Source organism: Hippopotamus amphibius, chromosome 15, assembly GCF_030028045.1.
Source record: "Hippopotamus amphibius kiboko isolate mHipAmp2 chromosome 15, mHipAmp2.hap2, whole genome shotgun sequence".
Taxonomy (NCBI): Eukaryota; Metazoa; Chordata; class Mammalia; order Artiodactyla; family Hippopotamidae; genus Hippopotamus; species Hippopotamus amphibius.
Window position 1 is genome coordinate 13531491 of NC_080200.1, and position 72089 is coordinate 13603579.

The 72089-nt window shown below is 36.0% G+C and overlaps 2 protein-coding genes and 1 pseudogene across 2 annotated transcripts; 2 read left to right on the forward strand and 1 right to left on the reverse strand.

Annotated features, from left to right (window-relative positions):
* Window positions 1–21664: 21664 nt before the first annotated feature.
* On the reverse strand, window positions 21665–22600 carry LOC130836244 (olfactory receptor 7A10-like). The gene has a single exon (XM_057708311.1). It carries the CDS (start codon window positions 22598–22600, stop codon window positions 21665–21667), a length of 936 nt encoding a protein of 311 aa, XP_057564294.1.
* Window positions 22601–48960: 26360 nt separating this feature from the next.
* LOC130836245 (olfactory receptor 7A17-like) lies at window positions 48961–49974 on the forward strand. Its single transcript, XM_057708312.1, has one exon. The coding sequence runs from the start codon at window positions 48961–48963 to the stop codon at window positions 49972–49974; it is 1014 nt and encodes a 337-aa protein (XP_057564295.1).
* Window positions 49975–62721: 12747 nt separating this feature from the next.
* On the forward strand, window positions 62722–63655 carry LOC130836096 (putative olfactory receptor 7A2; annotated as a pseudogene).
* Window positions 63656–72089: the final 8434 nt, after the last annotated feature.

Consider the following 72089-nt stretch of genomic DNA (forward strand, 5'->3'; position numbering starts at 1 on the left):
CCACAATGAGACAGCAGGAGGGGCATGGTCATGATAAAAGCAAACCCATAACCACTGGATGGGTGAATCACAAACTGGAGAACAATTATACCACAAAAGTCCACCCACTGCAGTGTGGGTTCTGAGGCCCATGGTAGGCTTCCCAACTTGGGGGTCTGGCAACAGGAGGAGGAATCTCCAGAGCATCAGACTTTGAAGGCTTGCAGGATTTGATTGCAGGACTTTCACAGGACTGGGGGAAACAGAGACTCCACTCTTGGAGGGCACACACAAAGTAGTGTGCATACCAGGACCCTGGGGGAAGGAGCAATGACCCCATAGGACACTGAATCAGACCTACCTGCTAGTGTTGGAGGGTCTCCTGCATAGACAGGGGCCAGCTGTGGTTCACCAGAGGGACAAGGACACTGGTAGCAGAAGTTATGGGAAATACTCATTGGTGTGAGGCCTCCTGGAGCCCACCATTAGCCCCACCAAAGAGCCTGTAAGCTCCAGTCCTGGGTCGCCTCAGGCCAAACAACCAATAGGGGAGGGAACTCAGCCCCACCCATCAGCAGGCAAGCAGATTAAAGTTTTACTGAGCTCTGCACACCAGAGCAACAACCAGCTCTACTCACCACCAGTCCCTCCCATCAGGAAGTGTGCACAAGCCTCTTAGATAGCCTCATCCATTAGAGGGCAGACAGCAATAGAAAGAACTATAATCCTGCAGCCTGAAGAATGAAAACCACAGCCAAAGAAAGATACACAAAATGAAAAGGCAGAGGACTTTGTACCAGATGAAGGAACAAGATAAACCCCCATAAAAACAATTAAATGAAGTGGAGATAGGCAAACTTCCAGAAAAACAATTCAGAATAATGACAGTGAAGACAATCCAGGACCTTGGAAAAAGAATGGAGAAGATGCAAGAAATGTTTAACAAAGACCTAGAAGAATTAAAGAACAAAAAACAGAGATGAACAATACAATAACTGAAAGGAAAAATACACTAGAAGGAATCAATAGAAGAATAACTAAGGCAGAATAATGGATAAATGACCTGGAGGACAGAATGGTGGGAAGTCACTTCCATGGAACAGAATAAAGAAAAATGAATGAAAAGAAATGAAGACAGCCTGAGACCTCTGGGACAACATGAAAAACACCAACATTCATATTATAGGGGTACCAGAAGGAGAAGAGAGAGAGAAAGGACCTAAGAAAATATTTGAAGACATTATAGTAAAAAACTTCCCTAACATGGGAAAGGAAATAGCCACTCAAGTCCAGGAAGTGCAGAGTCACAGGCAGGATAAACACAAGGAGAAACACACCAAGACACATAATAGTCAAACTGACAAAAATAAACACAAAGAAAAGTTATTAAAAGCAACAAGGGAAAAATGACAAATAACTTACAAGGGAACTCCTATAAGGTTAACAGAGTTTCTCAGCAGAAACTCTGCAAGCGAGAAGGGAGTGGCACAATATATTTAAAGTGATGAAAGGGAAGAACCTACAACCAAGAATACTCTACCCAGCAAGAATCTGATTCAGATTCTACAGAGAAATCAAAAGTTTTACAGACAATAAACAGCTAAGAGAATTCAGCACCACCAAACCAACCCTACAAGAAATGCTAAAGTAATTTCTCTAAGTGAAACACAAGAGAAGAAAAGGTCCTACAAAAACAAACCCAAAAGAATTAAGAAAATGGTAATAGGAAAATACATATTGATAATTACCTTCAATGTAAATGGATTAAATGCTCCAATCAAAGACCCAGACTGGCTGAATGGATACAAAAACAAGGCCCTTATATATGCTGTCTATGAGACCCAGTTCAGACTTAGAGACACATAGAGACTGAAAGTGAGGGGATGGAAAAAGATATTACATGCAAATGGAAATCAGAAGAAAGCTGGAGTAGCAATACTCATATCAGGAAAAAATAAACTTTAAAATAAAGAATGTTGCAAGAGACAAGGAAGGACATTACATAATGATCAAGGGATCAATCCAAGAAGAAAATATAACAGTTGTAAATATATGTGAACTGAACAGAGGAGCACCTCAATACATAAGGCAAATGCTAAGAGCTGTAAAGGATGAAACCGACTGTAACACAATAATAGTGGGGGACTTTAACACACCAGTTACACAAATGGACAGATCATCCAGACAGAAAGTTAATAAGGAAACACAAGCTTTAAATGACAAAATAGACCAGCTAGATTTAATTGATATTTATAGGACATTCCATCCAAAATCAGCAGATTACACTTTCTTCTCAAGTGCATATGGAACAATCTCCAGGATAGATCATATCTTGGGTCACAAATCAGGCCTCAGTAAATTTAAGGGAATTGAAATCATATCAAGCATATTTTCCAACCACAACACTATGAGATTAGAAATCAATTACAGGAAAAAAACTGTAAAAAACACAAACACATGGAGGCTAAACAATACACTACTAAATAACCAAGAGGTCACTGAAGAAATCAAAGAGGAAATTGAAAAATACCTAGAGAGAAATGACAATGAAAACACAATGATCCAAAACCTATGGGATGCAGCAAAAGCCGTTCTAAAAGGGAAGTTTATAGCAATACAATCCTACCTCAAGAAACAAGAAAAATCCCAAATAAGCAATCTAAACTTACACATAAATAAACTAGAAAAGGAACAAACAAAACCCAAAGTTAGTAGAAGGAAAGAAATCATAAAAATCAGAGCAGAAATAAATGAAATAGAAACAAAGAAAATAATAGGAAAGATCAATAAAACTAAAAGCTTGTTCTTTGAGAAGATAAACAAAATTGATAAATCTTTAGCCAGACTCATCAAGGAAAAGAGGGAGAGAACTCAAATCAATAAAATTAAAATAAAACAGGAGAAGTTACAATGGACACTGCAGAAATAAAAAGCATCATAAAAGACTACCACAAGCAACTATATGCCAATAAAATGAACAACATAGAAGAAATAGACAAATTCTTAGAATGGTATAACCTTCCAAGACTGAATCAGAAAGAAACAGAAAATATGAACAGAACAATCACAAGTAATGAAATTGAAACTATGATTAAAAATCTTCCAACAAACAAAAATCCAGGACCAGATGGCTTCACAGGTGAATTCTCTCACACATTTAGAGAAGAGCTAACATTCATGCTTCTCAAATTCTTCCAAAAGTTGCAGAGGAAGGAACACTCCCAAACTCATTCTAAAAGGCCACCATCACTGTGATACCAAAACTAGAAAAAGATAATCCAAAAAAAAAAAAAAAAAAAAGAAAACTACAGACCAATATCACTGATGAATATAGATGCAAAAATCCTCAAAAAAAATGCTAGTAAACAGAATCCAACAACACATTAAAAGGACCATTCATCATGATCAAGTGAGATTTATTCCAGGGATGCAAGGAATCTTCAATATATGCAAAGCAATCAATGTGATACAGCATATTAACATACTGAAGAATAAAAAGCATACGATCATCTCAATAGATGCAGAAAAAGCTTTCAACAAAATTCAGCACCATTTATGATAAAACTCTCCAGAAAGAAGGTATAGAGGGAAACTAACTCTATGTGATAAAGGCCATATACAACAAACCCACAGCAAACATCATTCTCAGTGGTGAAAAACTGAAAGCATTCTCTCTAAGATCAGGAACAGGACAACGATGTCAACTCTCATGACTACTATTCAACACAGTTTTGGAAGTCCTTGCCACAGCAATCAGAGAAGAAACAGAGATAAAAGGAATCCAAATTGGAAAAGAACTAAAACTGTCACTGTTTGCAGATGACCTGATACTATACATAGAAAATCCTAAAGATGACACCAGAAAACTAGTAGAGATAATCAATGAATTTGGTAAAGTTACAGGATACAAAATTAACACACAGAAATGTCTTGCATTCCTACACACAAACAATGAAGGATCAGAAAGAGAAAGTAAGGAAACAATCCCATTCACCACTTCAACAAAAGAATAAAATTTCTAGGAATAAACCTACCTAAGGAGGTAAAATAATCTGTTTGCAGAAAATTATAAGACACTGATGAAAGAAATCAAAGATGAAACAAACGGATGGAGAGACATAACATGTTCTTGGATTGGAAGAATCAATATTGTGAAAATGACTATGCTACTGAAAGCAATCTACAGATTCAATGAAGTCCCTATCAAATTACCAATGGTATTATTAACAGAACTAGAACAAAATATTCCAAAATTTGTATGGAGACACAAGAGACCCCAAATAACCAAAGCAATCTTGAGAAAAAAAAAACCAGAGCTGGAGGAATCAGACTCCCTGACTTCAGAGTATGCTACAAAGCTGCTGTAGCATACAGACAATATGGTAGTGGCACAAAAACAGAAATATAGATCGATGGAACAGGATAGAAAGCACAGAGATAAACCCACACACCTATGGTCAACTAATCTATGATAAAGGAGTCAAAGATATACAATGGAGAAATGGCAGCCTCTTCAGTCAGTGGTGCTGAGAAAACTGGACAGTGACATTTAAAGAATGAACTTATAACACTCCCTAACAGCATACACACACACAAAAAACTCAAAATGGATTAAAGACCTAAATGTAAGGCCAGACACTATAAAACTCTTAGAGGGAAACATGGGAAGAACACTCTCTGATATAAATCACAGCAAGATCTTTTTGGACCCACCTCCTAGAGTAATGAAAATAAAAACAAAAATAAACAACTAGGACCTAATGAAACAAAAGCTTTTGCACAGCAAGGGAAAGTATAAACAAGACAAAAAGACAACCCTCAGAAAGGGAGAAAATATTTGCAAATGAATCAACAGACAAAAGATTAATTTCCGAGATATACAAGTAGCTCATGCAGCTCAATATCAGAAAAAACAAACAACCCAATCAAAAAATGAAGAAGACCTAAATAGGCATTTCTCCAAAAAAGACATACAGATGGCCAAGAAACACATGAAAAGCTGCTAAACATCACTAATTATTAGAGAAATGCAAATCAAAACCACTATGAGTTATCACCTCACACTGGTTAGAATGGGCATCATCAGAAAATCTACAAGCATTAAATGCTGGAGAGGGTGTGGAGAAAAGGGAACCCTCTTGCACTGTTGATGGGAATGTAAATTGATATAGCCACTATGGAGAACAGTATGGAAGTTCCTTAAAAAACTAAAAATAGAGTTGCCATATGACCCAGCAATCCCACTACTGGGCATATACCCAGAGATAATACCACCATAATTCAAAAAGACACATGCACTCCAATGTTCATTGCAGCACTATTTACAATAGCCCAGTCATGGAAGCAATCTAAACATCCATCAACAGATGAATGGATAAAGAAGATATGGTACATATATACAATGGAATATTACTGAGCCATAAAAAGGAACAAAATTTGGTCACTTGTAGAGACATGGATGGACCTAGAGACTATTATACAGAGTGAAGGAAGTCAGAAAGAGAAAAACAAATATACTATATTAACACATATATGTGGAATCTAGAAAAATGGTACTGATCAACTGGTTTGCAAGGCAGAGATAGAGACACAGATGTAAAGAATGAGCATATGGACACTAAGTAGGTAAAGTGGGGGGGGTGAGGGCTGGAGTGGGGTGGATTGGGAGACTGGGGTTGCCATATATACATTAATATGTATAAAACAGATGACTAATATAAAAAATCAGATTGTACACTTTAAATATGTGCAATTTATTGTATGTCAATTATATCTCAAGAAAACTTTTTAAAAGAAAAAACATTGTAAATACTTTCTCGTGTTTTCAGGCTTTGTTAATGGTGTCTTTTATTATAGAAACTTATTCAAGTCATAAATTTGGTCAATTTTTTCTAAGACTGGATGCTTATTAAAGTATGCTATTATAAAATTTAAAATATTGGCCCTTATTGTCTTTTGAACTTTCTCATATATTCATACATGTTGTCCACTTTTCCCAGTTGAACAGGATTTCTCAATCATGGGGAAACAAAAGAGAACATGAAACTTCCTATTAAAAATTACTGTCTCTTTACCAATTGTATACTTCTGTACAATATTTCCTGTTTCTGATGGTAAAAGGAAGATAGATGGGTTTAGCATTTGTAGAATGTAAGGTCAAAGTTTCTCAAGCTCAGTATTATTCACATTTGGGGGTGGCTGTTTAATTCTTTGTGCCTGAGTTTTCCTCTGCATTGTAGAATGCTGAGAAGAACCCCATGACTTCACTCCCTAAATGCCAGTAAATACCCTTTCAGCTGTGAAACTAAGGCTGTCTCCAGAAATTGCCAAATGTTTCTTGAGGCAAAATTGTTCCTTAAGTGAGAGCTACTGTTCTATAACCTTTAATATATTACTTATAGTTATTTTAAATTCTCTGTTAGTTTATCTTTGTCTGATTCTGTTGATTTCCTCATGGGTTGTTTTTTCATGCTTTTGTTTGTGTTTCATAAGTTTTGATTGAATGTTCAACAATGTGTATAGAACCATAGACTCTGAGGAATATATTATTTATTACTGGAAATACATGTTTATTGTAGTTATAGTCAATTTTGTTTATTTTTGCTGTTATTTCTTTGCTATGGGAGACTGATCCAAGAAAATATTGCTATAGTTTATGTCAAAGAGTGTTTTGCCTATGTCCTCTTCTTGGAGATTTATGGTTTCATGTCTTACATTTAAGTCTTTAAACCATTTTGAGTTTATTTTTGGATATGGTGTGAGTAAATGTTCTTTTCTCATTGTTTTACATGTGGCTATTTAGTTTTCCCAGCACCACCTGTTGAAGAGACAATCTTTTCTCCACCGTATTTTCTTGCATATGATGCCCTAGATTATTTGACCACTGGTGTGTAAGTTTATTTCTGGGGTTTCTATTCTGTTCTACTGATCCATGTGTCTGTTTTTGTGCCAATACTATTCTGTTTTGATTACTGTAGCTTTGTAATATAGTGAAGTTTGGGAGGGTTATTATTTTCTTAGGATTGCTTTGGCAATTCGGAATCTTTTGTGGTTCCCTGCTTCTTCTGAGTTTGGGCCTTTTCTTCTTTTTCTAATTCTTTTAGGTGGTATGTCAACTTATTTGAGATTTTAGTTGTTTCTTGAAGAAGGCCTGTATTGCTATGAACTTCACTGTTAGAAATGCCTTTGTCACATCCCACAGATTTTGGAAAGTTGTGTTTTCATTTTTATTTGCCTCTAGGTGTTTTCTTATTTCATCTTTGCTTTCATTCTTGACCCATTGGTTTTTTAGTAACATGTTGTTTGGTTTCCAAGTACTTGTTCTTATTGTATTCTTTTTTCCATATTTTGTTTCTAATTTTATATCATTGTGACAGGAAAAGATGCTCGATATAATTTCTATCCTCTTAAACTTATTGAGGCTTGTTTTGTGACCTACTATGTGATTTGTCCTGGAGAATGTTCTATGCACACTAGAAAAGAATGTGTACTATGCTTCTTTTGGGATATATTGTATTGTAAATATCAATTAGGTCCGACTGGCCTATTGTGGTATTTAGGATCTCTGTTGCCTTAATGATTTTATGTCTGGATGATCTCTCCATTGCTGTCAGTGAGGTGTTAAAATCTCTTAGTATTATTGTATTATTGTCAATTTATCCCTTTATGTCTGTTAGTATTTGTTATACATATTTAGGTGCTTCTGTATTGGGTGCATATATGTTAAAGAGTGTAATCCTCTTATTGATCCCTTTATCATTGTATAATGCCCTTCTTTTTCTTTTGTTATAGCCTTTGTTTTAAAGTTTATTTCATCTGATATAGGTATTGCTACCCCCACTTTCTTGTCATTTCCATTTTCTTGGAATATCTTTTTCCATCCCCTCACTTTCAGTTGTATATGTTTTTAGCTCTGAGGTGAGTTTCTTGTAGGCAGCATATTGAAGGTCCTTTTTTCTTTTTAACTACAATCAGCCACTCTTTGTCTTTTGATTTGAGCACTGAGTCCACTGATATTCAAAGTGATTATAGGGACTTCCCTGGTGGTGCAGTGGTTAAGAATCTGCTTGCCAATGAAGGAGACATGGGTTCAATCCCTGGTCTGGGAAGATCCCACATGCTCTGAAGCAACTAAGCCTGTGCACAACAACTACTGACCCTGCTCTGTAGAGCCCACAAGTCACAACTACTGAGCCCAAATGCTGCAACTACTGAAGTCTGCATGCTTAGAAGCCATGCTCTGCAACAAGAGAAGCCACTAAAATGAGAAGCCTGTGCACCACAATGAAGAGTAGCCCCTGCTCACCACAACTAGGGAAAGCCTGCACACAGCAACAAAGACCCAAGACAGCCAAAAAAAATTAATAAAATAAAATAAATAAAAAAGTAATTATGGATAGGTATGTACTTATTGACATTTTATTACTTATTTTACAGTTGTTTTTGTAGTTCTCTGTTCATTTATTCTTCTTTTTGTTTCATTGTGGTTTGATGATTTTCTTTAGTAATATCATTCTGTTATTTCTTTTTGGTTTATTTGTTTTAGGTTTTTGATTTGTGGTTACCTTAGGGTTCCTAAGTGTTGACCTGTAATTATATTTACTTGATTTTCAACAGACAGTCATTTAAGTTCAAACACATTCTAAGAGATCTACCTATTTTACTCCCCTTCCTCATATTTTTGATGTCATATTTTACATATTCATGCTTATCCCTTTATTATTTATTTTAGTTATAGTTGGTTTTACAAATTTTATCTTTTGATTTATGTGCTGGCTTATTTTAAATGATCATCAATTCTTTCTATGTATTTACCTTCCGTATTGGGATTTTCCCTTTTCTATAAGTTTTTGTGTCTTTTTATTTAGATAAGACCCTTCAACATTTCCTTTAGGGTAGGTTTAGTTTGCTAAATTCTTTTAGTTTTCACTTATCTGAGAAGTCTTTTATCTTTTCTTCTTTCTAAATGATAATCTTATGGTATAGAGTATTCTAGGTTGCTGGTTTTTCCCTTTCAGCACCTTTAATATATTATACCATTCCCTTCTGGTCTGAAAAATTTCTGCAGAGAAATAAGCTGATATCCTTATGGGTATTGCTTTATATGACTCTTTTTTTTCCTCTTGATTCCACAGAATTCTCTATTTAATGTTTTCAATTTAAATTATGGTATTTCTTGCCATGGTTCTGTTAGGGTTCTCCTAGTTTGGGATCCTCTGTGCTTCCTGTACCAAGATATCTGTTTCCTTCTTCAGGTTTGTGCAATTTTTAGCCATAATTTCTTCAGATATATTTTTGATCCCTCTTTCTCTTTCTTCTCCTTCCGGAACCCCTACTGTGCATGTGTTAGAAAGTTTTATATTATCTTATAGATCTTGTATGTTGCTTTCATATTTTCCCCCTTTGTCTCCCTGTCTGATCTTCTGATTGGGAGATTTCCATTATTCTATCTTCCAGATAATTTGTGCCTTCTTCCATGTCATTTAATCTGCTACTTATTACTTCTAGTGTGTTTTAAAAAAATCTCAGATATTGAATTATTCATTTTTGATTTGGTGTTCTGTATGTTTCCTAGTTCCCTGTTAAAATGATCTCTGTTTAGATCAAGTTTCCTCCTTAATTCAGTTAGCATTTTTATTACCAATGTTTTGAATGCTTAATCTGGTAAATTGTTTGTTTCTGTTTCATTATTTTTTTCAGGGGTTTCTCTTGCTCTTTCAATTGATAGTAGTTCCTCTCACTTTTCATTTTTCATGTTTTTGACTGTGTGAGGCCAGCACCCCTGAACCCAAATTGTTCAGAGGTTATATGTAAATACACAATGGTATTGGAATGGAATGTTATTCAGCCTTTAAGAAGGGAAATTTTGTCAAGGTTGACAACATGCATGCATCTGGAGGACATTATTCTAAATGAAATGAGCCAGACACAGAAAGGAAAATGCTGCATGATCTCACTTATATGTGAAATTCTAAAAAGTTGAACTCTTAGAAGCAAAGCATTCCTGGTGGTTACCAGGGGCTAGGAGTTGGAGAAATGGAGAAAACTTGTTTTTTAAAGGGTATAAAGTTTTAGTTATGCAGGGCAAATATGTTCTGGTGGTGTACAGTATGGTTACTGTAGTTAATAATACTGTATTGTGGGGCTTCCTAGGTGGCACAGTGGTTAAGAATCTGCCTGTCAATGCAGGGGACACAGGTTCAACCCCTGCTCCAGGAAGATCCCACATGCCATGGAGCAACTAAGCCTGTGAGCCACAACTATTGAGCCTATGTGCTGCAACTACTGAAGCCCACATGTCTAGATCCTGTTGTCTGCAACAAGAGAAGCCATGGCAATGAGGAGCCCGCGCACTACAATGAAGAGTAGCCTTCACTCACTGCAACTAAAGAAAGCCAGCTTACAGCAAAAAAAGACCCAACACAGCCAATAAAATAAATAAATTTATAAAAAAAACTGTATAGTATAATTGTATACTTGAAATTTGCTCAGAGACGAAATATTGTGTCCTCACAAAAGAAAAAAAGGAAAAGATGTATGTGAGGTGATGGATACTTTAATTATCTTGATTGTGCTGGTCATTTCATAATATATACATATATCACAGGATCATGTTATACACCTTAAATATATATATATATACATATAATTTTTATTTGTTAATTATACATCAGCAAAGCTGGAGAAATTTATAGTGCTGCAAAATTTCTATATCATTTTTAGTGTTAATTGTGATGAATCATGCTTTCTAAAAAAATTTGTCTATTTCATCCAAATTTTAAAAATTTATTTGAATAAAGGGTAATATCATCCTAAACACATAGATAAGACAAAAGCAGAGTGGTTATGAAAGGGGGTTAGAGGGAGTGCAAAATAGGTAAAAGGGGTCAACTGTGTGGTGGTGAATGGAAAGTTAACCATTGACAGTTATCACATTGTAGTGTATACAGAAGCTGAAATATAATATTGTATACATAAAACGTTATAAATCAATAAAAATAATCATTGATTGAAATGTATCCTACATTTCAAAATGTGGTAATGAGTTATCACATAATGGACATACATAATGAATGGTCTTATCAGGAAAAAACATAGATACTACACAAGATCCCTTTCTCATTTCTCCTCTTAACTTGTATTCAATCTTTATTTCACAAAAGTCACCACTATTCTAATTTCTAAGCCCATAGGTTATTTTATGTATTTTTAAATATTTTATAACTGAATGCAAGCAGTATGTATCCTCTGTGTTTGGTTTCTTTCATTCAGTGATATGTTTGTGAAATCATCCATGTGTTAGCATGTAATATAGCTTGTCTTTTTTATTACTATGTAGTATTCTGTCATATGAAAACACTACAATTTATTTATTCACTTGGTTTATGGTCATTTGGATTGTTTCCAGTTTTTTATTGTTACTGTAAGTCAAACTGCCATGAACATTCTTGTATCTTTTTGGTGCATTTATGCACTAAATTCTTTTGGGTTTTTAAGAATGAAATTGATGGATCAGAGTGTAGATGTAATTTTGGTAGACATTGTTGAAAAAAATTTTTAAAGGGGTCCTACCAGTTTCTATTTCTATCATCAATGTATGAGTTCCAGTTGTCCACATTTTCTGTAATGCTTACTGTTTTCCATCTCTTAAATTTTAGCTATCCTTTTGAGTATGTAGTGAATTCTCATTTTGTTAACACTTTCTAAAAATAAACATTATTTTGAAATAATTTTATATTTCTAGAAAAGTTGCAAAGATGGTATAGAGAATTCCCATACATCTTTCACCCAGCTTTTCCTGTGTTAACATATTACATAATTATGATACTTGTTTTGTCCTTTCATTTTTTCCTTTTAAAAAGTTTTATTGAGATATAATTGACATACAATTAACTGTATATATTTAAACTGTACAATTTGATATTTTTTTATCAGTCATCTATTTTATACATATTAATGTATATATGGAAATCCTAATCTCCCAATTCACCCCTCCCCCCACTTTTCCCCCTTGGTGTCTGTAATAACTATGATACTTTTGTCAATGTTTAGAAAAATTAAAGTTGGTGAAAACCATGAGAAATATGTTACCATTATCTAAACTACAGACTTTGCTTGGATTTCACCATTTCCAACCAACTAATATTCTTTTCCTGTTTCAGAATCAAATACAATAAACTGCATTGCATTTAGGTCTTTTTTTTTTTTTTTTTTTTTTTTTGTGGTTTCCAACTTCCCTTTTCTGATGACTAATGATGTTTCACATATTTTCACATACATATTGATCATTTGCATACCCTCCTTTGTGAAACTCAAGTCTCTTCTTAGCTTTCCTTTTGGTTGTATTTATTTTCTGTTTATAGGAGTTCTTTGTATATTCTGGAGTTCTTTGTCAAATATTGGCACTGAAACTATCTCCTTATTCTTAGTCTCTCAATGGTATCTTTTTATGAATGGAAGAAATTGTCCATCTTCATAAAGTAAAATTTTAGCAACATTTCCTTTGTAGTTATGTCTTTTTAAAAACAAATTTATTGAAGTATAATCAACATACAATAAACAGCACATATTGAAAATATATAATTTGGTAAACTTCTTAGCATCTTAATCCTTTTAAAGTGTACAGTTTAGTAGCATTACATGTATTTATTGTTGTGTGATGGATTTCCAGAACTTTCATCTTGCAAAACTGTAACTCTATACCCAATAAACAACAACTCCCCATTACCTCCTCTCCCCAGTCCCTAGAAACCACCATTCTACTTTCTGTTTCTATAAATCTGACTATTTTATATATCACATATAAGTGGGATCATGCAACATTTGTCCTTTTGTAACTGGCTTATTTCACTTAGCATAATATTCTCATGGTTCATCATTGCTGTTGCTTATGACAGAATTTCCTTCCTTTTTAAGGCTGAATAATATTCCATTGTATTTGCATATTATATTTTGTTCATCCATTCATCCATCAATCGTCACTTGGGTTGCTTTCACTTCTTGGCTATCTTGAATAATGTTACCATGAATAGGAATATGGAAATCTCTTCAAAATCCTGCATTCAAGTTTTTTGGATCTATATTCAGACTTGGGATTGCTGGATCATATGGTAATTCTATTTTTAGCATTATGAGGGTTTTTCATACTGTTTTCTATAGTGGCTGCAACCTTTTACATTCCTAGCAACAGTGCACAAATGTTCCAGTTTCTCTACATCCTCTCCAAGGATGTGTAGTTTTGATTTGCATTATTCAATATCCAAGAAATTATTGCAAAAAATAATTTAATGAGGGTTTTCCTGTTTTATTCTTTGAGTTTTATGGTTTTAGTTCTTATGTTTAGGTCTGTGATCAATTTGTAGTTAATTTTTGTGCAGCGGTGTAAGGCAAGAGTCTAATCTCATTTTTTATGTGGATATCCAGTTTTCCCAACACCATTTATTGAATAGACTGTCCTTTCCAAATTGAGTGGCTTTGGCACCCTTGTTGAAGATCATTTGACCATATATGCATGGGTTTATTTATGAGATTTTATTCTGTTCCCTTGTTCTATATTCCATCTTTATGCCAATACCACACTGTTTTGATTACTGTAGATTTGTAATATGTTTTGAAATTAGTGACTGTGAGGCCTTCAACTTTGTTATTCCTTTTCAAGACTGCCTTAGTAATAGCTTACCTCAGGGTTTATTCTTGGTGTTATATATTCTATGTATTGTATCATATAGAATAGTATCACTGCCCTAAAATCCTCCTAAAAACCTTCCCCTTTGCCTGTTCATCCATTTCTCACCAACTGGAAACCACTGATATTTTCACTGTTTCCATCATATTGCCTATCCTATAATGTCACATAATTGGAATTATAAAGTATGTAGCTTGTTCAGATTGGCTTCTTCACTTAGTAATATGCATTTGAAATTCCTCTATTTTTTTTTCCTTTCCTGGTAGATCATTTTTTTTAGTTTTAAATAATATTTCACTGTCTGGATGTACCACAGTATATTTATCTATTCATGTACTGAAGGACATCTTGGTTGCTTCCAAGTGTTGACAATTATGAATAAAGCTGTAGCATATATGTGTGTGCACAAATTTTTATGTGGGCATAAGTTTTCAATTCATTTGGGTAGTTACCAAGGAGAATTATTGCTATGTCATATGTTAAGAGCACATTTAATTTTGCCAAGAAACTGCCAAACTGTCTTCTAAAGTGGCTGTACTATTTTACATTCCCATGAAAAATGAATCAGAAGTACTTTTACTCCACATGTTTGCCAGCATTTGGTTTTATCATTTTTTTGGATTATGAGCATCCTAATTGGTTTGTAGTGATGCTGAGAATTTTTTCATATACTTATTTGCCTTCTGTATATACTCTTTGAGGTAGTATCTGCTCAGATCCTTTGCGCATTTTAAAATTGGGTTGTTTGTTTTCTTATGGTTGAGTTTTAAGGGCTATTTCTATAGTTTGTCTTTGTCAGACATATCTTTTGCAAATATTTTCTCCTAGTCTGAGGCTTGTTATGATACCCTTTTAAGTCATCATGAAGAAAGGACTATTTTAGTGTTTAAAATCAAATCTTGACCAACTTGATAATGATATAATAAAAATAGGAAGAGAGAAATCAGAGGAAAACTTTATTTGGAAGGTAAAAACAGATGTTGAGTAATTTTAGATGTCTTTGGAAAAAATGTACTTAAGTCCAAGTGTTGAAAATATCATATGATATTGCTCATATATGGACTCTAAAAAAAGGTGTATAAGTGAACTTATTTACAAAACAGAAGTGGAGTCATGGATGTCGGAAGAAAACAGGGAATAATTTGAGGGGGGAAGGGATAAGTTGTGAGATTGGGATTGACTCATACACACTTCTATATACAAAATAGATAACTAATAAGAATCTATCACAGGGAACTCTACTCAATATTCTGTAATGACCTATATGGGAAAAGAATCTAAAAAAAAAAGAGTGGATGTATGTACATGCATAACGGATTCACTTTGCTATATAGCTGAAACTAACCCATTGTAAATCATCTATACTCCAATAAAAGTTTAAAAAAAAAGAAAATTTAAAGGCAACCATGAAGAGAGTAGAAATAGACCTCATATATTTAAAACCAAACACAGAAAAGAAGAAAACATAGAAAGCATGATAAATAGATAAAACAAAATAAGATGGTAGAGTTATATTAGTAATCACAAATGTTAAACACATTATACACCTATCAAAGCATCACCTATCAGAATGAACTTTTTTGAAAAAGCCAATGTAAACAAAACAAAACAATAAGTGTAAAGAAAAGAAAATGAAACAAAAGTTTGGAAATAAAAGGAGGGGAAATATGCAGAGGAATATGGTATAAAAGAAAGATATATAATTGTATTAATATAAGACAGTATTTGATTTGCATTACTATAGATACAACAGGACACTATCAATAAAAGGAACAAACCATTAAGAAGACATAATAAGCACAAATCTGTAGGCAGCTAACAACTGAGAAGGTGAAAAGGAATCCCTTATATTTAGAAACTGACCTGGTGCCTCACTGGTGGGCCTTGATGTTCTTCTCTCAACACAAATAATTTTACAGAACATCGATATTTGACAAGCTTGAGTCTTTACTCCAAACAGGTAGCCAGCTAACTGAGGACGGAAGTAATGGCCTCTTATACCGTCCTGCAATACAGAGTTGACCAAAGCAAACAGGAGGCCTTTGTAGCAAGCTACCAGTGAAAACTTATGCCAACAGTCTTCTTTGTGTGAAATGAAGTTTTCTCCTGTGCATGACATGCTTTCTGATTTGTTCCATAAAGTTGTAAAACCAACCTGCCTAACATAAGGGACATTCAGGAGCACAAAATGTGCTTCCTGTGATTGAAGGATAAAGCATTCTGAAGGCCCAGTGTCTAATTAGACAAGAATCCATCTGACCATGTTGGATTAAGACAAAAGTAAGGCCACTATGTAATCATGTCTCAAGCACAGAAACATTGCCCAGATCCCAAAAAGGACCAAACAACCTCCTGTAAAGTTCATATGAGTGACTGCTACTTCTTTACCAAATATAGCTTATACTCACTCCAGTATCCCCCCATATAGATAAGATTTATTAGGACATCAAATCAGAATTTCCCTGTTTTCTGACAGTATCCAAATCAGAGCAAAATCTCCCTTCCTTAAGCCCTCTCCCAAAATCCTCAACAAAAGCCCAAATCCTATGATAAGTTCTTTCTAGTATCCTCTTACTGAGAATCCCCAAGTTTTCCCATGGAATGCAATCTCTGTCACTACAACAAGTAATAAAGCCAATTTGCTGTACTACAGGTGTCTTCCTAGTGGTTTTTGGCTAAAGGGCATTGACACAACAGAGGCTCAAAATAAACAAAATGTAAAGATAACAGAATCACAAGGCACAAGTGACAAATACATACTCTGATGATAAATTTTTAGACAAGTTTATCAGAAAGTAAGAGTTTAAGTAGTCAAAAAGTTAGAGAATATGTAAACATTTGAACCACACACTTAAAATTGACTTTATATACACACACTGGCACATCTGTAAGCCTAAATCCATCAAGTAGATGACACAACTACTTTTGTGTATGTAGGAAACATTTATAAATTTGAACAAACCCAAGAGAGGTTTACAAAAAAACCAAGAAGTTTTTAGTCTGGTCACAATAAAATAAAACGAGAAGCCAACATTTAAAAGACAAACAAAAACAAAAACAAAAACAAAAACAAAAAAACCTTCATATATATTTAGAAAAAATTAGCCAACAAAACTCCTAAATAATTTGAGTCAAATAGAAAATGCCATGAAAAGTTTTAAAAATATTTAGAGCAGAATTACAAAGAATCCATTACATAAAATGGCTTGTTAGATCAATGATCTCTACGATGATAGAAACAGATCTTAAATGTATATATTCAAAGAACAGAATAATTAAAATAAATAGCTCCACCAAATGAATAAACCCAAAGAAAAGACATAATTAAGATGAAAGCAATGATCAAAATAGAAGAAAAGTGTTCAATAACACAAATACAATAGAAAATTTTTTATCAAAACTGATCAAGGTAGAGGGGTGTGAAGCATAAATACACCCAGAAGACTCCATGAGCCAAAAGTCACAGCTAGACTTGAGAAGGAACAGACTGCAGAGGATCCTTTTCCCTCCAGAATTTTGTGTTCTTGAACTTTATGTCATTATTTCTATCAACTATGCAAGGAATGTTCAAGACTTTGGTGTCCCTGGAGTTAATAAATCACCTAATAAATGCTCTATCTCCTTCCACACCTTGTTCCTGAATCAATTACTTGGATGCTTTGGCTCATGGCATTTCCACTTACACTCTTTTTGTCTTTTAATAGATAATTGATGAAAATGGAAGCTCTGCCCCAAGAAAGATGGAGACATGCATGAAGTCTCTGGTGGACATGATTTTTTTTTTCCTTCCAAGCCACCTTTGATTGGATACAATTTCAGTGACTGAAGCAGCTGAATTCTCATGGTATCTCATTAAAGAAATTGCTTTCCTATCATTATTGTCTGCAATTTAGAGAACTATAAAATAGGAAGAAAGTAGAGAAGAAAAATAGAGAACTTCTTTGTTAATTTTGATCATTAGAGGCAACTTGGGAGCCTAGTGTGTATCTCCTTATCTCTCTAGGCTCTGTCTTCATAGAATGAGCTTTCCTTTCCCTAGAGGTAGTATTCAGAGTGCAGGAAAACTCTTTAGGAGTGGTCTATCTAGCTCTGCTGGCAGTTCCATCACTAAATTAAAGAACTCATTAGGAAAATAAAAACAAAAATAAATAAGTGGGACCTAATGAAACTTCAAAGCTTCTGCACAGCAAAGGAAACTATAAGCAAGACGAAAAGACAACCCTCAGAATGGGAAAAAAAATATTTGCAAATGAATCAACAGACAAAGGATTAATCTCCAAAATATATAAACAGTTCATCCAGCTCAATATCAAAAAAATAACCCAAGAAAAAAATGGGCAGAAGACCTAAACAGGCATTTCTCCAAAGAAGACATATGGATGGCCAAGAAGCACATAAAAAGCTGCTCAACATGACTAATTATTAGAGAAATGCAAATCAAAACTACAATGAGGTATCACCTAACACCGATTAGAATGGGAATCATCAGAAAATCTACAAACAGTAAAAGCTGGAGAGGGTGTAGAGAAAAAGGAATGCTCTTGCATTGCTGGTGGGAATGTAACTTGATATAGCCACTATGGAAAACAGTATGGAGGTCCCTTGCAAAACTAAAAATAGAACTACCATATGACCCAGCAATCCCACTGCTGGACATATACCCAGAGAACACCATAATTCAAAAAGACACAGGCACTCCAATGTTCATTGCAGCACTATTTACAATAGCCAGGACATGGAAGCAACCTAAATGTCCATCAACAGATGAATGGATAAAGAAGATGTGGTACATATATACAATGGAGTATTACTCAGCTGTAAAAAGCAATGAAACTGGAACATTTTTAGAGACATAGATGGACCTAGAGACTGTCATACAGAGTGAAATGAGTCAGAAAGAGAAAAACAAATATTGTATATTAACACATATATGTGGACTGTAGAAAAATGGTACAAATCAACCGATTTGCAAGGCAGAAATAGAGACACAGATGTAGAGAACAAACATACGGACACCAAGTGGGGAAAGCAGGGAGGGTTGTGGGGGAATGAATTGGGAGACTGGGATACCAAATTGTACACTCTAAATATATGCAATTTATTGTAAAAAAAAAATCAAAACTAGAACCACCATATGACCCAGCAGTCCCACTTCTGGACATACACCCAAGAAATATGAAAGCAGTTCTCAAAAAGATATTTGCATGCCCATGTTCATAGCAGCACTATTCACAAAAGCCAAGAGGTGGGACCCAAATTTACATCAACAAATGAATGGATAAAGAAAATGTGGGAATGCACGCTATGGAATATTATTTAGCCTTAAAAAGGAAGGAAATCCTGTCATGCTACAACTGGGATGAAACTTGAGGACATTGTGCTAAGTGAAATAAGCCAGTCACAAAAAGACAAATACTGTATGATTCTGCTTATATGAGGTATCTAAAGTTGTCAGATTCATAGAGACAGAAAGCAGAAGGGTAGTTACCAGGGGCTAGGGATAGAGGGGAAAGGGGAGTTGTTTAGTGGGTACAGAGTTTCAGATTTGCAAGATGAAAAAGTTCTGGAGATCTCTCTCACAATGTGAATATACTCAACTCTCCTGAAATATACAGTTAGAAATGGTTAATATGGTGAATTTCATGTTATATGTTGTTGTTTTTTTTTTTTACCACAACATACATACATACATCCATTTTAATGTAAAAAAAGAAATAAATAACAAGAGTAACTTTACAATGTAGACACCATTTTAATCCAATAATCAAAGTTACCACCAGTAATGGGACAAATTGAAATCTTGCACCACTTGATAACATTCAACGGGAAGAACACAGCATCACTCCTAGGATTTCCTGCCCAAGATGCATAACCTAAATCAAATCATGAGAAAACATAAAATAGGCCCCTTCTGGTAGAAAGAACACTAAAATAACTGGCCTATAATCTTCAAAAGTATCAAGGTCATGAATGTCAAAGAAAGACTGAGAACATATCAGATAGAAGGGAACCAAAGAGGCCCACCAACTAAGTGTGCTACAGGATCATGAACTGGATCCTTTGCTATAAAGGATGTTATTGGGACAACTGGCAGCATGTGGATGGGCCCTGAGGATTCGATGGCTGTTATGTGTGAATGATAATTTCCTAATTTTGATAGTTGTGGTTACGTAAGAGAATGTCTTTGTCTGAAGGAAATAAACACTAAACTATTTAAAAAAAAAAGGAACTCATTTGGACAAGATCTACTGAGATTTCAGAGCTTTGACTCAAGAATGGAGAAATATTTCTGATCACAACTCACTTCACAGAAGGCCACCCCTGAATGTTACCAAGACTTCTAATTCTAATAGTGGACAGCAGAGAAGAGCCCCTGCTGTTAAGACCATCAGGGAAGCTTATTGTCTGATTGCACATGGTCCCTGGTGTCTTCCACATATTTGGCAGGACAGCAGGGATACAGAGTCCAGTTACTACCTTTACAGTTTTATTCTAGTGGAAAGCAAGTGAACTAATCATGACATTGGTTATTCCGTAAGTTGGACAATAGTGCATTGTCTGGTGTATGTGTGTGTGAGACACCCTTGAGAATTTCTCTTACCAATCAGAAAGCCAACTTGAAAAGCTAAATTCAAGCTAGAAAGTGACTTGATGAGTGTTCAGGGCAAAGTGGAAGTACTGAATTTATAGAAAACTGTCATTCAAATAAGAAAGTCTTGTGAACCTCGTTTGCTATGAAAGACTAAGATGGAGTGATATCAAAGTATATGAGGGAAGAACAATATTTCTTAAGAGTCCATTAAGCTGAGACTTAATGAGAACTGAGTGGGCATGAACGAGATGAAGATTTGGACTGACTTAGTCTCACAGCTGGCTCCATCAAGGAGGCCCTCATCACACATGTCCTTCTTCCCATGTATCAGTAACCATTCCTTTCTCTCATCTCTTTAGGCCAGTGGTTGATACTGATCATCACTGTTACCAATCTCAAAATATTGCATGATATCTAGTACTTTCCATACACCATGCTCAAAATTTGGTAACTAGTTCCCCTATTAAAATTTACTCAAATTAGTTAAGTTAAACACATCATCTCTACCCCATCATAATCCTTATTGATATGGGGAAAAAGAAAATGAGCATGTAGAATAATGAAAATGGTGATTTTGAAGTATATATGCCATATCTATTTCAAGAGGTTAGTTAGCTACTTAGATATATGGCAAGATAAATTGTGACGGTGGAATAAGTGAAGAGATATTAGGATACAGGCTATTGAAAAAGTGATGGGTGAGAATAAGAAAAGGTTGGTAGTGCACAGAGTGATAATATAAGATGACCAAAGAAAGGCTCCTTGGGATAGCAATACATGAAAGAGTGGTGGAGGTAGAGGAGGTGGCTAAGGAGAAGCAGCCAGAGTAGTAGAGAACTAGAGAATATATTTTCATGGAATCCAATTTAAAACTAAAGCAGGATAGTTTTAAGTAATGAGAGCAAAGGTATAATGGGAACAAATGTATAAATGCCACAAGGAGATCAAATAAGAGAGAGAGACACAGAGATCTGATCATTGACTTTCATAATTCATAAGTGTTCATGTCTTTAGCAAAAGCATTACCAGCAGATTGGGTGGAAGTTCATTTGCATTGCACTGGAGGCTAAAGATCAGTGAACTCTTCCACTGGGAATGCTCTGGATGGCAAGAGACCAAAATCACAAACCAAAATAAATTTAGGCAAGGGGCACCTATTGGCTCAGTGCTTTCTGCACTAAACCCTAAGTAGTAGAGTCAGAATGCGTACACTGTTTTAAAAGAAAATTCTAAAGAAGCAATTGTTTAAAATATAAGATAATTAGAATCAATGATATATTACTTTGGGAATAAAGTTAATTGCAGATTATCTTTTTCTGAGCTAATAAAAGAATCACAATTAGGGCCTCCCAGAGTTTTGAGCCCTGTGATTCATGAGAAATTCTCCAAATCTGAGACAAACATCCTTGTCATGTAGAGAATGTTTCTCTTCTGAAGAGTTTTTTCATGGCCTGTTTCACATCTTTGTTTCTCAGGCTGTAGATAAAGGGGTTCAGCATGGGTGTGACCACAGTGTATGTCACTGAGGCTACTGCACTGGCCCTGGAGTTTTGGGCAGCAGAACTGAAGTACACCCCAATGCTTGCACCATAGAACAGGGAAACAACTGAGAGGTGAGACCCACAGGTTGAAAACGCTTTACACTTTCCCCCAGCTGATGAAATTTTCAAAATGGAGGATACAATCTTAAAGTAAGAGAAAAGGATTCCAGTGACTGGAATAACACCTATAAGTCCAGTTGCAAAATATATCACTATATCATTGAGGAAGGTATCAGAACAGGCAAGTTGGACCACCTGATTAAGTTCACAAAAAATGTGGGGGATTTCCAAATCTGTACAGAAGGATACCTGTAACACCATTATGCTGTGTAACAATGAATGCAGGACAGTCATGATCCAGGATGCCATAAGCAGAAGGCAACAGAGCCAGGGGTTCATGATGACTGTGTAGTTAAGGGGGTGACAGACAGCTACAAATCTGTCATAGGCCATCACAGTCAGGAGGAAGTTGTCCAACTCTCCAAAAAGCAAGGAAAAATATATCTGAGTGATGCATCCTGCATAAGTAATAGTTTTGCTTTGCATCTGGATGTTCAGTAGCATCTTTGGGACTGTAGTGGAGGTGAAACATATGTCTGTGGAAGACAAGTTGGCAAGGAAGAAGTACATGGGGGTATGGAGGTGGGAGTCTGAAATAATGGCCAGAATAATGAGTAGATTCCCACACACAGTGATCAGGTACATTGACAAAAACAGTCCAAAGAGGAGAGGTTGAAGCTCTTCTTCTTCTGAAAATCCAAGGAGGATAAATTCTGAAACTTGTGTTTGGTTTTCTGGTTCCATGTAGCTGGTGTGACTGCTAGGAAATGGGAAAAAACAGTTACTTAGCAAAAAATGTTACCAACAACTTGATAGAAATGCTGTTTTTATTTTACACTTAACTAGCTAATTAATTAATTAGCTAATTTTCATACTTTATCTATAAATCCGCTGTTCTTTTTTTTCTGATTTTAAAAAGGGTACTAAATGCTCCATCTCTTCTTCTACACTTTGACCAACACATATTTTAAAGTATAATTATATACCGCTATGCATAATCATATATTATATATTCAATAGCATGCATTAATAATGGCAGGGGAAATCCTTGTCTAAAGTATCAGGAGAACAAATCCTTGCCCTGAAGAAAGTTATAATTAAGCTTGTTTGTTTGACATGTGAGAGAGCTTATCAATAAGTCAATAAATGACATATCATGTGGTGATCAACATTTTCAGGTGTAATAATTCTAGTCATGGAAGTTGGAGAAAAGAAAAACAAAGTTGATTAAATTTTAGCTATCTTACTAAAAAAGGATGCCTCAAATTAATAAAAATGTAAATGAAAGAGAAGACATTACAACTGATACTATAGAAATACAAAGGATCATAAGAGACCATGATGAACTATTACATGCCAACAAATTAGATAATTTAAAAGGTATGGATAAATTCCTAGACACACACAATTTACCAAGAATGAATAATGAGGTAATAGGAAATCTGAACAGATTAGTAATTAACAAGGAGGCTGAATCAATAATCAAAAATCTCCCAAGAAGGGATTTCCCTGGTGGCACAGTGGTTAAGAATCTACTTGCCAATGCATCAGACACAGGTTTGATCCCTCGTCCAGAAAGATATCACATGCCATGGAGCAACTAAGCCTGTGCTTACAACTACTGAGCCCATGTGCCATAATTACTGAAGTTTGCACACCTAGAAGCCCATGCTCCACAACAAGAGAGGCCACCACAATGAGAAACCTGTGCACCTCAATAAATAGTAGCCCCTGTTCACCATACCTGGAGAAAATCCACACACAACAATGAAGACCCAAAGTAGCGCATAAATAAATAAATAAATAAATAAATAAATAAATAAATAAATAAATTTATATTAAAAAAAAACCTCCCAGGAAAGAAAAGTTCAGGATCAGATGGCATCATGAATTCTACCAAACACTTAAAAGAGAATCAATTGAAATCTTTTTCAAACACTTGAAAAAAACTGAAGAGCAAGGAACACTGTCAAAGTAATTTTATTTAGCTTGCATCACCCTGATACCAAAGCCTGGTTAAGACACAATAATAAAAAAAAATTATAGGTCAATATCCTTGATAAACATAGGTGCAAAAATCTTCAAAAAAATACTATCAAAATTAATTCAATAGTGTATTAATGGGATCATACACAATGATCAAGTGGAGTTTATCCCTGGGCTGTAAAAATGGTTATACATACACATATCAATAAATTTTATATACTACATTAACCAAATGAGGATACAAATCACATGATTACCTCAAAGGATGCAGAGGAAGAACCTGACAAAAGTCAACACTCTTTCAGAAATTAGAAAGAAATTAGGTATATAAGGAATATAACTCAACACAATAAAGGCCATATATGACAAGTCCTTAGATATCATGCTCAATGGTAAAAAATTGAAAGCTTTCCTTCTAAGATCTGTAATGAGGGAGGTTGCTCAAACTCACCACTTTTACTCAATGTAATCCTGGAGCAGGAGCCGTCACATCCCATCCAGATGGCACCTTCACACCCACCTGTAGGTGAAGGTCTTTCCTCACTTAGGCCAGTTCATAAAATCTGGAAAAATGACAGCTCCATCAAATGTGTGGTCATCAACAAAAGGCTATAAGAAACATGAAAAATCAAGGGAAAATGACACCACTGAAGGAAAACAATTTTCTGGCAAAGAAATTAACATCTATTAATTGCCTGACAAAATTCAAAATAATTGTTTTTAGGCGACTCAGTGAACTGATAGACAAGTTAATGAAGTCAGGAAAACAATACATGAACAAAACAAAGTTTAATAAAGAGAATTCATAAAAAATGGAGATTCTGGTGCTGAAGAAAATAATGGATGAAATGAAAAAATGCAGTAGAGAACTTCAGGAACAGACTTGATCAAGCAGAAGAAAGAATCTGTGATCTCAAAATAGGTCCTTTGGAAATTATCCAGTGAGAAGAGAAAAAAAAAAAGAATGAAAAATAGAGAACAAAGCCTATGGAATTTTGGGGATATCATCAAGTAAACATATATGTACATGGGAGTCACAGAAGAAGAAAGAAGGAAAGGGACTAAAAGCTCATTTAAAGAAATATAGGATGAAAGGGATATCCAGATCTATGAAACTAAAAAATCCTGATGAGGATCAACCCAGAGATACTAAACTGATGCACATTATAAACAAAATGTCAGAACTCAAGGACAAATAGAGAGTTTTGAAAGCAACAGGAGAAAAGCTACTTATCACATACAAGGTGATACTCACAAGACTACCACCAGATTTCTCAGCAGAAACCAGGTAGAGCAGAAGATATATACCAGGAAACCAGGGATATATTTAATATATTGAATGAAAAAAAACCTCCCAACTAAAATTACTATATTTGGAAAAAAAATAGCATTTAAAGTGAACTTGAGTCATTCCCTGACCCCCCAAAATGATGGAATTAGTCACCATTAGAACTGACTAACAAGAAATATTTAGAAGTGTTCTTTACATTGAACTAAAACCAATCTAAGCAGCAATTTAAAAGTAGATAAAAGTATATATCTTACTAGTAAAAGTAAATGTGTAGACATATCTAGACTCATGCAACACTGCAATGATGGTGACCATAATGTAAATCTTAAAAGAAAAATCTGTTAAATGATATACAATATAAAATGAAGCAAACTCAGACTACAAGGACACAAAGTGTGTGTATGGGGGAGTAAGAGTGGTGGTTTTGTGTGTGAGTGATATTGTTATCAAAGTAAAACAATTTATAACTTCAAGATATTTTATGGAAGTCTTGAGCTAACCACAAAGAAAAAAACTATAATAAAAACATAAAAGATAAAAAGAATCAAACCAAATTACTGCAAAATTCATCAAATAACAAATGAAGACAGCAGGAGAGGAAGGTGAAACAAAACAACTGCAAAATACACAAAAAAGAGTTAACAAATTTGCAATAGTAAGTACTCAATTGTCAATAATTACCTTAAATATAAATGGATTGAACCCATCAATCAAAAGGCATAAAGTGCCTGAGTGAATAATAATAATAAAAATCTAGTGATTTTAGATTTAAGCACACATAAGCTGAAAGAGAAGAGATTAAAAAAATGTATACAAATGGTAACTAAAAGAAAGCCAGAGTGGCTATATTTATATCAGACAAAATACACTTAAGTTTAAAACTGTCCCTTGAGGCAAAGAAGGTCATTACATAATGATAAAAGGGTCAATTCAACAGGTAAACATAACATTTGAAATATATACATATCTAATAGAATACCTAAATATTGATAGATTTGAAGGCAGATACTGATAGCATTAAAATAATACTAGGGAACCTCAATAGCCCTTATGCAATAACAAATAGAATTTCCAGAGATAAAATCAATAAAGAAATAGCTGATGTGAACAACACTATAGATCAAGTGAACCTAATAGACATATTCAGAATATTCCATCCAACAGTAGCCAAATAAACATTCTTCTCAAGTGCACGTGGAATTTTCTCCAGGATAGATTACATCTTAGGATACAAAATGAGTCTTAACAAAGTTAAGAAGCTCAAAATCATTCTAAGTATCTTTTCCTACAGCAATGGAATGAAAATAGAAATCAATAATATCAAGAAAATGAAAGAATTCACAAATGTATGGAAACTAAATAGCACACAGAGAGAGACTTACATGAGGCCAGTATTACCCTGATACCAAAACCAAACAATGACATCACACGAAAAGAAAACTATAGATGAATATATACATGGAAAATATATGGAAAAATTCTCAACAATTGTGCCAAACAATTCAATGGGCAAAGAATATAGAATAGTCTTTAATAAATGGTTTTGGGACAACATATAGTCAGATGTAAGAAAATGAAATTGAATTATGTTCTCACAACATATGCAACAATTAACAAAAATAGATTAAAGACTTAAGTGTAAGAGCTAAAACCTTAAAACTCCTTGAAGAAAACCTAGCAGTAAATATTTGTGATTTTGGATCATCCAATGGTTTATAAGATATGACAGCTAAAGCACAAGAAAGCAAAGAAAAAATAGGTATGTTGAATGTCATTAAATTAAAAAGTTTTTTGCTTCAAAGGACATTATCAAGAAAGTGAAAAGACATATTACAGAATGGGAGAAAAATGAAAATATGATAAGGAATTTTAATCCAGAATATAAAAACAACATTTACAACTCAACAATATGAAGACAAATAACTCAGTTTAGATTTTGGCAAAATATCTTTTTGAGGAACCACTAGGCTATTTTCCATATTGGCTGCACATCTTTACATTCCCACCAACAATATACAAGGATTCCCATTTATTGACATCCTCACCGAATGCATAATTTTTCCTTTTTAATTTTAACCATACCAATGGGTGTGAAGTTGTATTTCCTTGTGATTTTGTCCTAAATTTCCCCAATGACTAAAGATGTTGCACATCTTTTCACATGCTTTCTGGCCATATGGATATATTCTTTGGAGAAATATCTATTAAATATTTTGCCAAATTTTAAACTTGAACTCAAGTCAGTATGGGTAAATGAGCAAAAATGCAAAGTCACAGAACAGTGTATTAATCTTAAGAATTGTAGAGGACACAAGCACCCTCCATCAAGTTATGTGAGATTCCCAAGCTTTGCCATGGTTTTGCAGTCTGAGCAAAGTCAATCAGAGAAGAAAAATAAATAAAAGGAATCCAAATTGGAAAAGAAGTAAAACTGTCACTGTTTGCAGATGACATGATACTATACATAGAAAATCCTAAAGGTGCTACTAGAAAACTACGAGAGTTCCTCAGTAAATTTGGTAAAGTTGCAGGATACAAAATTAATACACAGAAATCTGTTGCATTTCTGTACACTAATAATGAAAGATCAGAGAGAGAAATTAAAGAAACAATCCAATTTACCATCACATCAAAAAGAATAAAATACCTAGGAATAAACCTACCTATGGAGGTGAAAGACCTGAAATCCCCAAACTATAAGATGCTGATGAAAGAAATCAAAGACAACAAAAACAGATGGAGAGATATACCATGTTCATGGATTGGAAGAATCAATATTGTCAAAATGACTATAATATCCAGGCAATCTACAGATTCAATGCAATCCCTATCAAATTACCAATGGCACTTTTCATAGAACTACAGCATAAAATACCTTAAAACTTGTATGGAGACACAAAAGACCCTGAATAGCCAAAGCAATATTGAGAAAGAAAACCAGAGCTGGAAGAATCAGGCTCCCTGACTTTAAACTATACTACAAATACTACAGTCATCAAAACAATATGGTACTGGCACAAAAACAGAAATATAGATCAATGGAACAGGACAGAGAGCCCAGAAATAAACCCACACACTTACAAGGATGCAAGACTATACAATGGAGGAAAGACAGTGTCTTCAACAAATGGTGCTGAGAAAACTGGACAGCTACATGTAAAAAAATGAAGTTAGAACACCCTTTAACACCACACACAAAAATAAACTCAAAATGGGTTAAAGACCTAAATGTAAGATTGGATAGTATAAAACTCTTAGAGAAAATCATAGGCAGAACTCTCTCTGACATAAATTGCAACAATATCTTTTTCAATCTGTCTCCTAGAGTAATGGAAATAAAAACAAAAATAAACAAAAGGAACCTAATTAAACTTAAAAGATTTTGCACAGCAAAGGAAACCATAAACAAAATGAAAAGATAACCCACAGAATGGGAGAAAATATTTTCAAACAATGTGACTGAGAAGGGATTAGTCTCCAAAATTTGCAAACAGTTCATGTGGCTCAATATCAAAAAAAAAAAAAAATAGCCCAATCAAAAAGTGAGCAGAAGAACTAAATAGGCATTTCTCCAAAGAATTCATACAGATGGCCAAGAGGCATGTGAAAAGATGTTCAACATTGTTAATTATTAGAGAAATGCAAATCAAAACTACAATGAGATATCACCCCACACCAGTCATAATCATCATCAAAAAAATCTACAAATAATAAATTCTGGAGAGGGTGTGGAGAAAAGGGAAACCTGTTGGTGGGAATGTAAACTGGTACAGCCACTATGGAGAATATTATGGAGGTTCCTTAAACAATTAAAAATAGAGCTACTATATGATCCAACAATCCCAATCCTGGGCATATACCTGGAGAAAAACATGGTTCAAAAGATTACATGAAACCCAATGTTCATTGAAGCACTATTTTAATAGCTAAGGCATGGAAGCAATCAAAATGTTCATTGACAGAAGAATGGATAAAGAAGATGTGGTAAGTATGTTCAATGGAATATTACTCAGCCATTAAAAAGAATGAAATAATCATATTAAATGATGTAAGTCAGACAAAGACAAATGTCATGTGATATCACTTTTAAGCAGAAACTAAAAATATGATACAAATGAACGTTTTTACAAAACAGAAACAGACTTACAGTCTTAGAGAACAAACTTACGGTTACCACAGGGAAAGGGTGGGAGTTTTAGAATGACATGTACACATTTCTGTATTTAAAGTAGATGGCCAAAAAGGCCTACTGTATAGCACAGTGAAATCTGCTCAATATTCTGTAATAAAATAATGGGAAAAGAATTTTAAAAAGAATTGATACCTGTATATGTATAACTGAATCACTTTGCTGTACAGCTGAAACTAATTCAACATTTTAAATCAATTATACTCCAATACAAAATAAAATTTAAAAAAGAAGAACCTGTTTCAAACTACTAATTAAAAAACAAGCAACAAGGATACAGGGAAATATAGCCATTTTCTTATTCTGTAATAACTTTAAATGGAGTAAAATCTATACAATTATTGAATAACTATGCTGTACACCTGAAACTAATATAATATTGGAAATCAACTGTATGTAAAAAAAAGGAAAATTAATATGCTGCTTCCAGGCACTTTTCATGTATCATTTGATTAAACCTCCTAGCAGCCTTGGACTAGATAGAGTTATAATGTAATTTGCAGCAACATGGATGGACATAGGGATTATCATAGTAAGTGAAGCAAGCCATAAAGAGAAAGACAAACATCATATGATATTGTTTATGTGTGGAATAAAAAAATGATGCAAATGGACTTGTATACAAAACAGAAATAGATGCACAGACATAGAAAACAAACATGGTTACCAAAAGGGACAGCTCGGGGTGGAGGGAGTGGAGGTGATAAATTAGGAGTTTGGGATTAATATATGCACACTACTACATATAAAAGTGATAACCAGGACCTACTATATAGCACAAGGAGCTATAATTAATATTTTGGAATAACTTATAAGAAAAGATATATATATGTATATATGTATATGTATGTATGTATAGCTGAATCACTTTGCTGTGCACCTGAAAATAACACATTATACTTCAGTTTAAAAAAAGGAACATCTGAGGGGGAGAAGTAATTGAAAAAAAAATAAAGGGAGGGAAATTGAAACGTGATGTTACTTGCTCAAGGACAAACAGCTAGTAAATGGCCAAGGCTGTGCCCAAAATCAGGACAGACGCATTTGAAGCCTGCCCTCTTTCTACTCCATTTCTGTTGAAAACATATCTATCTTCTGGGGCTTCCCAATGTTGGCTCCAGTTCTGCTTCTTGGGATCCCATGGAATCACCTCTTTTACGCTTCTATTCAGCTGACCTTGGGAAGCTGGCACTGACATTTCAGAGGAAGACATGTTTTGGCCCTTCAAGCTCCCATATTGAAGATTTTTGGGGTGCTCCATCCTTGGAATTGTTATGGCTCATTGATGTCTAATAAGTTATCCATATAACCAATCACCCCTCCACATACTTCCAAGGGCCTGTGCCTTGGAAGATGAAGACATCACCTTCTTTAGCTCTCCCTGAAACTCAGTAGCAAGATATTGGTTTCCTATGGGTGTCATAACAAATTATTGCAAATGGATGGCTTAGAACAACATTCTCTCATAGTTATGGAGGCCAGAAGTCTGAAATCAAAGTATCATCAGGGTTGGTTCCTTCTGGAGACGCTGGGGATGGTTCCATTCCATGCCTGTCTCCTAGTTTTTTGTGACTATTGGCAACCCTTGGCATTGTTTGATTTGTAAATGCATCACTCCAAATTCATCACATAAATAACCTTTGTCTCTTCTCCTCTGTGTCTCAAATCCCCCTTCTGCTTTCCTTTCATATAAGGACACATTTCATTGGATACAGGGACCACCCTAAATTCAGGATGATCTCATCTGTATAATCTTAATTACATCTATAATGACACTTTTTCTCCAAGTAAGGTTATATTTACAGTTATAGGACTAGGACACGGATATATCTTGTGGGGGCCACTACTCAACCCACTATAAACATCTTTGTATCCAGGCTCCCAGAGTGGTAGTTGGTCACTAGTTGTGTAAGCTCAAGCAAATCTCTTGGCCTCTGGACCTCAGCTTCTGCTTCTGAAAATGGTTATGTGGATATTTACCAGGAATGAAAGAGATAAAGAGAAAGGGGTGGCATGATGATCATCAGCTGTATATTGTTGCTGTGCATCCCCCGGACTACTGGATAACCAGATTTAGGGATTTAGCCTCTTTACTCAGATATGAGTAGAACCCCAATAAGGGATGCTGAAGGACCACAGTGCTAACCACACTGTCTAGAGGGCAGCAATGCCCTGCCATGCTCTCATCAACAAGGGATCTGTACCTGGTGTTTAAAAGGAATTCAGGTATATATGTAGCTGCTCTGTGTGAACAGAGTAGGGAGGACACAGCACTTCTTAATCTTCATGTGCACAAATCTCCTGGGGATCTTGCTAAATGTAGACTCTGATTCATTAAAAAAAAGAGAGAACTATTTGTTAAATACAACTTAGCATTTGTTCAATACTTACACATGCTCCTCTAAGGTCTTTTTCCTGTTACATGCGTATCCCCTTCTTTACATGGAAGAACTCCACTCCTCCTTCAGGATTCAGTACAGTTATAAGCTTTTCTGCAAAGTCTTAAGTAACCTTACTAGGAAGAGTTGACTACTTTTAGATCCTCTCTACCAGGATTACAGTACCATGTCAGGGTATTTCATTTAGTTCTATATCTCTTCCCCTGTTTAGGCTGTGAGTTCCTCAAGAGAAGAAATGATGTCTGACTCTTTTCTACAACTCTAGAACATTGGTTTGTGCCTACCATGAAGCAATTACTGAATAAATACTTGCTGAATGACTAAAAGGACAAATAGTGGAATAAGGTTAGACAGATATTTCCATCACTGGAGGAGAAGGGAGAAGCAATGAAACAAAAGGGAATATTGTTGAGGAAGGGTGATCCCATGATTGAAAATCAAGGGCAGAGAAGACAAGTTGAAGATAAAAGATATTTAAGTGTACCATTATTTCCCTTTAGAATCAGGGAAGGTAAATTTTTGAGATTGTGTGTCAAACTTTTCTTCTTATCCATTGATAACCTTAAAGTTACTAACATTTAAAAAGCTATATCATACCCTCCAACACTTATGAAGATGTGGCTCACCCAAAAATTATCAGGGAGGAGTTTTTATTTCAGTGATCCAGTTTCTTCCTTGGGTGAGAGATGAAGTCAGAATCTCTGTCCCCAGAAAGGGTAGGGAGGTGGAGCCACCCATGAGGCCTCTGGAAGATGCATTTGTGTTTCCCAATCATCTGAGTTTGCTCTTGTATTCTTATGTAAGAATAGGGAAAGAGTTCACATTTTTAATGTTCATCTCCAAGGGCTGAATTCCCATAGAGCCTAATTAAACATCTTATTGCTTTCCTAAATCCTGAGAGATTTGGTTCTGTAGAGGCTAAGAGAGAATAAAATATGTAAAGAGTTTTGCCAGTTTTGACCCTTGGGAAGCAGCTACGGGTCTACCTATATTTCCTCTATCTCATTGGACTCTTTTTTTTTTCCCTTCCAGGAAGGGTCTGTCTCTTTTTAGATAGAATCTCTACAGTGCAGAGTATCTCTGATGGGCTGCTATATTCATCTCTGTGATACATTTCTTTTTGCAAAGTACTAAAGAAAACAATTGAACATCATTAACTGAAGCTTCAGGATATTGCCAAAATACTCCCAAGCAGACTTACACACACACACACACACACCCTTCCACAGACACACTAGTGTGTATCTGTATGTATCATGATTTCTACCCCAATTAATTGAAAATGAACCTGTTGAAAGGGAAAGCTATTCAGTAAAAGGGAATAAGGAGAGATCTTATAGGATGGCCTTGTATGCCTTATAAGCATGGTTTCTGGAAGTGTCTACACAACTTGAGCCCACTGCTGATGCAGAGACTGGTCATCACATTTTAAGTTTCAGTAAATATTCACAACCTACCATGAGACTAGTTCATACAAGGGGCTCAGAGGTTATTAAGTAATATCATAAATATGTATGATATGATATATAGTAATAGGGGAATTATAGTTTTATTTATAAAGGTAAGTTACCAATAGCATGAATCAAAGACAATACATCATAATTTAACCTTTAGACTTTAAAGAGGTAATAAGACAATACCATGGACAAATATATGGCCATAAATTCAACATGATACATGAAACTGACCAATACATTGCAAGAAACAAATTACCAAAACTTCCCCACAAAGAAATAGATAATCATATATGAATAATCATATATGAAATCCTGATATCTATCTAGTTAAAAACTTTCCAAATAAAAACCTTTAGACTTAGATGTTCTATTAATTTTCTTTTTTTAAAAATAAATTTATTTATTTATTTTGTTGGCTGTGTTGGGTCTGTTTTTTGCCGTTTGCGGGCTTTCTTTTGTTGAATGGGGGCTACTATTCATTGCAGTGTATGGGCTCCTCATTGCCGTGGCTTCTCTTGTTGTGGAGCATGGGCTCTAGGCACGTGGGCTTCAGTTGTTGCAGCACATGGGCTCAGTAGTTGTGGCTAACGGGTTCTAAAGTGCAGGCTCAATAGTTGTGGCACATGGGCTTAGTTGCTCCTTGGCATGTGGGATCTTCCTGGAGCAGGGATTGAACCCGTGTACCCTGCATTGGCAGGTGGATTCTCAACCACTGCGCCACCTAGGAAGCCCTCTATTAATTTTCAGTACTACAAGGGTGAGTCAAAAATTATCCTCACTCTGGCTGTAGAATTTAGTTTAATTAACTTTTAGAAAAGACAAATACATCATTTTCAACATAATCTCCTTGCTTTTCAATACACTTTGTCCATCTGTCAACAAGCTTTCATATTCCCTCATTATAAAACGTTTTCGGCTGAGCTGTGAGCCACGAATGCGCCACTGTCTTCACTTCTTCATCAGAAGTGAATCTTCATCCTCATAGGGGTGCTTTCAGGGGACCAAAGAGATGAAAGTCTGATGGAGCAAGATCAGGAATAAGTGAGGATACTTTCATGCTCCAAAATAAAGGTTTTGCAGAATGTCCATAGTGTGGGCAGAAGTGTGTGGGCATGCATTATCATGCAAGATCACAACGCCATTGGAGAGCAGTCTTTTGTGTTTAATCCAAAGTCTAGGCTTCAGCTCTTCAATAAGCATCTCACTGTAACAAGCACTGTTGATTGTTGAACGTTTTTCCTGATAATGTACCAATACTAGCCCTTGAGAATCCCAGAAAACTGTAAGCATCAATTTTCCAGTAGATGGTTGCCTTTCTTTTTTTGACATACAATAAACTGCATATATTTAAAGTGTACAATTTGATATTTTTTCTTAATAGTAATGTATATATGGCAATTCCAATCTCCCAATTCATTCCCCCCCTCAACCCTCCCTGCTTTCCCCACTTGGTGTCCATATTTTTGTTCTCTACATCTGTGTCTCTATCTCTGCCTTACAAACCAGTTGATTTGTACCATTTTTCTGTATTCCGCATATATGTGTTAATATATGATATTTGATTTTCTCTTTCTGACTCATTTCACTCTGTATGACAGTCTCTAAATCTATCCATGTCTCTACAAATGTCCCAATTTCGTTCCTTTTTACAGCTGAGTAATATTCCATTATATATATGTACCACATCTTTTTTATCCATTCATCTGTCGATGGACATTTAGGTTGTTTCTATGATTTGGCTATTGTAATTAGTGCTGCAGTGAACATTGGGGTGTATATGTCTTTTTGAATTATGGTGTTCTCTGGGTATATGCTGATGGTTGACTTTCTTTTCTTAGAACTTTTATTGAGATACAGTTAACATACAATAAACTGCATATATTTAGATGAGATCGGGCGCGTTGAGGGTGGTATGGCCATAGACAAACTGCATATATTTACAGCGTACAATTTGGTATCCCAATGTCCCAATTCACTCCCCCCCAACACTCCCCACTTTCCCCACTTGGTGTCCATATGTTTGTTCTCTACATCTGTGTCTCTATTTCCACCTTGCAAACCAGTTGATTTGTACCATTTTTCTATAGTCTGCATATATGTGTTAATATAAGGTGTTTGTTTTTCTCTTTCTGACTCACTTCACTCTGTATGACAGTCTCCAAGTCCATCCATGTCTCTAAAATGTCCCAGTTTCCTTGCTTTTTACAGCTGAGTAATATTCCATTGTATATACGTACAACATCTTTTTTATCCATTCATCTGTTGATGGACATTTAGGTTGTTTCTATGATTTGGCTATTGTAATTAGTGCTGCAGTGAACATTGGGGTGTTTATGTCTTTTTGAATTATGGTGTTCTCTGGGTATATGCTGATGGTTGACTTTTGAACTTTTTCTTGGTCAGTGATTGAGGATGTTTCCGTTCCATACTCTGCTGTTTACTCTCAGGCTTGTAGTGATGAATCCATTTCTCATTACCAGTAATGATTCTCTTTAAGAAACTTTCACCTTTCTTAGAGTATCAGTCCAAAATTTGTTTGCAGATATCCAAACACTTCTGTTTATGCTCTTCTGTGAGTTGCTTCAGTACCCATCTCATACAAACTTTTTGAAACTTAAGTCTGTCATGGATTACTTTGTTTTGAGGTGTTAAATCATCCTCCCTGTAGTCACGATCTTGTTCCATCAGACTTTCACCTGCTTGATCCCCTGAAAGCAGACGTATGAGGATGAAGATTCACTTCTGAAGGTGGACAAAGTGTATTGAAAAGCAAGGAGATTATGTTGAAAAATGATGTGGATTTATCTTTTCTAAAAGTTAATTAAAATAAATTCTACAACCAGAGTGTGAATAATTTTTGACTCACTCTTGTACGTTGGTTTAGTGTCAGAATTCCCTTATGTTAGAAGAAATATCACTGAAAAACTTGTTTAATAACTTCACTATTATGCAAATATGGTAAAACATAAATTTACTTACCTGTAATAATCTGTGTATGCATGGTTTGTATTGATGAAAAGTTTTATAGGTAGTATAACAATATTCTCATGTTTAATGAAAAAATAGATAAATATGGCAGTGTACCTTATTATTTTTATGAAAATAAAATTAATACATTTTAATTTTAAAATGGAGGGATCTTGGAACATTAGGAAGGAAGAAAGGGCAACAGAAAGAATGAAAATATGGTTTCAACTGTTTCTGAGGCAACATCTACCTTCTCTACTTCACCAATATCCTCTCCCAATTTGGCCTATCCAGAGAAAGCAGTTCATTATTATCCCTAGGTTTGGCTAGACTATACTTCTGAACTTTATCTTGTCAACCATCCTCTCTTGCCTTCTTCAAAGATGAAGTTAAGACAGCCAAGAGTCATCACCTCTTTGCTACTAGAGGTCCGGTGTCTTCAAATGAAGAAGAAAATGACAACCTCAATCTATTGGAAATACTTTTAAATGATTCTGATTCCACTAAAAATAAGTCTTATTTTAGCTACAATTAGGTGGTATTTTCCACACAATATGTAAACCACTTGACCTCTATGTTCTGTTCTAATTTTCAAACAACCAAAAGCCTGTCTAGAGAGTCTGATGCCAATAATCCATCAATGTTCTTTTAGGAAATGTTGCAAAAAAAAAAAAAAAAAAGCAGTCATCTTGATTCAGCCCATAGACTGTAGTGTTCCAACCTATGATTTACAGTTAAGTGTAAGAATATGGATACATCTTGAAACTAGGAGTGAAAAAAAGCAATTTGCTGAATATATATATACAGAGTGATGCCATTTATTTATTTGCTTATTTCACAAAACATAAAATTAACCATTTAAAAGTATAACAATCTAGTGACAGTACCTTCATAATGTGAAAACTTCATGTCTATCCAGTTCCAAAAGCATTTTTATCACCCTCAGGAAAACTCAGTACACACTAGCAGCCACTTCCCATTTTCACCTTCTCCCAGCTCCTGAAAATCACCAATTTTCTTTTTGTTTTTATGGATTGCCTGTTCTGGATATTTCACATAAATATAATCACACAATGTGATGTTTAGTATCTGGCTTCTTTCACTTAGCATAATGTATTTGAGGTTTTCCTACCTTGTAGCATTTTATCAGCATTTTATTACTTTTTACTGTTGAATAATATTCCATCATATGGATATACCAAATTTTCTTTAACCATTTGTCAATTGATAAGTATTTGGCTGGAAATTTGGATGGACATTCATTAGTCAGTGGACATTTTCTCCATTCAGCTGTTGTGGATAGTGCTGCTATAAACATTTGTGAACACATATTTGTTTGAATAATTGATTTCAGTTATTAAAAAATAATTACTCTTTATCATCATCATCATTATTATTTATTTTTTGGCCACGCCATGCAGCTTGCAGGATCTTAGTTCCCAAACTAGGGATCAAACCCATGCCCTCAGCAGTGAGAGCACCGAGTCCTCACCACTGGACCACCAGGAAATTCCCTTGATTTCAGTTCTTATGGGTATATGCCCTGGAGTGTGATTGCAGGATCATATGTTTATTCTATGTTTAAATTTTGAGGAACAGCCAAACTGTTTTCCACAGTAGCCATACCATTTTATCTTTCTACAGGCAATGTATGAGAACTTATATTTATTAAAATATAAAAAGATGCCAAACAAGCAAACAAAATTTCCAGATTTAAAGTTCAGGATGCAAAGCATGTGACTTTACAGGTACTGGGTGTTCTTCCATGTTAGGCCTTTTTTTTTTTAAATTCTTTATTGGAATATAATTGCTTTACACTCTTGTACCAGCTTTTGAGGTACACCAAAGTGAATCAACTGTATTTATACATATATCCCCATACCCCTTCCCTCCCGAGACTCCCTCCCACCCTCCCAATCCTGGCACTCTAAGTCCTCAGCCTCATCGAATTTATCTCCCTATGTGATGCAGCACCTTCCCTCTAGCTATCTATTTTACATTTGGTAGTGTATTTATGTCTATGCTACTCTCTCACTTTGTCCCAGGTTCCCCTTTGCCCCCTCCCAGTCCCATGTCCTCAAGTCCATTCTCTACCTCTGTATCTTTATTCTTGTCCTGTCACTGGGTTCATTAATACCATTTTTATTTTTTTAGATTCCATATATATGAGTTAGCATACAGTATTTGTTTCTCTCTTTCTGGCTTACTTCGCTCTGTATGACAGTCTCTAGGTCTATCCAACTCATTACAAATAACTCCATTTCATTCCTTTTTATGGCTAAGTAATATTCCATTGTATATATGTGTCACATCTTCTTTATCCATTCATCTGTAGATGGGCATTTAGGTTGCTTCCATGTCCTGGCTATTGTAAATAGTGCTGCAATGAACATTATGGTACTTGCTTCTTTTTGGATTATGGTTTTCTCTGGGTATATGCCCAGTAATGGGATTTCTGGGTCATATGGTAGTTCCATTTTTAGTTTTTTAAAGAATCTCCAAAAAGTTTTCCATAGTGGCTGTACCAACTTACATTCCCACCAACAGTGCAGGAGGATTCCCTTTTACCCACACCCTCTCCAACATCTATTGTTTCTAGATTTTTTGATGATGGCCATCTGAGCAGTGTGAGGTGATACCTCATTGTGGCTTTGACTTGCAATTCTCTAATGATTAGTGATGCTGAGCATCTTTTCATGTATTTGTTAGCCATCTGCATGTCTTCTTTGGAGAAATGTCTATTTAGGTCTTCCGCCCATTTGTGGATTGGGTTATTTGCTTTTTTGGTATTAAGCTGCTTGATTTGCTTGTATACTTTGGAGATTAATCCTTTGTCCGTTGCTTTGTTGGCAAATATTTTCTCCCATTCTGAGGGTTGTCTTCTTGTCTTGTTTATGGTTTCTTTCACTGTGCAAAGTGTTAGGTCTTTAAACTATACTGAACACAAGCTCTGCTGGAGACTTGATCCACATGTGTCCCTCAGTCCATGGCCTGTTCTGGTAGGTGTGACTTAAATGCATGGTACTTTGCTACAGGAGGAAGTGAATTCCCAAAAGAAAGACCTAAAATTTCCAGAAAGCTCACTGGAGCCAGAGTATAGTCAGGGCAGATCTTCTGTCTTTGAGAACCCCACTCCTCATACCATATCTGTCCTCTCCAACAAGGAGGTTGTTTACTTCCTGGTCCATGCTCCATGAAAAGATGGATTGCCAGGAATCATTTAACAGTTGGATACTTTATCAAAGAACTTTTACTGTTTCATTAAACAAATATGAATAATTGAAATAACTGGTTTACATGCAGAGGAATAAAATTTTTGTGTGTATTTATTTGTTGGCAATGGAAATTCCCACAGAAAACATAATGTCAATACTGTAACTCATTTTTATTGATATTTCTGTTTATCTATAAGAGACAATCTTTTTCCCCCATTAAAAGTTCTTGGGCATCAATACACTGTGGTCCCAACGTGTTAATAATATATCATCATCATTTAGATAAAATGGCTGAGTGCCTTATTTCGGTAGTTGGCTTTGAGGAATAGTTTTGAGTCCTTGAGGTCAAACACAACCATTTATGTCTGTCCAAAACCTTGTGTTTCTTCTTATTTGTTGCAACATTTTTTGTAATCTGGCATCCTAGTTTGATAGATTTCAACCTTGTCTATTTTGTTGAAGGGACGAGGAATGGATCCATGAATGAGGATTCTGCCCAATTTGCACATCTGTCCACATTCAGTTCATGTAGATAACATGTCCTCATCTTTTGGATCAGGGACTAAAATGCTCCTTCTCACCAAGGTTTTCCCTCTTCACTCTTAATAGACCCAAACAAACTGGATCCTTCTGCAAGATGCCTACACAACTCCCTGTAATTCCCATTCATAGAATAGAAATCTACCAAAGACATTCTATTTACAGTAAATGCTTAACACGTATGTAATTTCTCTCAGTGATTTGGGTTGTAAAGTCCTCATTGTAGTTAGTAATATAATTCCTTGAATATATGAACATATTTTTATATGACATGTAATATTGAAACAAACTTAGAGCTATATGTATGAGCCAATCTTGTAGCAAAACCAGTTCTCTTTTACACAGAAACCTCTAAAGATGATGACCAGTCTCTGCATCTCTTGTGACCCCAACATGCATAAACACTCCCAGATCCCAAGCCTATGAGACCATTTTATAAGCCTCTATATCCTCTTGATGGAATGGCTTTCTTTTTATTCTGATCTTATTTCCAACTAATCAAAGTGGAAATCATGATAAAAATATAGTGCTGAATCTGTGTGCAGTTGTGTGTGGTCAGAAGTGTTTCCACATTAGGATGTCCCGCTGTGTTCTTTAGCTCTTTGGAGAAGGAAATGCACCCCAGAGATGGATAGGGCTATCAAGGAGTACTCTGCATATTAGAGATCACACTTAAAAGTTACTTCCTCCTGGGAGGAAGGAGTCCAATGGGATAAGAAATGAATATGGAGTTTCAAAGATACATATCAAGGGTTGAAACTGGCACAAGTATGTATTCTATATTTCTTTTCTACCTCCAGAGAGCTAAATCTCTCAGGGAGTAGAGAGACAAAAACAAAACAAAACAAAAAACACCCCAAACCCTCATTAGTGAGGCACTTGAGAATTCATCCCCTAAGTTATAGAAACTGTAAATGCTTCTGCTACACTCCCTTAAGACTACTCTACTAATATCAGATGATGATAAAACTCAACAGTGTCTCCCAGAAGTTTATGGGTGGTTCCATCCAAGGGCTGCCCTTGCTGGGTGTAGAGCACCCAACTCCAGCCATCATTCAAGGAAGAAACTGGATCACTGAATTTAGACTTTTACCTGATAAGTTCTGGGTGAGCCACAGAATCTTCACAGGTGTTGGGGGATGTGGCAGAGCATGGGGGACTCCCTTTATTGGTAGTAACCTTGGGGGAATCAACAGAGATAACAAGAAAAGGAAAATTTAATGATAGAAAGCCTTGTGGAGTTACTGGTCCTGATTCTGGACAGAGATTCTGTATATACTAAAATATCTTTTTTCTTCAATCTGTCTCTTCTGGTGTTGGTTCTCAAGCATGGTGCCTCCCTCCCTCAGAGAATTTCCTCTTGTTTCACTGCTTCTTCTTTCTCCCTCATTGATGGAAATGTGTATCTAAACTCATTCTACTATTTGTCCTTTCAGATGTTCAACAGAAATCAAATGTTGTTCAGATGCTATATTTAGTAATTACTGCATGTTAGGCACTAAACTATAGTCTGGGGTTGAAGGAAACAGTGAAGACATTGCTTCTTCTCTCAAGGAGCTTGCAGTTTAAACAGGGGGAAGAGACATGAAAACAAATAAAGGTTATATCCTGAGGTGGCACTGCAATCCCAGTAAAGTGGATCCTAAAGTAGTTGATTCTTTCTGGGGAGGTGAGTGAAGGCTTCACAAAAAAGCATATACTTTTATTAAGCATTAAAATAGGAGTTGAATTCTTCCAGTGGAGAAAGGGTATGAGGTTGCGGGGAAAAAATGTGGGGATTAATTAAATTGTGAAGTGTTTTAGGAAATTACAAATAGTTCTTAATAGCTGACCAATAATAAGGGCAGGGTAAGAAAACTAAAATATGAGTTGGGCAGGCTAAGTGGCAGCCAAATGAAAGAAACCTTATGTTTTCATTATTGAATTGATACTTAATTCTTTTTTTAATTAAAAAATATTTTTTGGCTGTGCTGCATGGCATGTGGGATCTTAGTTCCTCAGCCAGGGATCAAACCCTGCTTCTTGCAGTGGAAGCACAGTCTTAACCACAGGACTGCCAGGGAAGTACCAAAACTTAATTCTGAAGTTAGTGGAGTCAGTGCAGGATTTATAGTAGGTGGTGTTTTCGATCGGCTCACTCTGTGTGAAGATCACTCAGGTCAATGTGAGGAACAGAATATTCTGCTGTCAAAGCCATATATGGATGATGATAGGTGGAGATAGAAAAATGGAGGTAGGGATGGGAGGTGGGAAATCGATCTGTGAGTGATTGAAAAAGTGTATCTGAAAATTCACTGATTAACACTAGGCACACATGGAATTTATATTAGTTATTTTAATTGTTACAATAGCACTATAAAATTGGTGTCATTGTTCCAACTTTATGGGTTAAGAATGTGAGACTCACGGCAGTGATATTCCTTGTCCGAGGCATGTAATGGAGCCTGGAGTCAAGTTCAGAGTTTGCTGTTTCCAAGGTGCTTCCATTTCACTAATATTTAAAATTTGTAATAAATTTTATTTCTTAAACAATTTTAGACTTAATGGAAAATTGTAAAGATAGTGCATAGAGTTTTCATAAACTCCATACCGAGTTTCCCCTACTGATAGCTTCTATTCGGGATACCACATTACATTTAGACATTCCTTTCTTCTGGGCTCCTCTTGGCTATGACAGTTTCTCTGACTTCACTTGTTTCTAATGAACTTAAATTTTGAGGAGTACTGATCAGGTGTTTTGTAACATGTTCCTTGATTGGGATTAGTCTGATGTTTTTCTCAAAGTTAGACTGGGCTATGTATTTTGGGAGTAAGACTGCAGAGATGAAGTGCTATATCCATCACATCATATCAAGGGTACATATTATCAGCTCAAGTAATCACAGTTCACAGTGACATTGATTACCTGACTGAGTGTTAGTTTTCTTCACTGTGGAGTTACTCTTTTTTACCTCCTCTCAGACTGTACTCTTTGTAAAAATGATTATTGCATGCAGCTCACACTTTAGGATGGAGGAATTATGTTCCACCTCCTTGAGAGTATCTACACAATTTATTGGATTTCTTTTGCACGAGCGACTTGTCTCTAGTTGTTAATATTATTTATCATTTATTTATATGTATATGAACTTAAGGATATTTATTTTATGTGTTGAGTTATAATCCAATATCACTTTATTTAGTTTGTTGCTCAAAATTTTCTAGCTTTGGGCATTGGGAGTTCTTTCAGATGGCTCCCATGTCCCTTTGATATATCCCCATATGGTAGAGTTTATTTTTTTTAACACTTCCTTACTTTATGGCCCTATAAGATGCTCCAGGCTCATCTTGTGTATTTCTGACTCCAGGCCTAGAAATAGTCATTCCTCCAAGGAGCCCTGGTTCCTTCTATTGGAGGATGGTATTAGCAATCAAGATCAGGACTCCAGATTTGTCTCTTTCTGCTAGGCTTTAGCCCCTCTCAGTTGATAAGCAGGGAAATACATGTGTGTTTACTAATTTGTGTATGTACCTATGTATATAACCTGTGTATATATGTTTCCAACTCAAATCTGTTACCATATAGATTATTCCAGCCTTTTCCCCTTGCTTATCTGTAAACCTCGCTGCAATAGAGAGAATCCTGGTTTCCCCCTCTGTCATCCACCTGCTTAATTGTTCCATTCCAGTATACACGTATTGAAGCATCATAATTGTTAACCCATACTATGGTGGAATACAACTTAATCAACTTAAGTACAGTAATTATGTGCAATTCTTTTGCCTTTAATTTTATAGACTCTACTCATTTCCAATATTACTTAGTTCACCACTATTTCACCTCCTCTCTTCAGTGAAGGTGTTCCATTCATTTGAATACATTTAGTTTTTTTCCCCACAGTCTGCATTCCATCCTGAAATTCCCTTGCCCTTTTAACTGATGTGTTTATTTGAATACATTGGTCTTTTTGTCATAAATGTATTTATGTATTTATTTATTTATTGATGGCTGTGTTGGGTCTTCGTTGCTGTGTGAGGGGTTTCTCTAGTTGCGGTGAGTGGGGGCTACACTTCATTGTGGTGTGCAGGCTTCTCATTGCAGTGGCTTCTCTTTGTTGTGAAGCATGGGCTCTAGGCATGTGGGGTTCATTAGTTGTGGCACTCAGGCTCAGTAGTTGTGGCCCACAGGCTTAGTTGCTCCACAGCAAATGGGATCTTCCTGGAACAGAGATTGAACCCATGTCCCCTGCACTGGCCGGAGGATTCTTAACTACTGCACCACCAGGGAAGTCCCTACATTAAGGTTTACTCTTTGTGCTGTAAAGCTTAATGCATTTTAACAAATACTTAATGTCACATGTTCACAATTACAGTATGTTATGGAATAGTTTCACTACTCTGAAAAATACCCCAATCTTCACCTTTTCAATCCTTCCTATTCCATCTACAAATTCTTGACAACCACCAATTATTTTATTTTTTCTATATTTTTTCATTTTTCAGAAGGTCATATATTTGGAATCATACAAACTTAACCTTTTGGTCTGGCTTTTCTCATTTAAAAATAAGCATTTGAGATTCACCCATGCCTTTTTGTGGCTTGATAGATAATTTCTTTTTTATCACTGAGTAATATTCCATTGTACAGATGTACCACAGTGTATTTATACATTTACTTAATTGAAGGGCATCTGGGTTGATTCCAATTTTAGAAACTATGAATAAAGCTGCTATAAACATTTGATTGCAGTTTTTTTTTTGGGGGGTATGTTTTTTTAATTAGTTGGGTGTATACATAGTAGCACAACTGCTGGATTGTATGGTAAGATTATATTTAGCTTTGTAAGAATCTGCTAAATTGTCCTTCTGAGTGGCTATGCTATTTTGTAATCCCACTGGCAGAGAATGAGAGTTTGTATTGATCCACATTCTGGTCAGCAATTGGTATGTCAGTTATTTGGTTTTCAGCCATTCTAATAGATATATAGTGGTATCTCACTGTTGTATGTTCTAATTCTCTAATGACAAATGATATTGTGAATTTTTCCAGAAACTTTTTTTACCATTAGTATTTTTTCTTTGGTGAGGTGTCTGTTCAGATCTTTAGGCCATTTTTAAATTGGGTTGTTTTTTCCTTATTGTTGAATTTAAGACTTCTAGGTATATTTTGGATACAATTCCTTTATCAGATAGGTATTTTGCAAATATTTTCTCCCAGACTGTGGTTTGTCTATTGTTTCAACAGTGCCTTTTGCAGAGCAGAAATTTTTTAATTTTTATTTTAATGAAATACAACTTATTTTTTCTTTCATGAAATATTCTTTTGGAATTGTATCTAAAAGCTCATTATCAAGCCCAAGATCCTCTAGATTTCCCCCAATGTTTTCTTCTATAAGATTTATGGTTTTACACTTTAAGTGTATGATACATTTTGAGTTAATTTTTAAATTAATTAATTAATTTATTGGTTGCATTGGGTCTTTGTTGGTGCACACCAGCTTTCTCTAGTTGAGGCTAGCTGAGGCTACTCTTCATTGTGGTGCCCGGGCATTGCAGTGGCTTCTTTTGTTGCAGAGCATGGGCTATAGGCACATGGGCTTCAGTAGTTACTGCACATGAGTTCAATATTTATGGGCCCTTTGGACCCTGGGCTCTAGAGCAAAGGTCAATAGTTGTAGTGCACAGGCTTAGTTGCTCCGCGGTATGTAGGATCTTCCTGGAGCAGGGATTGAACCCATGTCCCCTGCATTGGGAGGCAGATTCTTAACCACTGTGCCACCTAAGAAGTCCCCATTTTGAGTTAATTTTTGTGAAAGGTGTAAGGTCTGTGTCTAGGTTCACTTTGCTTAAGTATGTCCAATTGTTCTGGTTTACTTGTTGAAAAGATCATCCCTTTGTGTGTGTGTGTGTGTGTATCCCTAGGTCTGAAGTGGGTCTTTTGTAGACAGCATATATATATGGGTTTTTTTTGAAGCTCTATATTGGAATATAATTCCTTTACACTGTTGTGCCAGTTTTTGCTGTACAACAGATTATCCCTTTTTTCCATTGAATTTTCTTTGCTCCTTTGTCAAAGACCAGTTTCCTCTATTTGTATGGGTCTAAGTCTGAGTTTTCAATCTGCTCCATTAATGCATATGTCTATTCTTTTACAAACACAATGCTTTCTTGGTTACTGTAGCTTTACAGTAAGTATTGAAATTAGATTGTGTAAACTCTCTAATTTTTTTCTTCATCTACAGAATATCTTGCCAAAATTTTGATTAGGATTGCATTGAATGTATAGATCAAGTTGGGAGGGTTGACATCTTACAACATTGGTGCTCCTAATCTATGAATGTGCAGCATTTTCCCATTTACTTGGACCTTCTGTGTTTTTATTTTTCATCTGTTTTGAAGTTTTTCATGTTTATATTCTGTACCTATCTTGTTAAGTTTATATCTATGTATTTAAATTTTTAAGCTTTTTATTGGAATATAATTGCTTTACACTGTTGTGCCAGTTTCTGCTGTACAACAAAGTGAATCAGCTGTATTTATACATATATCCCCATATCCCCTTCCTCCTGTGACTCCCTCCCACCTTCCCTATCCCACCCCTCTAAGTCATCACCCATCATCAAGCTGATCTCCCTGTTTTATGCAGCAGCTTCCTACTAGCTATCTATTTTACATTTGGTAGTGTATATATGTTATGGTAGTCTCTCACTTAGTCCCAGCTTCCCCTTCACCCTCCACCCTGTGTCCTCAAGTCTGTTCTGTACAGCTGCATCTTATTGATCTTTATTTGTAAATTATGGTAGTGTGAAGCTATGAATCATTTTAGTTCACAAAGAGTGAAATTCCAATAAAGAGCTTAAAAAAAAGCAATGAAAGAGTCAGAGAAAAACAGCAAAAACACCAAACATGTTGGGAAAAAATAAAGCAAATTAGTACCTGTGTATCCAACCATATCAATGATCTGGACCCCTACTTCAAATCATAGAAAAATAGCTCCAAATGGATTATAGACCTTAATGTCAGAGCTACAAATGTAAAACTCTTACAATAAACCACAGAAATAATTCTGGGAGAAGAAAAAGAGTGAAAATATTTATCTAGTTGTGTATTCATATTATTATTTCTTAGGGGCATTCTGGGAGATGTAACATGGATGTATAATACTGCTATCACCCAAAGAAGTTGATTCCCCATCACTCCCTCTTTCAGTCGAATGCAACATTTTGTTTCTTTTCCTCCCTTGTAGTCTACTTCATTTCTCTCTCCCTTTCTGTAGACTAGTTTCCTCTCTCTTTTCATGCACATAGCAGAAGACTATCATAAAGTTCCCTGTTTCAGACCTGGCTCATTCTTGAGATCCTTACAGACATGGCTACTCTGTTAGGATGCTTGAACTAAAAAAGTCAGTTCTCAAAGGAAAGCAAGCTAATAGTTTTACTGCTGGCCCTATCAGCTCTGCTTCATATGCAGGAGGACCAATGCCACAATCATGGCTCTGGGTGTGTGTATGGGTGGAGAAAGGAAAGTTATCAGTAAAGAGGACACAAGTTGAGCATACAGCTGAAGGTGAAGCTGTACTCTACAGTAAAATGTGCAGAAATTAGACAAAATGGAAGTATATATAGAGAAATTGTAGTTTACAGAGCAATTGGATATTCTGGCTTCTTGCTTACTCTCTTATTTTACCTCTAACCCTTATCCTTTTTTTCCCCACTCCAGTCACACTGTCCTTCTTTCTGTTTTCTAAGGATGTCAGGCATGCTCCTGTATCAGGGGCTTTGTGCTGGCTATTTCTCTGCCTTAAATTCTCTTCTCATAGGTATATCCTTGGATTGTGGCCAATGACTTCAGATTTTTTTTTTCTCAAAGGCCCTTAATTAGAAGGGACTAAATAGGAGAAGTGTTTCCTCTTCACTCTACAATCTTGTCATTCTGCATTATTTTATGTAATAAAAATAAACACCACATTAAATATTATTTACTTATTTACTTATATTCAATTGTCCTCCAGCCACACCCATATTTTAATCCTAATAAAGCTAGTTAAAGCCAAGAAATTTTTTAAAATTAATTTTAATGTTGTTTCTTAGTGCCTTCAACAAGGCTTGGCACAAGGTAATTGGTCAAAACTACTTGTTGATGAACAAAAGAAAGTCTTAGGAAAACTGCAGAGGAAAATAGTGCCTTGGGAAAAATTTTGAATTAGGGGCAAGAATGACCAATAACTTTCAGCATGAAGAAGAAGTTGGAATGCTTGGGATTCCCTGAAATATTCAGATAATGGGCACTGATTTATGGATAATACACAGGAATTAAGTAACTAAATGTATTAAAAATAAACTCATAGCATTTCTGTTAATTTTTAAAGTTTCTAAAGTTAAGACAATTGTTAAGAGCAGTTTTAGGTTCACAGTGAAATTGAGGGGAAGGTACAGAGATTTCCTGTATACTACCTGCCCTTTATATGGCTAGCCAACCCCATTATCAACATCCCCTATCAGAGTGGTACATTTATTACAGTTGGCAAAACTATACTGACATCATAGTCACCCAAAGTCCATAGTTTACATTTTGATTCACTCTTGGTGTTGTACACTCTATGGGTTTGAAAAACATATAATGACATGCATCACTGTGACAATATCATACAAAGTATTTTCATTGCTCTAAAATACTTTGCACTCTGTGTATTTATTTCTCTCACTCCCCTCACCCCTAAACCCTGGCAACCACTGATCTTTTTTTCTCTTTCCATAGTTTGCCTTTTTTCAGAATGTTATATAGTTGAAATCACACAGTATATAGCCTTTCATACTGGCCTCTTTCAGTAATTCTTTTAGTAATATGCATTAAAAGTTCCTCTATGTCTTTTCATAACTTGATAGTTCATTTCTTTTTTATTTTTGATAGTTCATTTCTTCTAAGCACAGAATAATAGTCCATTGTTTGGATGTGCCAAAATTTACTTATCCATTCACCTACTGAAGGACATCTTGCTTCCTTCTCTGTTAGTTTCTTGATCACTCCTTGTGGCTAAATTAGCACTGTTCTTGTTTCTATTTCTGCAGTTTCATTGGCTACATGGAATCAGGAAATCAAACCCACATTTCAGAGTTTATCCTCCTGGGACTGTCAGAAGAGGTATTACTGCAGCCTTTCCTCTTTTGGCTCTTTCTGTTCATGTACCTGATCACCTTCTTTGGGAACCTTCTCATTATCCTGGTCATAATCACTGACTCCAACCTCCACACACCCATGTACTTATTCCTCTTCAACCTGTCCTTTGTAGACATCTGTTTCACCTCCACCACCATCCCAAAGATGTTGTGGAACATCCAAACTCAGAGCCAAGTTATCACCTATGAAGGCTGCCTCTGCCAGATGTTTTTCTTCATGCTTTTTGGGGTATCAGACAACATCCTCTTGATAGTCATGGCTTATGATCGGTTTGTAGCCATCTGTCATCCATTGCACTACATGATCATTATGAACCCTAAGTTCTGTGGCATCCTGCTTCTGGTATCCTGGTTACTGAGTGTCCTTGACTCTCTGTTACATGGCTTAATGATTTTGCGGCTCTCTTTTTGCACAGAATTGGAAATTCCTCACTTTTTTTGTGAACTTAATCAGGTGGTTCAACTTGCTTGTTCTGATACCTTCCTCAATGACCTGATGATATATTTTGCGACTGGACTTCTGGTTATTGTTCCACTCACTGGTATCCTTTTCTCTTACTCTAAGATTGTAACCTCCATTTTGAGAATTTCATCAACAGGAGGTAAGTATAAAGCATTTTCCACATGTGGGTCTCACCTCTCAGCTGTCTCCTTGTTCTATGGTACAAGCCTTGGAGTGTATCTTAGTTCTGCTGCCACACAAAACTTCAGGACAACTGCTATAGCCTCAGTGATGTACACTGTGGTCACGCCCATGCTGAACCCTTTTATCTACAGTCTTAAGAACGAGGACATAAAGCAAGCCCTTAAAAAACTCTTAACCAGAGAAACATTCTCAGCATGTTGGGATTACTTGTCTGAAGACAGAAACTTGTTCATGAGTAACAGTTCTCAAAACCCTAGAAGACCTAAATCATGATTAATTTTATCAGTGATCAGAACAAAAATCTGAAATTTATATTATTTGAGGAGTTCAGTTTCTTTAATTTTTCATACATTATAAGCAACTCTTCTTTATTTTCTTTTGAATTTTGGCCCTTTATTATATTCTGGGTTCAGTGTAGGAAGTAGAACCCATTGCATAAGTTTTAAGAAGTACAATTTATAATATAGGAATTTTGGTGCTTAAAATACTATAAGATGTGCTAGAGGAATAAATGTGTAATGCTCCCTCTGCCACTTGAAAGTAACTGCCCCTCACATAATCTACTCTTAAAGAAAAATTATTTGGCATGTCAGAGGCTATATACTAATTCCAAGGGTTTGTGTTAATTCACTTTAGAAATAGATCATATCTACAATAGGAGGAGCAATTGGAGTCACCATCTGATGAAGTTTACCATAACCTACATCTACTCTCCAGCAATGACTCACAGGTAGTTTGCAGCCTTGTAAGAGACCAGGGCTCAGAGGACCCAGCTAAATTGTGTCCAGATTCCTGACCCACAGAAACTCTGAGATAATCAATGTGTGTACATTTACTGTTTTGTGGGGGAATTTGTGACACAAAAATATAGATAGCTAATACAGAGGTATAGAAAACTAGTATAGTTCTTATACGTGTAGATGGAACTACAAAAAGATCCAGTCTCTTTGAAAAATAATTTTGATTATCTCTTGTAAAATTATACATATTTACAGGAGGACATAGCAATTCTTTTCTTAAGTTTTAAGGTAAATGAAAACATATGTACACACAAAGACTTGTTCACAAATTTTTATATCAAGTTTATTCATAATAGACAAAATGGAAAAAAGTGAAATATCCATTGATACATGAATTATAAACAGATTGAAGTATATTCACGCAATGAAATCTTGCTAGCTATTAAAATGAACCAACTACTGAAACAAGTGACAATTTGGATGAATTTCAAAAATCTGTTTTGAACGAACAATGCCAGAAATGAACTTGAACGAACAATGCCAGAAATGAACTTTCCATAAATAAAATCAATTTCTGTGAAGTTATACAACAGTCAAAACTAATGTTATGGTGAAAGGAATGAGATCAGTGGTGCCTGAGCTAACGTAGAGGTCAGGACTTACTGACTATAAAAGTCATGAGGGAATTTTCTGAGGAGATGTTTTACATCTTTCTTGGGCTGATGTTTACATTTATGCACACATTTGTGAGGACATTTATTTTAAAATATTTTTGAAAGACACTGGTCCAAGGGTGACAAGTTAGAGCAAAAGGCATCCTGGAAAACTTTCTCTGAGTGGCCAATCTACCTGTGTCTTAAACCATTTTCACCAAAGTAGCTTTCTTTCCTCTTGATACCCACTTCACCAGCACAAAATGGAAAAGATCATATCTTTTAAGGATTGGGTTAGAGCCTGGAGAAAGCCTAAACTTGGACTCTAGGTAGAACCAAATCTGTACTCATGCCTTCAGGCCCACTGACTGGGCAAGGAGAGATGATTTACATGGATGCTATTCTACCATAGGAGAAAATTCTTCCTGGAGTGTAACTCTGAGAAGACAAGGAAAGCTTCTCCCAGGTGTCAGGACCAGAATAAGGGCACACAGGATATTACTGCCTTACACCAAATATGATCTCCTCATCAAAGGACAGAGATTTTTAAGCAAACACATATTGCTCAGAAGTTGAAGAACACTTGGGGAGTTTGACTAAGGGACTTTGCTCATTCATTCATCAGGTGCATGCTACATATTGTATTAGTCAGCTTGGGCTGTTGTAACAAAATACAAGAGACTGGGTAGCTTAAAAAACAAATTTATTTCTCACATCTCTGGAGGATGGAAGTCTGAGATAAGGTGCCAGAACGATTAGGTTCTGGTGAGAGCTCTCTTCCTGGCTTGCAGAGAGATGCCTTCTCTCTATGCCTTCAAGTGACATTTCCTTGGGTGGGGAGGGAGAGACAGAGAGAGAGAGAGACAGAGAGAGAGAGAGAGTAAGCACTTTCTCTTCTTATAGGTCCACCAATGCTATTGAATTAGGACCCCACACTTATGACCTCGTTTAACCTTTTTCATCTCCTAGAAGCCCTATTTCCAAATACGGTCATGTCACATTGGGAATTAGGGTTTCAACAGATGAATTTTAAGGGGACACAACTCAGTTTGTAGCACATGTCTCAAGTGTGCCAGGCACTGCATTAGGCATGGAGGAATAAAAAATCTGTACTTTTGGCAGAGTGAGGGTACACAGAATTTACAATAGCTATATTATAATTATTGATTATACCATTTGACTCTCAGATGACAATCTATATCCCTCATTTAACAGTTCACGGACACCAGCTCACTCTGCATTAAGAATTTTAACAATATACCTTAATTTTTATTAACATAAATTAATTTTTATAATATAATAAGGAAATGAAAGAATCAATGCTATATCTAGACTGGGTTAGGGAATGGTTTTTAATATTACAGACAAATCACAGTCATTTATCTCTAACCAAACCATATTGAATTCTTCACCATCGCTTCAAGGGAATTTTGTAACTGAGCATCTCAGATTGACAAATTTCTGCCTTGTCTTTTTTTTTAAATAATATTTCAAGCTCCTTATTGGAACATAATTGCTTTACATTGTGGTGCCAGCTTTTGCTGTACAACAAAGTGAATCAGCTCTATTTATACATATATCCCCATATCCCCTCCCTCTTGTGACTCCCTCCAACACTTCCTATCCCACTCCTTTGAGTCCTCACCCATCATCGAGTTGATCTCCCTTTGTTATACAGCAACTTCCCACTAGCTATCTATTTTACAGTTCGTAGTATATATATGTCTATGCTACACTCTCACTTCGTCCCAGCTTCCCCTTCACCACCTGCCCCCGCAAACACATGTCCTCCAGTCCATTCTCTGCATCTGCATCCTTATTCCTGCCCTGTCACTGGGTTCATCAGTACCATTTTTTTTTTTTTTTTAGATTCTGTATATATGAGTTAGCATACAATATTTGTTTTTCTCTTTCTGGCTTACTTCACTCTGTATGACAGACTCTAGCTCTATCTACCTCATTACATATAGCTCCATTTCATTCCTTTTTATAGCTTAGTAACATTTCATTGTATATATATGCCACATCTTCTTTATGCATTCATTTGTTGATGGGCATTTAGGTTGCTTCCATGTCCTGGCTATTGTAAATAGTGCTGCAATGAACATTATGGTACATGTTTCTTTTTGGATTATGGTTTTCTCTGGGTATATGCCCAGTAGTGGGATTACTGGATCATATGGTAGTTGTATTTTTAGTTTTTTAAGGAACCTCCAAACTGTTTTCCATAGTGGCTCTACCAATTTACATTCCCACCAACAGTGCAGGAAAGTTTCCTTTTCTCCATACCCTCTCCAACATTTGTTGTTTCTGGATTTTTTGATGATGGCCATTCTGACTGGTGTGAGGTGATACCTCATTGTGGCTTTGACTTGCATTTCTCTGATGATTAGTGATATTGAGCAAATTTTCATGTGTTTGTTGGCCACCTGTATGTCTTCTTTGGAGAAATGTCTATTTAGGTCTTCCACCCATTTGTGGATTGGTTTACTTGTTTTCTTGGTATTAAGCTGCATGAGCTGCTTGTATGTTTTGGAGATTAATCCTTTGTCCTTTGCTTCATTGGCAAGTATTTTCTCCCGTTCTGATGGTTGCCTTCTAGTCTTGTTTATGGTTTCTTTCACTATGCAAAAGCTTTTAAGTTTCATTAGGTCCCATTTTGTTTATTCTTGATTTTATTTGGATTATTCTAGGAGGTGGGTCAAAAAGAATCTTGCTTTGATGTATGTCATAGAGTGTTCTGCCTATGTTTTCCTCTAGGAGTTTTATAGTATCTGGCCATACATTTAGGTCTTTAATCCATTTTGAGTATACTTTTGTGTATGGTGTGAGGAAGTGTTCTAATTTCATTCTTTTACATGTTGCTGTCCAATTTTCCCAGCACCACTTATTGAAGAGGCTGTCTTTTTGCAACTATATATTCTTGCCTCCTTTGTCAAAGATAAGGTGCCCGTATGTGCTTGGGTTTACCTCTGAGTTCTCTATTCTGTTCCATTGATCTTCCTTTCTATTTTTGTGCCAGTACCATACTGTCTTGATCCCTGTGGCCTTGTAGTATAGTTTGAAGTCAGGAAGCCTAATTCCACCAACTCCATCTTTCCTTCTCAAGATTGCTTTGGCTATTCGGGGCCTTTTGCATTTCCATACAAATCATGAGATTTCTTGTTCTAGTTCTGTGAAAAATGCCATTGGTAATTTGACAGGGATTGAGTTGAATCTGTAAATTTCTTTGGGTAGTACAGTCATTTTCACAATGTTCATTCTTCCAATCCAAGAGCATGGTATGTCTCTCCATCTGTTTGTTTCGTCTTTGATTTCTTTCATCAGTGTCTTATAGTTTTCTGCATACAGATCTTTTGCCTCCTTAGGCAGGTTTATTCCTAAGTATTTTATTCTTTTTGTTGCAGTGGTGAATGGGAGAGTTTCCTTAATTTCTCTTTCTGCTCTTCTGTTGTTAGTGTATTGGAATGCAAGAGATTTCTGTGCATTAATTTTGTATCCTGCTACTTTACTAAACTCATCAATTAGTGCTAGCAGTTTTCTGGTAGAGTCTTTAGGGTTTTCTATGTATAATATCATGTCATCTGCAAAGAGTGACAATTTTACTTCTTCTTTTCCAATTTGGATTCCTTTATTTTTTCTTTTTCTTCTCTGATTGCTGTGGCTAAAACTTTCAAACTATGCTGAATAATAATGGTGAGGGTGGACACCCTTGTCTTGTTCCTGTTCTTAGAGGGAATTCTTTCAGTTTTTCATCATTTAGAATGATGTTGGCTTTTGGTTTCTCATATATGGCTTTTATTATGTTGAGGTAATTTCCTTCTATGCCCAATTTCTGGAGAGTTTTTATCATAAATGGATGTTGAATTTTGTCAAAAGCTTTTTCTGTGTCTATTGAGATTATCATATGGTTTTCATCCTTCATTTGTTCATATAATGTATCACATTGATCAATTTGCATATATTGAAGAATCCTTGTTATATGTTCTTCTTGGATTGATCCATTGATCATTACGTAGTGTCCTTCTTTGTCTCTTGTAATAGTCTTTAGTTTAAAGGCTAATGTGTGTGATATGAGTATTGCTACTCCAGCTTTCTTTTGACTTCCATTTGCATGGAATATCTTTTTCCATCTCTTTACTTTCAGTCTATAGGTATCCCTTGGTCTGAAGTGGATTTCTTGTAGGCAGCATCTTGAAGGGTCTTGTTTTTGTATCCATTCAGCCAGTCTGTGTCTTTTGGTGGGAGCATTTAATCCATTTACATTTAAGGTGATTACTGACATGTGTGTTCTGATTACCATTTTCTTAATTTTGGGGGGTTTGTTTTTGTAGGTGTTTTCCTTTTCTTGTGTTTCCTACTTAGAGAAGTTCCTTTAGCACTTGTTGTAAGGCTGGTTTGGTGGTGCTGAATTCTCTTAACGTTTGCTTGTCTGGAAAGCTTTTGATTTCTCCATCGAATCTGAATGAGATTCTTGCTAGGTAGAGTATTCTTGGCTGTAGGTTTTTCTCTTTCAAGACTTTCAGTATATCCTGCCATTCCCTTCGGGCCTGCAGAGTTTCTGTAGAAAGATCAGCTGTTATCCCTATGGGTTTTTCCTTATATGTTATTTGTTGCTTTTCTTTTGCTGCTTTTAATTTTTTTCTTTGTATTTAATTTTCATTAGTTTTATTAATATGTGCCTCAGTGTATTTCTCCTTGAGTTTATTCTGTATAGGACTCTCTGCACTTCTTGGACTTGGTTCATTATTTCCTTTCACATGTTGGGGAAGTTTTCCACTATAACCTCTTCAAATATTTCCTCAGACCCTTTCTTTTTTTCTTCTTCTTCTGGGATGCCTATAATTCGAATGTTGGTGAGCTTAATATTGTCACCAATGTCTCTGAGACTGTCTTCCATTCTTTTTATTCTTTTTTCTTTTTCCTGCTCTGTGGCAATTATGCCCCCCATTCTATCTTCCAACTCACGTCTTCATTCTTCTGCCTCAGTTATTCTGCTGTTTATACCATCTAGAGTATTTTTAATTTCAGTTATTTTGTTGTCCATTACTGTTTGTTTGCTCTTTAGTTCTTCTGAGTCCTTATTAACTGTTTCTTGTATTTTCTGTATTTTGTTATGGAGATTTTGTATCATCTTTACTATCATTACTCTGAATTCTTTTTCAGGCAATTTTCTTATTTCCTCTTCATTTATTTGGTCTTGTGGTTTTTTTTCCTGCTCCTTTGCCTGCGTGGTGTTTCTTTGTTTTCTCATAGTAGTCCAAACTTCAGAGGTTGCTTGTGTTGGCAATAGAGGGGTTTCAAAAAGACTGCCCAGACTAATGACAGATTATTGAGTCAAACAAGTACTAAGTCAAGGAAATACATACATATATAAGACACACAAATACTGAATCCAATAGAACATAAGGCTCTAGGAAACCTGACAGAATAATGCCAGTATGCTATCAAACAATCAAAGAGAAAACCAACAGAAATTCATAACCAAAACCAAACAAAAACAAAAGCAAGCATGCAAACAAACAAAAAAAAACACCACACACACAGAAATACAAATCCAGAAGGATTTTGAAGGCTAGGATCAAATATAAAAAAAGCAAGAGTACCACCAGACAGACTGAAGATTCTCAGAATGAAATCAGATAATTACACTTAGAACTAAGATAAAGACAAAACCTAATAATAAATACCAAAGCAGTGTGTCATCTGAAGAATATATCAAGGAAACAGAGCAGATTGATAATATTGCCTCTAAGTATATTAAGATAAAATAAACTAAAAAAGGTTAAAAGACAGGGGCAACAGAAGAGCATAACGTGACTGGAAATATGAAAAGAAAAAGAAAGAAATAGGAATGTATGAAAGATAGAGATAAAAAGAAGGTAGGAGAGATACAGTCAGCACTACAAAAAACTTAGCTAGAAATACAAGTTTATAAAAAGGCTAAAAATAAAAATAGAATAAAAAATAGAATAAAAATATGTTATAAAACTTGTAGATCCCTTAGGACTAAGATTGTAATAATAAAAAAAAAAAAAACTAGAACTGACCCTGGAATGGACCAGATCAATAGAATTAATACTAATGTTTCTGTTTCCTTGGGGTCTCAGCTGTAAGTGTCCTTCTACCCACCTTGGGCTGTTTGTATTATTCTGTGACCTGCAGAGCTTCCTTTATTGTTCGTCTGTAAGCACTGGTGTGTGGGGAGAAAGAGGGTACAATAGTGGCTCCTTCCCCTAGGAGTGAGTGAGCAGTGGCACCCTGCCTCGGTCACTGTGGCTTGGGCAGCTCAGGCTGAGAGAGCAACACCAACCCTGGCTCCTCCCCCCTGCTACGACTCCACTGGGGCACACTGCTTGGGTCACGGCAGCTCAGTTGGCCATGGTGGTGCCTGTTGCAGAGGGATGTCAGTGGCTGAAGTGTAAACAGAATGTCTCCAGAGCTGGGCCTCTCTGCGGGCTTTTGGCTCTCAGCTGCAGGCACTCAAGGCCAGCCCCACCCGGGGGCCTTTGTTGTCCCTGAGTGCCTTAGCTAGGCCCACAAGGGTCCTTCCTTTGTCTGTCACAGACACTGAGAGAGAGGCTACATCCATGGTTCCTCCCCCCTGCTTGTGAGTCAGCAGTATCCAGCCACCACTATGGCTGTGCAGCTTTTCACAATAGGCCCTCTCTGCTGTGGATTTCTTCCCTCTTGTCCTCTCAGTCCGTCTCTCCACTGCCAACAATGTTTCTCACCCTGAACCAGTTCTCCAGTTCCCACGTTCCAGCTCCCAGAACCCTGTTCAGCTGTGAATTGACGTCTCAGTCCAGACATGCTGAGCCATGGTGTGGATCCTCCATGTGTTTCTCACTCTTTCCCATCTGCCACAGCTCAGCTGCTTCACCCTCTTTGAACCATCTTAAATGCCTCCCTTCTGACCCAGGGAAATTCCCCATTAAAGAAGGGGTTTCCCTGTTATATAAGAGATGTTTCCCTGAATTTGGCGATCTCCCCTCTCTTTCAGATCCCCCCACCCTAGAGTGAGGGACCCATCCCTTTCCTTTCTCCTCCTCCTCTTTCTTTTTTTCCCCCTCTGTCCTACCCAGTTATGTTGGGATCTTTGCAGTCCTTTCTGGTGTCCGACGTCATTTGCTGGTGTTCAGCTGGTTCTCTGTGGGAATTATTGCATCTTTTGGTGTATTCCTGATGCATCTGTGGAGAGGGATGCATTCCATGTCCTTCTACTTCGTTGCCATTTTCCCAGAACCTGTTATCATTATTATAAGTATTACTATAATCCCTTGAATGTCATATTATATATATAATACAGCACATAATTAACTTTGAGCCTCATGGATGACTCAGTGGCATACTAGATTGCTAATGTTTACCTGCTGTCCTCTTACTGAAATTACCAGGCTTATCTCTTGTGACCCTATGAGACTTTCCATGGCAAGCATTCAATGATCCTTACTCCATTACTGCACTCAGTGGTGATGCTTTTCCCTTTTATTAGTCTGCACTGTCATTTAGTCAGAAGGGTCTCATGGTAACTACACAGAGTAGTTCTCTCCTGGATCAGGTGTGATCAAGGAAATTTCTCATTTTTGGGGTCAGAATCCCAGAGCATCAGCTCACAGTGTTCAATTGTGTCCTTCAGTTCTTGGAGGAAGGAACTGTGTGCCATAGCCACATAAATCAACCTTTAATGATACCCTGCATCTTGGAAACCACTCCAAGAAATCCAGTGAGATAAGAGACATGAATGGAACTTCCATGCTGCACCCTAAGGGTAAATTCTGGCACAAGAATTTGCTTTCTTTTAATATCCTGGCAATTAGGAATCACATCCATCAGAGAATAAGGACCAAAGAATATTTCATTTAATGAGTCCCTATGGGAATTCACATTCAGAAGTCACAAAAATTACAAATGCTTTTCCTCAATATATTCAAGTCTGTCTGTATTGCCAAATTCAGGGAATGAGAAAACACAACTGTCTTGCAGAAGCCTCATGAGTGGTTCCATTTCCTCACCCTTCTGGTGGCAGCTTCCAATTTTGTCCATGACTCAAGGAAGTACTGGATGGGAGAACTTGGCGCTTCGAAGCTGACAATATCTGAGTGAGCCACAGCATCTTCACAGGTGCTGGGGGATGTGGAATAACACAATGGGTCCTTTTCATTTGTAAATTTTTTAGGGGAATCAACAGGGAAAACAAAGTAAGATTAAAGGTATAGAGTCCTTCCAAGACTGATTCTTGAAGGAGATTCAGGGTACACTAAAATATTTTAACTCAGATATTTTTTCTCAAGGTTTGGTTCTGGATACCCTGGCCTCCTGTTGACCTCTCTGATCTTCCCTCCAACCTTCTTCCCTGCTTTGTAACTATTCCACTCATGCCATGTTCTTTACTTTTTCCTGATGATATCAGGGATGCTCCTGTTCCAGGGTCTTTTTTTTTTATTCAATTAAAAAATTTTTTTTGAAATATAGTTGATTCACAATGTTGTGTTAGTTTCAGGTGTTTTACTCTGCTCTAAATGTCTTTCTCACAGATACACGCTTGGCCCATGTGTCCACTGCCTTCAGTTACTGTGCTCAAAAGTCACATTTCCCGAGTGTCCTTTCCTGACAGCTCCCGCCCGACATAAAATTAACTGTGGATTTCTCTATTTCTTCATCACAGTCTATGTGTATTTGTTTCACATATTTTGCAGCTCTGTTGTTTGCTTCATGTACTTTTATGAGTGCTATATCTTGTTGGTGGATTGACCCTTTATTTTTACACAATGTCCATCTCTATCACCGGTAATTTTCTTTCCACTGAAATGTACTTTATCTGATGTTAACACAGTCACTCCTCAATTTCCTTTGATTAATGCTTTCCTGGAATATCCTTTTTGAACCTTTTACTTTCAGTCTGCCCATTTCACTATATTTGAAATAAGTTCCCTGTAGATAAAATATATTTGGGTTGTTTTTTTAATCTACTCTGTCATTCTCTGTCTTTTAAAAAACAATTTATTGAGGTAAATTTCACATAAAATTCACCATTTTAAAGGGAATAATACATTTAGTACATTCACAATGCTATTCCATTCCCACCTCTCTCAATTTCCAAAACATTTCTATCACTACAAAATAAAACCCATTTTCCATTAAGCAGTTTCTTCCCATTTCCCATGCCCCAGTCCCTAGCAACCACTAATCTACATTCCATCTCTATTCTTTAATTAGTGTGTTTAGAAAATTTACATTTAATATGATTACTAATATGTTAAAGCCTAAGGCTGACATTTTCTTTCTTGTTTTATGTTTTTTCTTTTTTCTGTTTTCATTTGTTTCTTTCCTCTCTTCCTCTTGTAAGCTGGAAAAATTTTTAGAAGTCCATTTTCACTAGTTTACAGTGTTTTGAGTCTTTCTCTTTGTATAGTTTTTGCTGTTACTTTACGTATAACATTATTGATATATATATATCAATAATGTTACACACACACACACACACACACACACACACACACACACACACACACACACATGTTCTTTTCCAGTATAGGGTCTGGAATATATATATATACACATATGTGTATGTGTGTGTGTGTGTGTGTGTGTGTATGTATATCTCACAGTCTGTTGGTGCTGACATTTACCATCTAGGTGAGGCATAGAAATCTTGCCTCTCTCCATGTTTATTTTTACTCACATCTTCCATAATGTAGTTGTCTTACATATTTCCATTATACACTGAGAACCACATAAGACAGTCATTTTTTTTTTGTTATGACCACCAAACATAATTTAGAAACTCAAGAAAAGAGGTAAAGTCTACTATATTTACCCATGTCTTTTCTCGTTTTCTTGTTACTTTTTCCTTCCTGATGTTCCAGATTCCTTTTAAATTTTTTTTCTTTTTCTTTAGAGAACTTTATTTAGCCATTTCTTTAGGATAGATCTACTAGCAAAAAATTCTCTTGGTTTTCTTTCATCAGAGAATGTCTTCATTTCCCCTTTCCTTCCTGAGGGATGTTGTCCTTGGACATCAAATTTTGAGTTCAGAATTCTTTCTGTGCCTGAAAAAATGTTGTGCCACTTCCTTCTGGCTTCTACCATTTATGAGGAAAAGGATGCTGTCAGTTGAATTGTTTTCCCCCTAAAAGTAATGTATCATTTCTATATGGCTCTTTTCTAGAATATTTCATTGTATTTGGCTTTCAGAATTTTGATTCTGATGTGTCTTGGCATGTATTTGTTTGAGTTTCTCCTGGTTAAGTTTCATTCAATTTCTTGAACCTATTATAGATTTATAGGCTTTTGGGGGGTCAAATTTGAGAAATTTTCACTATTATTTCTTCCAATAAATTTTCAGCCATACATCTTTTCCCTCTCCTTATAAGTTTCTGATGAAACAAATGCTACATCTTTTGTTATGATTCCACAGTTCCTTGAGGCTATTTTTCAGGTCTAAATTCTCTCTGTATACAATTCTCTCTGTACTGTGTAATTTTCATTGTTATATCTTCAAGTTCAACAAGTCTTCTGTCATTTCTATTCTGCCTTTTAGCTCATCCTTTGGGAATTTTTAATTTAACCCATTGTAAATTTTAGTTCTATGATTTTCATTTATATCATCTACTTCTTTGTTGAGACTTCTATTGATTTGCTTAGACTTTCTATTTTTCATTTATTTCAATCATATTTTAGTTGGTCATTGAACCACTTTTATCATGGCTTCTTTTAAATCCATGTTAGACAATTCCAATTTCCGTGCCATTTCAGAGTTGGTAATATTGGTTGCCTTTTTTTTTTTTTTAATTCAATTTGACATCTTCTTGGTTCTTGGTATTACAGGTGAATTTGATTGAAACCTGGGCATTTGGGGTATTATAAGATCTTGACTCCTGTGTAAATTGTGTTTTAGCATGCCTCCTCTGACATCACTCCAGTGGATGAATGAGGGAGCTTCCCTGCTACTACCAGGTTGAGCAGAAGTCTCGATTCTCTTCTTGGCCTCTTTTCACACCTTGGTAGAACTCCTTGTTACTTTTGGGCAAAGGTTGGAGTTGAGGTTCCCTACTAGAACTTTGCCAATAACTCCCAGGCTTGGATAGAGAAGGGTGTCTTGTTCTTGCTTCCCATGCAGCCTCCACTGACATGAGATAGGCTGTCTTCTTACTGCCAAGCAGTGGTGAAAGTCCTTAGTTTCCTTGTACCCTCTTCTGGGCACCCTCCACATAGGAAGAAGAGAGTAGATCATTACTGTTTACCCAGTATTATGTTGTTTTAACATATTTAATCCCATCTAAAATATTTTTATTTATATATTGATATTCTCTTGCTCTACCCTCTCACTGGAATATAACTTCCTTCTGAACAGGAACTTATCTTTTCTCAGAAGCCCGATGCTTAATTTCTAGTGCCTTAAACAGTATTTTGTACATGATGAGTGCTTGGAACTGTTTGTCCAATAAGGAAGAATTTCCCAGAGAATTTGTGAAGGAAAAACAGTTTGGGGAAAAGGGTGAGATTAGGTACAATGTTGACTCACAGTTGACAGTACCCAGGAGCAGCTGGACCAATTGCATTCTGCTGAACATGTTGATCCATAAGTGAAATGTCTTTTTCCCCCCAGAAATCTCATGACCTACATGGAAGCAGGAAACCATACTCAGGTTTCAGAATTTATTCTGCTTGGATTCTCAGAAGAGGCAGAGCTGCAGCCTCTCATCTTTGGGCTGTTTCTGTCCATGTACTTGCTCACTTTTACTGGGAACTTGCTCATCATCCTGGCCACAATCTCAGACTCCTATCTCCACACCCCCATGTACTTCTTCCTCTCCAACCTGTCCTTTGCAGACATCTGTTTCACCTCCACCACCATCCCAAAGATGCTGCAGAGCATCCAGCTAAAGAGCAAAGCCATCACCTATGAAGGCTGCCTCTGCCAGATGTACTTTTTCATGCTCTTTGTACATTTGGACAACCTTCTGCTGAGTGCAATGGCCTATGACTGGTTTGTGGCCGTCTGTCACCCTCTGCATTACACAGGCATCATGAACCCCCAGCTCTGTGGCTTCCTGCTTCTGGTATCCTGGTTACTGAGCGTTCTGGACTCTTTGTTAAATGGCTTACTGGTGTTGCAGCTGTCCCTGTGTACTGATCTGGAAATCCCCCACTTTTTCTGTGAAATCAATCAGGTGCTTGAACATGCCTGTTCTGACAACTTTCTTAATTGCAAAGTGCTATATTTTGCATCTGGTCTGGTGAGTTTTATTCCACTTACTGGTATCCTTTTCTCTTACTCTAAGATTGTTTATTCTGAGAATTTCATCAGTTAGAGGCAAGTATAAAGCATTCTCCACCTGTGGGTCTCACTTCTCTATTGTTTCTTTGTTTTATAGGACAGGACTGGGGGTGTACATGAGTTCTGCCATGACCCCAGATTCCAAGGTCAATACAATAGCTTCAGTTATGTATACAGTGGTGACACCCATGATGAATCCTTTTATATACAGTCTGAGGAATAAGGACATAAGAGGTGCTTTGTTAAGTCTTGTCAGTATTATCAGTTTCAAAGAGTGACAGAGATGCCTGTCTGGGGACTGGAGAAGTGCCCATGAGTAACATAAAAGTAAAAAATATATATCAAGATTCAGAAATCCAGGTATTTGGTGACTGTTTCTCTTTATTCCTAAAATTCATATTTCTTTGAAATATCATTTTGTGTATTTTCTAACATCTGATTGCTCAAGATTATATTGATAATGTATATAGATATCTCCAAACTGTTTTCACCATTTTCAAGTTTGCTTTTCCTAAAGTCCATCCCCAATTTTAGAAATGAAGGAATTTGGTAGTAATCATTTTTACTAAGTGGTAATATTTATTTTTTGAGTAACCTATATTTAAACTACCCCATCACATATATATACATGTGATGTTTTCTCATTTTTCCTGTCAGATTTGTGTTGAAGGCTATAATTTCTATAGCTATGATAAGAGGTTGAACTTATTTTTTCATTCAGATTTATGCCATTGATTACAATGATAATATCTTATTGCATCAACATTTTCTTTCAGTGTACCTATCTTTAAATTATTTTTCTAGTAATCTAAATCAAATATTGTCCAAATTCTTCTGTAAAGGTCCAAAGAATAAATATTTTTGGCTTCACAAGCTACACAATGTCTATTACAACCACTCAACTCTGCCATTGTAGCAGAAGTCAGTCAACAAAACAGAAATAGATAATGTGAAAACAAATGAGCATGGCTCTATTCAAATAAAACTTGATTGATCAAAGCAAGTGGTGGGTCAGATTTGGAATGCTGTCCTCCTGGTTACTACCATCTAAATGCATGTGCTGGGCTGTTCTGTATCAACTTGATTAACAAGTTTTCTAGAATCACCTTCCCTCTTGTCAAAAGAGAAGATAGTATGTAATTTGACAGGCAGAAGTGAAGTAACAATAATTGCACTCTGAAGGTCTTTAGCATTTAATGAGTTGACAGACAGATGCAGGTGTGCCAATGAATTTCAGCTTGATTTCACTGTATTCTGCTGTGCTCAGCTCTTCTTCCCAACTGATGTTTTTGATGATCAAGAGTGACCCCAAGTCTATCAATAGACATATGGCTTAAGAGCAAGAGACACGACAGATTTGGAAAACTTCATCACAAATTCAATATTTTCAGTCTGTCTTCAGCAGGTAGATATTCTGTGATTCACTGGTTCATGCTATTTTAAAAATCAAAACCCCTTCTTTCAAATCTTCCACTCCAAGCTGTTTCCTCAAGTGTGTAAAGTCTAATTCCTATAACAAATCCATTATCTCTAATTCATAGTAGACCTGGTTCCATGATTGAATGAAAACTTCTACATTTGATGGTTCCAGAAGTGGTTCCAAAAGAATAGAACTCTAGAGCTGGGCATATGGAATTGGTTCTGTGATCTGATTAGATTTAAAGGCATTAATGACGTGTGTGTGTGCACTTGCTAAAATAGACAGCAATATTTCACAGTATGCTGTGGCAAATAGTAATTAAATAAACATTGTTTACTTTTAGGTAGCTATAGTTAAATGCCAGTAGAAGGCAACACACCAGGGATCCAAGTATTTGCTGTGTTAGAGCTTTTTAGTGAAAGAAGTGTAATGGGTTGATGAGTTGCTTCTAAAAGCACAGGAGAATTTGGAGAAGGAAACACTGACCTCAGGACTTGAAATGCTCTAATTCCCAGTTCAAGTTTCAGGCAAGAAGACAGAAAGCTAAAATCCTCCCAAAGCAACATACACAGGTATCTGTGTCCAGCACACCAAGATAATGGATAATTACACACATCTGTACATCTAATGGTGGGTGGGCTGAAACACATAGAGGAGGAGAAACTGAGGGAACAATGGAGGCAGTGCCTGCAATCCCAGCACTCTGTCTGTGATAGCTGAACCTGCAGCCCCAGAGAACCTGGACATATTAAGGGAGGTGGAACACAAGACTCTGGCCTCCCAGCCAGAGGTGCACATGTGGCAACAGGTAACTGAGTAACAGTGGCAGTGGGTACTGGGGCCCTGTTCCTCTGACACTGAGGTGCCCATGACTGTAGGCCCCCATACCACCCTTGCAACAATGAGGCTCATGAACTTTATAACACTGGACACAGCAGAGGCACCTGCATGACCCCAGCTCTCCCAGGACAGTGGTACCTGTGAAACATTACCATCTTGGATGCAAGGGAAGAGCACACCACACCATCCTGGTGTATCAGGCAGCAATGCCAGTGATGCTTTTAGCAGTAAGACAACAACAACCCTGGAGATACAAGAAGTGATAATGAGGGCACAGGGCCACAACTTTGACAGAAGCAGTGGAGGGTGGAAAGTGCCATTTCTCAAATATAACCACAGGCAGCTCAGGTAAGAGAAACAAACAAACAAAATACTATATCACCACCTACTGGAAACAAAAGAAAAATCTCTAATTTCTAATCTGTTGAATCATTAGAATCAAACAGAAAGGTGTTCCATACTTCAATGGACAAGGACCTATTGTATCACAGAGATACCTCCTGTGTCAATATTCTGTAATAACGTAAACGGGAAAGAATTTGAAAAAGAATAGGTACATGTATATGTATAACTGAATCACTTTGCTGTACACCTGAAATTAACAAAACATTGTCAATCAAGTGTACTCCAATATAAAATAAAAAGTTAAAAAATGTGCAGAAGTGCAACAACTCATCAAGCACAATGGTAAACCAGAGTAACACTGTCACAGAAAGGAAATGACATTTCTCCATCAACCAAGCTTAAAGTCACAGAATATTGTGATCTACTTGATAGAGAATTCAAACAGCTGTCAAGAAGAAACACAACCAGCTACAAGAAAATTCAGAAGGGCAGTTTAATGAGCTCAGGAATAAAATTAATGAACAGAAGGAATACTTTGTAAAAGAGATTGAATTTCTGAAAAAGAAACAAACAGAAGTTCTGGAGCTTAGGAACTCAATAAACAAGATGAAGAATGCACTAGAAAGCACTGGAAATTGAGCAAAGTGATAAAAATAGAATCAGGAAGTTGCAAATCTTTATTAGAATAGGTTTCTGACAATTTATTATAGCATAAATGTTAAAAGAGAAAATAAAGCAGAAAAAATAACCATAACTACCTCAATTTGGTGACAAACTCACAACACAAAAAGGGATACTTTGAGACAACCAGAACATAAAATGAAAAGGATGGAACCTGTATAGGTGGATATAGATAAGATGTTATCAACAGTAAAAGAACTATTTCATCTATGAGACATTGTTTACAAAACTCACATTAACCAGAAAACATAAATATAAAGCAGAGAAAGAAAACATTTAAAAAGAGAAAACCAGGATTTCCCTGGTTGCACAGTGGTTAAGACTCTGTGCTCCCAATGCAGGGGACCCAAGTTCTATCCCTGGCCAGGAAACTAGATCCCACATGCATGCTGCAACTAAGAGTTGGCATGCCACAACTAAAGAGCCCAGCTTCTGCAACTATGAGCCCATGTGATGCAACTAAGGAGCCCGCCAGCTGCAACTAAGACCTGGTGCAACTAACTAACTAACTAACTAACTAACTAAATATTAAAAAAGAGGAAACTGAAAAGAATATCTTAGAAAACTACCAAACCAAAAATGGCAGACAGAAACACAAGGACAAATGAAACATAAGTACATAAAACAATCAGAAAAGAAAAGATAAAATGGCAGTATTAAATCTTCAGCTAGCAATAATCACCCTAAATGTAAATGGGTTGAATTCACCCAGAAAACATAGAATACCTGATAGATTAAAAACAAGGCCCAACTATATGCTGCCTGAAGGAGACTCACCTCAACTCTAAAGACTGAGACTAAGACTGAAAAGATGTACGATAATACTTCACACAGATGGCAGCCACAAGAAAGCAGGTGTAGCAATGCTTATATGAGACAAAATAGAATTCAAGACAACAAAATAGTAAGATACAAAGATGGACAGTGTATAATGGTAAAGGGGACAATTCTTCAAGAAGACATAACAGTGATTGATATTTATGCACCTAACATAGGAGTACCAAAATATATAAAACAATCATTAAGAGACCTAAAGGGAGAAATTGATAGCAACACAATAATAGTAGGGAACTTTAACAACCCACTTACATCAAAAGATTAGATCATGCCAACAGAAAGTCAACAAGGAAACAGCATCCTTAAATGAAACATTATACCAGATTAACTTAATATTGATTTATATAGAACATTCCATCCAGATGCAGCACAATACACATTCTGCCCAAGTGCACATGAAACTTTTTCAAGGATTGACTATGTGTTGGGACACAAAACTAATCTGAATAAATTTAATAAGATTTAAATCATATCAAGGATCTTTCTGATTCCAATGGTATGAAATGAGAAATCAACTACAAGAAGAGAGATGAAAAAATTACAAATATGTGGAGACTGAACAACATGCTACTGAACAACTGTTGGGTCAACAAAGAAATCAATGGTTAATCAAAAATTACCTAAAAACAAGTGAAAATGAAAATATAACATACTCAAATCTCTGCGATGGAACAAACATGGTACTAAGAGTGACTTTTATAGCAATTAAGGCCTAACTCAAGAAGTCAAAAAAATCTCAAATAAATAATCTAACCTTACACCTAAAGCAACTAGAAAAAGAAGCACAAACAACCCATAGTCAGTGGAAGGAAGGAGATAATAAATATCAGAGCAGAAATAAATGAAGTAGACACTAAATAGACAATAGAAAAGATCAGTGAAGCTGAGAGCTGGTCTTGGAAAATATAAACAAAATTGATGTGCCTGTAGCTCAATTAACTAAAGAAAAGAAGAGAGAGAAGGCTCTGCTAAGTAAAATCAAAGATGAAAGAGAAGGAAACATAGATACCACAGAAATACAAAGGATTATAAGAGAATCCTTTGTATTATAATTATAGAATTATAATTTGAATCATACAACCATCCAAGACTGAATCATGAAGAAACAGAAATACTGAACAGACTGACCACTAGTACAGAGATTAAAACAGCTATCAAAATGCTTCCTCCAAACAGAAATGCAGGACCAGATGGCATCACAGGTGAATTCTACCAAACATTCAAAGAAGATTTAATACCTATCCTCAAACTTTTCCAATAAAATTGAAGAGGAGGAAATGCTTCCTAACTCATTTTATGAGGCCAACATTACCTTGATACCAAAACCAGGAAGAACAACACACAAAAATAAAACTAAAGGTCAATATCTCTGATGAACATAAACCCAAAAATTCTAAACAAATTATTAGCAAACAAAATACAGCATTATATCGAGAGGATCATATACCATTATCAAGTGGGATTTATTTCTGGGATGCAAGAATGGTTCAACATCTGCAAATCAACCAACCTGATACATCATATTAACAAAATGAAGGATAAAAGTCATATGATAATAACAATAGGTGCATAAAAAACATCTGATAAGATTTAACTCCCATTTATGAAAAAAAAAAACCTCTCGGTAAAGTAGGTATAGAAAGGATGTACTCCAACATAGTAAAGGCCATATATGACAAGTCCAATAACATTATACTCAATGGTGAAACTGAAAGATATCCCTCTAAGATCAGGAACAAGACAAGCATTCCCTCTCTCACCACTCTTATTCAACATGGTATTGAAATTCTAGCCAGAGCAATCAGGCAGGAAAATAAGTAAAAGACTTCCAAACTGGAAAGAAGTAAAACTTTCACTGTTTGTGAGTGATGTGATTTTGTACATATAGAAAACCCTGAAGACATCACTAAAAAACATTAGAAATAATAAACAAAATTAAAGTTGCAGGATATAAAACAAACACACAAAAATCTGTTGCATTTCCATACACTAACAATAAGCTAGTGGAAAGAGAAATTAAGGAAACAATCCTATTTACAATAGCAGCAAAAAGAAGAAAATACTTAGGAATGAATTTAACCAATAATGTGAAAAACCTGTACACTGAACACAATGAGACATTGTTGGAAGAAATTTAAGTTATACAAAAATGGAAAGATATTATGTGCTTATGATTAGAAGAATTAACACTGTTAAAATGTCTATATTACTTAAAGCAATCTACAGATTCAGTGCAATTCCTATAAGAATCCCAAGGACATTTTTCACAGAAATAGAACAAAAATTCTAAAACTTATATGGAACCACAAAAGACCTCTAATAGCCAAAACAGTCCTGAGGAAAGAGAACAAAGCTGGAGGCATCACACTCCCTGAGTTCAAAATTTATTACAAAGTTGTAGTAATCAATAGAACATGGTATTATCAGAAAAAGACAGATAGATGGAACTGAATAGACAGCCCAGAAATAAACCCATGCATACACAGATAGTTAATTTACAGCAAAGGAGCAAAGAACATGCCATGGAGAAAGGATAGTCTCTTCAATAAATGTTGTTGGGAAAACAGGAAGCCACGTGGGAAAAAAGAAAGCAGAGAAAAGAAAGTAGACCACTGTCTCACACTGTATGTGAAAATCATCTCAAAATGAATTAAACACTTAAATGTAAGACATGTAACCATATAGCTCCTAGAAGAAAACATAGGTATGCTCCTTGACATTGGTCTTAGCAATATCTTTCTAGTTTTGTCTCCTTAGGCAAGGGAAACAAAAGCAAAGCTATGCAAATGAGATGCATTAAAGTAATAAGCTTCTGCAGAGCAAAGGAAACCGTCAACAAAATGAAAAGACAATCTACGAATAGAAGAAAATATTTGCAAATGATATATTTGATAAGGGGTTGGTATCTAAAATATGTAAAAAATACTCATACAACTCAACAGTATAAAAACAATCTGATTAAAAGTGGGCAGAAGAGATGAATAGACATTTTCCCAAAGAAGACATACAGAGGGCTAACAGGCACATGAAGAGATGTTCAACAGCACTAATCATTAGGGAAATGCAAATCAAAACCTCAGTGAGCCATCTCCTCATTCCCATTAGAGTCGCTATTATCAAAAAAGCAATAAATAACGAGTGGGGGATTCCTAGGTGGCACAGTGGTTAAGAATCCACCTGTCAATGCAGGAGACACGGGTTCCATCCCTGCTCCAGGAAGATCCTACATGCCACACAGCAACAATGCCCATGTTCCACAACTATTGAGCCTGTGTGTCACAGCTACTGAAACCCATGTGCCTAGAACCCATGTTCCACAACAAGAGAAACCACCGCAATGTGAAGCCCATGCACTACAATGAAGATTAGCCCCCCGCTAGCCACAACTACAGAAAGCCTATGTGCAGCAGTGAAGACCTAACACAGCCAATAAATAAATGAATAAATAAATAAATAAATGATAAATAAATAAATTTATTAAAAACAAATGAAAACAAACAAAAAGAAATAATGTGTTTGGTGACTGGATGTGGATAAATGAGAACATACACTTTAGTGCAGCCACTATGGAAAACAAAATGGAGATTCCTCAAAAAATTAAGAATAAAATTATCATATTATCCAGACATCCCAGTTTTGTGTATTTATCCAAAAATATGAGAATGCTAAATCAAAGAAATATATTCTCCCTTTATTCATCATGGCATTATTTACAATAGCCAATATATACAAACACCTAAGTGCCCATCAGTGAATGGATGGATAAAGAAGAGGTGGTATACACAATGGAATACTACTAAACAATAAAAAGATGATTTCTTAACATCTGTGACAACATTGACTGGCCTTGAGGGTATTATTCTAAGTGAAATGTCAGACCGAGAAAGACAAATATCATATGATTTGACTCATATATGGAATATAACAAACAAACAAACAAAACAAATGGACAAACAAAACTAAAGGAAAAAACAAACAAACATGTGGATACAGGGAACAGAATAGTGCTTACCAGACGGAAAAGGGTGGAGCGAAGGGCAAAACGGGCAAAATGGATCAAAATTATGGTGATGAATGAAACTAAATTTTTTGGTAGTGATCATGCTGTAGGGTATTTCTACAGAAGTAGAAATGTAAAGTTGAATACAACCCTTGTTGTGTAGCCCTTGGGCAGGCTGTGAAAATTCTAGGACGTGTCCAGTATTGTCTTCTTCATCAAAAGCTCCTTGATGATTTTAGCTGAAGTGTGTTCTGTGATCGTAACTAGAACTGCAAAGGCTGATCCAGCCACAACCTTGACCCCAGTGAAGGAAATATCTTGGGGACTCACTATAAATAATATGAACCAGGCAAGTGCCTCAGGCATTCCCTGTTGATAGCATCACTACCTATTGGGTGGGTACAACACCAGGAGGCTACGTGATGTCAGGTGAATTTGGTTTTTATTACTCTTTCTCCATTAAATCTCCTGCCTTCTAGAAGTCAGAACTCCCAGCACCTTATCCCAACCCTGAGTTAAAATTTTCTCCAAAGTCTAAGACTGAGAATTATGTCTTGATTAGTTTCCTTGGATCTTCAAAACATTGACT

Excerpts from the sequence above, each read along its gene's own strand:
- LOC130836244 (XM_057708311.1), bottom strand. The coding sequence starts at position 22,600 with ATGGAACCAGAAAACCAAACACAAGTTTCAGAATTTATCCTCCTTGGA.
- LOC130836245 (XM_057708312.1), top strand. The coding sequence starts at position 48,961 with ATGGAATCAGGAAATCAAACCCACATTTCAGAGTTTATCCTCCTGGGA.